The sequence below is a fragment of the Brachyhypopomus gauderio genome, chromosome 13 (assembly GCF_052324685.1).
Source record: "Brachyhypopomus gauderio isolate BG-103 chromosome 13, BGAUD_0.2, whole genome shotgun sequence".
NCBI lineage: Eukaryota > Metazoa > Chordata > Actinopteri > Gymnotiformes > Hypopomidae > Brachyhypopomus > Brachyhypopomus gauderio.
This window is the reverse complement of record NC_135223.1, coordinates 21967007-22027954: the sequence shown is the minus strand read 5'-3', so window position 1 is coordinate 22027954 and position 60948 is coordinate 21967007. Positions and strand designations below refer to the sequence as shown.

The following is a 60948-nucleotide window of genomic DNA, read 5'->3' as shown; positions in this document are numbered from 1 at the left end:
ACACCTCATTCTTGAGTTTCATCTGCTTTTCACCCTGCTGGACCTGCTGTGTATGCTGTGCTTTGTGAGATATAATGTGTTCTCCAACCAAGAGCACTGTGTTAGAAACGGGGCATCTGCAATCCCGTTGTTTTGCACGCCCAGTTATCGTTCTTGACACATGTTGCAAGTCTGAGTCCAGGGTCTCTATACAAGTGTTTATTTATCTTCATGTCATCTGGAGCCTGGAGTGCCACCGCCCGCTGCACGTCTGCATCTGGGTCTGCTATTACGTCCCTGCAGCCCATCCACAGCGCGGTGGCATGACTTGTCTTTAACATACCGAAGTTCTCCCACATCACTCCACTACTGCGTTCCTGCCACTGGCTTCCAGTATCAGATGTAAAGCCACAAGTTGGCTGACTAGACCTGCCACCTCTCCACAGAGAAGGGAGACGAACCACAGTCTCTTCTCAGCACTCAGGCAGAATGGAGTGAAATTTCCTTGGCAGTCAGAATAACGTCTTTGTTCTCTTCAGACGCTACTGAAAACTTTAAAAAGCATTTAAACTATCACTAATGGATGCACTTATGGTCTAGGTCTTTAATCTTTCTGTGTAGGCTCTTGACTCTGGGCTCTTCAGGCTCAGGACTATATGCATAAGCACTATAGAGAAATGATTTTCAAGTACACAATAAGGCATTTCTGTAAGTCATTTAGTGTCTGCCAAATGCTGTAAATGCAATATATATATTTACATTTATACATATCTATACCAAACCAATACCAATGTATATATACACTCACTCATCTTACATCTGATTCCTTGTTAATCAGCTGTAATTATCAATGTCTATCTAAATCATATGAAGCAATGAGCTTTTTGGACACATTTTTTTTTCTTCCTTTTGTAGTGACATTCTCTGCTTCCCTTAGACTGCATCATAGCCTATCACAGTATGCTAGTGGGCCTAATGGGCCTTTAGCATTCTGGGGGCTAATTATGAGGGAAAAACAGAATGCACTAAATGGGTCCACTTTGTGTTCTCAGTATCTATCAGGCTTTAGTTGAGATGATTGCTTAATGTTAAAAGCTCCTCCATGGCTCTCCTCTTACAGAACAACGATGTTGTTCAGCTTGCATGAAGCCAGAACAGCATGAATTGTAGTTGCATGTTCAGGACTCTAAAAAAAGAAAAAGAAAAAGAAAAAAGAAAGAAAAACCCAAGCGAGGTCACCGGACTGCCCTCTTCTTAGAAGCACGGGCATAAACACAGCCTTTGTTCTCTGAACTGACCTGGAGATCATGTGACGCTCGCCCAAGGACCGAGGAGCAGCGAGCGAGTCCAACTGGCACCATTTAAGCGTCCGGACCTGCGACCTCACGGGCGCGCGGGGTCACCGGCCAGGTGGCAGCGGGGATCGTCCAGGGTGCGGGTCGCGGACGCGCGCATGCGGGGATGCGCCAAGACACACGCGGGTGACGCGGGGCGTGCGGGGGTGACATCACTCTGAGCCCTCTGGCACGGTACTTTCCCTTTTGTTACGCAGAAAATATGCTACAATGGAGGGGGACACGGCCTATTCACCACACGGCAAAGGTGTGTGTTACTTAACTCACACTTCCAGAAGAGCAGAAATCCCAAGAAATTGGCTTTGTGTCAAAGGGAAACTCAATCTGACAATATCATTTTTTTATGTATATCATTTAATGTGACCAAATTGTGTTGCCAAGTCAATTGGCAGCAATCATGAAAGAGGTGACAGTGAATAATATGCACATTTAATTCCATCCCCTTTTAATTACTGAAGATAATTGTGTTGAACAACAGGGGGTTGCTTCACTCTGAGCTTCTGCTGTCTCATTGTTAAGCCTGTTTATATGTTTCAATATGTCAGACTCTTCACAAACAGGAAACACATTTTTCTTACACAGGAGTTGCATTTGACACATTTGATACAACAACCCTGTTGTAAATAGCAACAAATCAATACATTAGCATTTGAAATCACAGAGTGCTATTGTAAAGACTCGACAAATCACAGCTCAAGACAATTACACCTTGCATATGAAGAGGAGAAATAATAGCTCCTTAAGGACCACGACAACTGACCTTTCCAGCTTGCTCAACAGAAAAGTAAGGTGTGATCAATAGTTCACAGCTGTATTTGTGACACAGACATCTCATCAGCTTGTCTTCTGCATCACCTAAAACAGTGACTAAAGTTCTGAGACCCAAATTGATCTGCACATGCTACTGGTCTTCAGTGTTTCACTGGTGTATTAGTGCTGTGTTTAGGCCTTCATCTCCAGCGGGAGATGATGGATCTACAAAACAGTTGCCATGCTGGCTGGAGACCCACACTCCGCCTCTCTGAGGCCCATCTTGTTTAATCGCTTCCTGTCATTGTGTGCTGGCGGAAAGGGCTGGGATGCGATCCCTTCTCATTTCAAAAACAGCCTGTTTGTTTATGGCGCCGGGTGGCTTTCACGGACTGGGAGGCTTTTCTTTGCGGCCCGGAGCCTCGTTTGTTGTTCTTGTGTGCTTGCGTTTGGAGGATGTGGAGGTCTCGGTGGTGCAGGCGCGGCATTTGCTGTCAGTGGTAAACAAGGCACCGATGCGCCAGAATTATAGCCTGTCCTGGCCGGTTATGTTGAGGGAAGATAGTTTGATTTGGTCCAAACAGATTAGCAGTAATGCTTAATATTGCAGCCGAGCAGATGTGCTGTACTGTGCTGTTGGAGAACCGGAAACAGTACATCCTGAGAGGAAGAGCAGTAATTGAAAAGATGTGTGGGATTATTGATCTCCGTTATCGATCGTGGGGGCTCAATCCGACAGAAACAGTTTGCCTGGACAGGAACAGAGAGCTGTATTGAATGGAAATTAAGCCATTACAAGAGTTCACAAATGGTTTGTATAAATGCCCTGTATAGAGGAACAATTCAACACTCATACACGTGGAGGGTAACAGTAATTAACACTGTGTATCACAGTGTGGCCTTCCCAGTCCTAGGTCTAAAAATCGAACCTTATTTGTCTGAAATATTATGAACAAGCTGTCACTCACTGGTTTGAGAGATTGGATTTCCTTTTCTGCTTGTTTTAATGAGTTGAATGAGTATAACTTTCAGGCTTTCGGGTATTCAAGAGTTTTCTTGAATAAATAAATAAAACATTTGATATACTCACATAATGATACTGTCCATAAAAGCCTTTATTAACCTTCTCCAAGGTCACCATAAGAAAACAATGAAAGAACATGTAAACATTAATCATTACCTATCCACTGACCATAGACAACAGAGAGGGGGTGAAAGCAGGGTTGTGTGTGTGTGTGTGTGTGTGTGTGTGTGTGTGTGTGTGTGTGTGTGTGTGTGTGTGTGTGTGTGTGTGTGTGTGTGTGTGTGTGTGAGAGAGAGAGAGAGAGAGAGATTGTGTGTGTGCGTGTGTGTGTGTGTGTGTGTGTGTGTGTGAGAGAGAGAGAGAGAGAGAGAGAGAGAGAGAGAGAGAGAGAGAGAGAGAGAGATTGTGTGTGTGTGTGTGCATGTGCATGCATGCACGTGGGGCTTGGGGGGGGGGGGTGTTAAAGTCATGATATCCCCTTTCTCCCCAAACAAAGGGTTTGTTCAGCTTGCAGAGGGAGTGTGATACCTTTGCTGAAGAGACACAGCCTGGGATGAGAGAGAGACAGAGAGAGGAGAGAGAGAGAGAGAGAGAGAGAGAGAGAGAGAGAGAGAGAGAGAGAGAGAGAGAGAGAGAGAGGGATAGAGAGAGAGAGGGGGAGAGGGGGGAGAGAAAGAGAGAGACAAAGGAGGAGTGTAGAAGTAAGACATGCAGATCACTGCTGGCTCTGCTGCTGGTTCTGCTGCAGTTCAGGTATTGGTTTGGTATTTTAGTGCAGTGCCTCCCATTCTTTGATTGAATCTGGACATCTATTAGTTAAACTGCTTTGTACCTCATGATGTGATAAAGAGAACATAAAAATGACTCTTTATAAGGTGGTCAAATCAAAATGATATATTAATGGAATGATATATTAATTAATGATTACACTGTATTAACCCAGTTTTCTTATTTGACCTCATTGTAGGATTGGATATATGGATATATGGGTTACTCAAGAAAATCATGCAAAGTTTGATGTGTCCTGATGTCACCACATTCGGATCAGTGGGGAAAGGAGGTCAGAGATGTAGACTGCTTGGTTAAATATAGAAAACAGGCAAACACAAACACATTAATCAGAGTCATCCACACTCATGTTATGCTCAGCAGGAGTACTTTTTAAAATGTATTTGTTAAATAAAAAGCACATTTTACAGTGATTAACTCAACTGACATATTCATGCAAACAAAGGACAGAGGTCATCACCTTCTCATTTCTTGCACTAAGCCAAAAGGAAGCTGCACAGATAATTTTCATGAGACGGCTTGTTAAAAGCAGAATATTTGTGTGTGTGTGTGTGTGTGTGTGTGTGTGTGTGTGTGTGTGTGTGTGTGTGTGTGTGTGTGTGTGTGTGAGAGAGAGAGATTGTGTGTGTGTGTGTGTGTGGGGGGGGGGGAGGGTCACTCCAGGGGAAGCGTGCAGTGTAATTGAAATCTAATGAGATGGGTGACACTTGCAGAGCAGTTCTGGGTAAACACAGGAAGAGCTTCTTGGGGGTGGAGGGGTGAGCAGAGATGTGTGGGGCTGGGGGCAGGGCAGCTGTCTCTCCCCTGCTGTCTCTTCCTTGCTATCTCTCCTGTGCTGTCTCTCTCCTGCTGTCTCTCCTGTGTGTGGAAGAGCAGGGCTTGAGGACGAGAGTGCAGGAGTGGATTTACTACTTATTGTATCAGAGAGAGACACCACTGAGACAAAAAAATAAAATAAAGCTGTCTCTGATCGCAGTGCAGGGCACGCTTGCTCCGATGTTGACAGCAAGCTCTAACATGCAAGCTGTCGACGTCAGACCATCAGCAACTTGCTGGACCTATAGAGAAATCCGCTGCTATTTTCCTGAAGCCACACAAATTAAAACACGCAGTCAATTAATGAAACAAATGCAAGCACACTCACCCTCGCCCACATGTCTAATTAGCATTGCTATTGATGAGGCTTTGAGGAACGTGAAAGCAAAGTTAACGCATCCTGGATGGTCGACGGGAGCATATTGCCAACTGCTTCCCAGGGTCGGTGGTGGCAGGGAGCCCTGTGGGGTCCCTCTGCTCCAGGCATCAGGGCAGTGATGAAGCAGGGGTGTGCTCCAGGGTGGGGGAGGAGGTGAAGACCACGGCCCCGTGCACTCAGGTGACGTGAGTGTGATTATGGCGGCTAGATGCTAACTCAGCAGGGAGCTGATCCCCAGGGCAGCAGTTAGAAGTGACACCTAATGACAAAACATGCAAACAAAGGAAGGCACAAGAAACATTGTCCCTTGGAGCCAAATTGACATTTGATGGAAACTAGGGCATGGAATTAGCAGAGAGAAGTGTAAGGTCTAAGCTGTGCATGTGCCTCCTGGAACCAAAGCTACTATCAAGCAAAAACACTACCCAGCACCTCCACCCCTGAGCGTGGATGTCTTTGTCATGAGCCAGCACTGTGAGCTGAGGGTGTGCTGATGGAGGCTCGGGGACGCAGGTCTCAGGGCGGCTCCTTCGTGGTACGAGACAGCTGGTTCCTTCGCTAGCTGCCTTGTCTAGGGGGAGCAGAGGGTAGCTACAAGCAGGAGATTGGGTTTCCCCCTGCATTCAGCCCCCCTGCCACACTCCCTCCCACTCTGTTATGCCTCCCAATGTCTGCTTTGGAGCAGATGACAAGGCCTTAGACTTTGGACTATGGAATTCGTGATATGATTCTACAGAGTTGTTTTTTTTTTTTTCATGGCTTGATCACGTCTGTTGCTTTAAGTGTAAATGTTGACTGATGCAATGTTTGTGGCGTTCCTTTTGTTTGGTTTAGGCAGCTGGCTTCCAGCATGAAGCGTAAACCTTATGTGTTGTTGGTGTTACTGAAACCATTTAGTTTCTGTCCCTTTTTGGTGCTCTTCACATCTGTCTGTTTTGTTTTCTGCTTGGCTCCCAGAGGGGGCTGTGATTGGTCAAGCAACACTCTTAGATCTCTTTAGTTAGAAGTAGTATACAAGGAAAAAAAACTGTATAATCAATTAGCCAAACTGAGATATTGCAATTATTTTAAGTCCTATGTGAATGTCTTTCACAGCTCAAGCACCAAATATAGATTGCCAGCTTTACCCCAGCAAAATAATGCAATCACTATATCTTCAAATCTGCTTCATCACATCCAACCATAAAGGGAGATTGTGCAACCCCATGAGCCTGATTCTGAGAAAGAGGGACCATATTCAGAACCAAACACTATTTATATCTCTATGATCTCTGTGAGTCTGATGTTTTGGAAACAGAAGTGTGTAGGAAGCTCTCTGTGTCCACTCTGATGTAGAACTCCGACAACAGCGTGCTGGGTGCAACCCCAGCGTCAGATGCAGCATCCTGTGTGTTTAGAGCACAATGGTCTGCTAGGAAGTGGGAAGGTTCTCTAGACCTTCTCTATCAATGAAGTTTCAGTGTTCCTCTGACGCTAAACACCCTGAAGGGTTTATGGGAGACAATACCCCTCCAAGCTGTTCTTGCTGTGTGATCTCTTATAAAAGACGACATCCACGACACTTAATTTGGTTTTTTTTTTTGTGTGTGTGAATTGAACAAACTCAGTCTGCACATCAAGTGAACAAGCTAAGCTACATCAATCAGTGGGGTAAAAATGCCAAGACTTGAAGGCAAACACCCACACACTATAATCCACAAATGTTACTGAACATGTGCAGTTCAATTGGCAGACTGTTCTATTGTAATCCCAATTGATTTTTAAACCTTTTAATTTTGAAGCAATTATTTTCTGAATGTGTTTTTCTCATACAGTTCCCAGGTAATTAAGTTGACATTTTCTCTGTTAGGCACATTTAATGAGAAGATAATGAAGAGTTACACTTCTCTGCCTTTTTTTTTTTTGGAAGAAAAAAGCTTGTTTTATAATTTTTGGAATAAAGCAATCTTTCATTAGGGCTGGTTATACCTGCTATTAAAGGGGGCCCAAAACTAGATTCAGCACATGATCATGTGTTAATGGCCAGGTGCAAATGTTCAGATTTAAATCCTATTTAAATGCAGTCAACAACAGTTTCACTGACTCACTTCCTAAAGTGGCTGAGACGGCCTCTGCTACATGACTGTGGTATGAACAAGCATTTATGCTTTCAGCTGTCAACCAATGAACCAATGAAACAAGAAATGTGTTGATATTACAGGGAACTGAGATTAAATGTGTTGTCAGCTCTTTGATGTTGTGCAACTTTAATTTGTGCAGATTATGTGGTTGATGGTTCATTCTGCTCCACTGCTCATTTTATACTTGCTGTCAACTTGCATGCTGATCATCTCGTGGTAGTGGTACCTTCTGTAAAGTGCCCAATCCTGAGCTGGATTAAGATCTCAGTTCCTCCATGCTAGACTGGTCTTTTTGTTCATGAATGATTTGTCCAGATGTTGAAGGACCTTCCCATGCAGTGGCTTGACCATAACTATCTTGACCTTGTCATGCTGGATGCTATTTGGGTGGAAAAACCCAGAAACTCTCCAGTGCGTTGCCACCCAATGTGCTAGTGCTCTCCAGAAGGCGTAATATTTGTGGAGGTTGTTTGCTGTGGGGATCAGGGAGATCTTGGCTCTTCTGTTGTCCTTGATCCCATCTTCAGTTCACCATTCCAAAGTTGCATGAGCAACACGCTGTTAGTGGCATTGTTCCTCAAGTTGATCTTGGTCTTCAGTACCAGATGGACTTCGTGTAGAATACCATCACTTTCACCCACACCCTCATACAAGATATTAGATTGTTGTTGTGCTTGGTGACATCTTTCAGGATTCCATACCAAAATGTCTTGAACATTTGCTGGGAAGAGACTTACTGGGACTGTATGTTCGTTGAGATGTATAAGTAGTAGAACTTCTTTTTAGTGTCATGGCACATCTGATGTCTATTGGTGTTCTGGTTAGAATATAAAGGTTGAGCTTGTGATAGTCAGATTTTTGGACTTTTCTGTGCTTTTCTGTGTTAAGTTGTTGATAGATGTATGTTGGCTACTTTGCTCTGCAGTCCACTATGATCAGAAATCAATCTTGTTTTGACGTCTTCTTTTTCAAAATTAGCCATTTTCTTGCTTTCTTGGGAGCATCCTCTACCTTGCTATTGCTTGTCATGGCTGCTGTGTACATGAACATGTCACCCTCAGTGATGTGTAGAGGATACTCTATTGTGTTTGTTTTGTCTATCTTGCTCAAGAGTTAGTCAAAAGGCTTATTGTCATTCCATCTAAATTCACATATAGAGTGAAATGAAATAACATTCCTCCAGGACCACGGTGCAACACAAAATATCTCAAGTGGAAACAACAATAAATATGAAATACAGTACTAATAATCATATATGTTACTACTGACCATTCCATAGTATTGAGTAAAATCATCGACAATCTATGATGGAAGAAAGGGCATGGATAGAGGGGTGTAGATAGAGGAGTATCAATAGAGTAGTATGGATAGAGTAGTATGGATAGAGGAGCATAGATAGAGGAGTATGGATAGAGGAGTATGGATAGAGGAGTATGGATAGAAGAGCATAGATAGAAGAGCATGGATAGAGGAGTATGGATAGAGGAGTATGGATAGAGGAGTATAGATAGAGGAGTATCAATAGAGGAGCATGGATAGAGGAATATAGATAGAGGAGGGTGGATAGAGGAGGATGGACAGACCCTGCTGATATTGAGCATCTGATGAGTGCTCTGCATGCTGAGATTAGGATAGCAGAGATGTGGTCTGAATAGCCAGGGTGGGTGCAAGGCTGTGGCTGATAGGCATCAGGGATGTTTATGTAAATAAGATCCAGCTCATTTATGCCTGCTAAGTTGTTTGCCATTGTTAAGGTTGTTTCGGTCTCTTGCTGTTCTAGGGGTCGACGCGTTCTTCCTTTAACAGGTTGTCACATTCTGATTTACAATTTCATTTGTGGCTGAGTGGCGTTGCGCGTCCAGCTGACGATCAGAATTGCTACCCCCTCGTGACGTTGCTCCTCAGATAAGATATCTGTGGTGTTCTGCTGCTCCTGCCGTGATGGCTCTCATGCTGTGGCCGTGTAGCTATTTTTTATTACCTGGTTTCTTTGGGTATTTGAGTTCATTTCAGGGAAGATGTCAGAATTTCTCTTGACATTTGGTGTAAGTGCTTCTGGTCTTTGGTGTCTCCATGTTGGTCTCAGTGGCATAATAATAAGACCACATCAGATCTTTGTACTGATTGATAGTCCACTGTCGTCTTGCTGTTTTTGGACCGGTTGCTGTGGCTACCTCACCTGTTGGGTTAGATCAGCACTGTAATCTACACTGACTGATGTCTGTTCTGCTGGATCAGTATAACACTTTGGTTGTTTTTCTTTGCAGTAGTTTAGGGGAACAGATCCTTGTAGCTCTGTTGCTAGGGCAGCTAGACGCAACACCCTAACACTCCTAGCATAGCATAGCTTCTATTTACATTTTCACTTATTTCATTTATTTGATTTTACCTGTTTATTCATTTATTTATTGTCATTTGTTTTTGTACAATGTGTCTTACTTTTTTGTGAGGTATGAAGCACATAATATCTTTTATGTTAGAAGATTTTCTCTAAAAACTGTAAATTACGTAACAATACAGCTGACAATGTCAGCTAAGTCTGGGATGCAGACGAATTTGAAATGATATAATTCCTTCACAGAAATACCTTACCTACCTACATGCCATTTTAGTCTGTCCTAACAGTGCAGTACAGGGATGCAAACACAGCCATCCATTAAACCTGTGGTATACAGGAATATTCTTTGTGATCTCCAGGCTCAGTCTGGGAGGAGGTTGTGCCATACGGCTGGACTCTCATGCCTCTGCATTGTGATGCAGCAGTTATAGGGAGCAGCTGGACTGGGAGACCAAGAGTGCTTAAACAGGCACCTTTTGTGGATCAGCTGTGTCTGTCTTGGCTTTGTCCAGTTCTCGTCACCACCCCCATCCCAGACTGGTGACTGGTTTTGAGATGCTAATGCCGTGCCTATTCCACACCGCCCAGCTGAAGAGCATACCTTAATGTGGCAGTGTCGGGGGACGGTGGGTGCAGACAGTAAGTGATTATGGAAATGATCCAGTGCATTTTTACCTTGTCTCCTCCACACACACACACACACACACACACACACACACACACACACACACACACACACACACAGAGCAATGGGTATGATGGACATATATGTGCTTGTCAGACTCAGGAGTGATTGATTTAACCTTGTAAAATGGAGGACTAAAAACAGCCAGACTACCTTGAAGCAAATATCTAACACTGCCCAGTTCATCAGAATCAGATTCAGGTTTATTTTGCCAAGTATGTTTACACACACAAGGAATTTGGTTCTGGTAGTGACTATCTAGGTACAATAATTAAGAAATTAAGAAAGTAGTGAGCATATAATTTAGGGCTACGTATAATGAACAGACAATATACTGTACATTCATAAGGTGCAGAAACTAAGCTTATTTAACCAGGCTTAGCATTAAAGAGTATAATTTTGAGATAACACACAACATGCATTTAGACCACAAAGCACATTCTTCAATGTAGTGTGTTGATTTTGTTATGCAGGAAGCAGAAATTGGTGATGTTTGCCATGTTTTTCAACTGCTCCTTCTGCTAACAGTCCCATAGCTAGCATATTGCACAGACAACTTGCCAAAAGGCAGGTAATTAGGACATTGCAGGAAAGCGGTACAACAAGGCCTGACTGTGCCATGTCACTTCTCTCCATGCAACTTCTTTATAGATATCTGTGCTGAGGTAAAATACTTGTAATGCTCAAAACATGTTGGATGATTACAGCTATTGTGAGTAATGGCGAGTTTAAGTAAGGCTAATGCTCACACTGCCCTCTTCTCAGAACTGGCTGTGCTCCCCAGAGCTCTTCTCTCTATAGTCCTGCCAGAATGTTGAATTCAGGGCAAACGAAACTTTTGAGTTGGACACTTACTGACATTTTTTCCCGGTTATATGAAGACATTCTGGCAACAAAAAGATGTACACAAATATCTATTACCACACCTGCTAACTGCACAGCAAAATCCCCGGTGTTGAATTAACAGCTAAGGTTTTGAGTTAACCCCTACTGTGTCCAGCTGGATACAAATGAGCAGAGGCCCGGTTTATTGTCACAACAAGTCCTGTGGATCTGAAGTCACCCGTCACCCCCCAGTTCTCCAGCTGCAGTCCCCGAGTCCCTCGCTGTCTGTGGTCTCCACACCAATCTGTTCGCCCATCGTGCTGGTGACATCTGCTTCTGGGTGTCTGCAGGATTAAAGTGCGACACGGAGGGCGGGTGAAGTGTGGACAGCACAGTGACTTCCCCACACCCAGATGGTCGGTCCAGACACGCCATGGTTTAAATGACAATCCCTCTAACACACCCACATAAGCACATACAATGGATCAGACAACAGACATTGTGCATGTAATTCTTTGGGATTAAAACGCAGTGGACTTTAGCAGAGGGAATACTGTATTTGTTATGGGTTTCTTTGTTACACTTGCCTTGTTGTTTATAAGCAAATTTATGAAACAGTCAGTGACGCACATGTAACGTGTTTATGATGGTAATAATATCTGGTCCCTTGAGAGCTGTTGTTGGTATATGCAGATAGACAGATGAAGTGATATTTCATTATGATTTACAGGAAGGTGTCCAGAGCTGCAGTAGGTATGCATGTATACTGATACTATAAAACAGTGTATTAAGAAATTTCAGCAGTAATGGTGTGTGTGTGTTTGTTGTGTGTGTGTGTGTGTGTGTGTGTTTGTGTGTGTGTGTGTGTGTGTGTGTGTGTGTGTGTGTGTGCATGTGTTTTTGGGACCTGCGGGTCCTTCTCCTTGGCTGTGTTGACTCCTACCTGAGATGACACGGTCACTTGGACTTGCACCTGGGTGACAGGTGGTGAGTCAGCAGTGCTCTTCACCTCATACTGTTTACAATGGAACTGTGTGTGTGTGTGTGTGTGTGTGTGTGTGTGTGTGTGTGTGTGTGTGTGTGTGTGTGTGTGCGTGTGTGTGAGTGTTTGTTTCTGTGTGTCTGTTTCTGTGTGTGTGTGTGCGTGTGTGCATTTCTGTGTGTGTGCTAGAGAGTGCATGTGTGAGAGAGAGAGGTAGATACACACGTGTGAACTCAAGATATAGTGGTTGGTGAAGCAGATAAAAAGTTTGAATCTAGGTAGAAATTGCATCTTTAAAGGTTATTAAATAATTCTTCATTTACCATGCATATGAAAATCTAAACATATGTGCCTTCTGGTTGTTATGCACAACAGGTTTTACAAAAAAATATTCAACAAGAATCAACTTCAATCGTCTTTTAAAAATTGAAGAAACGCTGTGTTTTCCCTCAAGTTTGGCAAGATAAAGCCGTGGAGTTGAGAATGTTCAGTTACCTTCTGGTAGATATGGAAATGAGCTCTGAAACAGCCACGATTTCCTCAGATGAACTGTGTCATGATGTCTGTTCATCTGGAAGAGACTGTACAGTCCATTCAAAGCACGTAAAAATTATTAAATAACAGAGTGACAAAGAACCCATTGTCCACTAGTTAGGCATCTGACTTAAGTTTGGCATGAATTCTAGAAGTTGTCTTGCTCCCAAACTATATTCTCACACTCTATATTTGTTTTATAGCAAATATGGTGGGAAATGTTTGCATATATTATATATCACTAGGAGCATGAAGCTACATGGTAACCCAGAGGGCCGAACATTGATGAGGATTTTGTACTAAACTGCAAATACCCCCAACATTTCATTGTCTTCTGCAATAGTATATTGTGCCTCAGAAGTCACAAAACAGTTCTGATTAACACATTAACCACTAGCAGTCAGTTCATCTTTGACATACAAGTACATTTAGGCTTATTCGTGGAAAAAAAACACATTTGTTTTCTATTATAATGAATGCAGAGTTTTAGGGTAGCACAAAGGACAAGCCAACACACGTTTTAATTGCATAATATATTCAATTCTCTGTACTCAGCCCCACAGTGATCATGAAGTGGTCACACAAATTCAAGACAAACAAATGTACAGTTAATGCTGTCACCTCATGACATTATAAACAGAGAGATAAAGCTCTCAGCATGACCCACTATGAGTATCTTCAGCCTTCTGTTTCACGTACTGTCACTCTCTCTCTCTCATTACCTACCACCATAATGAAATTAGGCTTATCCAGGCAGAGAGACGATGTTGGTTGTACACGGACACACAGTAGACTACACCCTCCAACTGACTTATTGTTTTTCTAGTAAATTGAGGCTTTGGCTGCCTGGGAAGTGGATGTTGTGGGTGGTTTCTGACTGCATAGCCCTGTAACAGTGAATGTGATTGAGTTTAAGTCATACCAGTAAAGTTATTTGTGTCTGAGTTAACATGTATTTGTCATTTTTTCCACCTAAGGCTACATATGAAAGACGTTTGTGGTGCATGCCTGCCAAAAGTACAGTTAGGGGTAAGGTTAGATACCATATCTATTTCATGCATTTCGTAGTAATCGAGATTCAGTTCGCTCAATTAAATTAATCAATGTAAGGCCAGTTCACATCATTTGTGAGTCATAAACCAAAGCAGTGTTGTGTCTATAATGTAGACCTTCCCCATGAGGTACCAGGCTGAGTCAGTGCTATGATAAGACAGACCTGAGGTCAACTGTTCCTGGAGGACCAACTCAGAATTTATGTAACAATGAAACAACAACTATTATTATTGTTGTTGTTGTTTTGTTAGATTTATTGTTTTAATTTGTCATTACAATTTACTATATTTTACTTATTTGGGTAATAAACCTTTAAAAGAAATAAAGGTATATATAGTTCTCTTGTTTTTTGAAGACTTTTTAAATACTGATGCAACAAAAAATATCCTTATTAGTTGTTATGAAACTAAAGCGCCACCTGTTGTCTATAGATTGAAAAGCATGTAGCCATATTCAAATATGTACACTGAATGGCCTTTTTAACAGCTTTATTATCTAGCAGTGTGTTGGATTACTTATGGCTTTCAGAACTGCAGCAATTTGTCATGGCATAGATTCCAGTAGTTGTTGAATTTGTCCTACAGGATTTTTGGCCCACATAGACAAGACAACTTTTTGCAGTTGCCGCAAATTAAATGGAGGTATATTGACGTGCTCTGACTGTGAAGGCCAGTGAAGCAAGGAACCAGTCCATGACCACACAACCCTTGTAGCAAGTGCGTCGTGCTCGAAGTGTACTTCTGACAAAAGGTAAACAGATGCCATGAAGGGATGAACTTTGTCAGCCACAATGCTAATGTACGTGAGGTATTGTCCAAGTGTTCCGCCACAGGTATCGGAGGACCAAGGGTGTGCCAAGAAAACACTCCCCACACCATTAGTCCACCAGCCTGACCTGTCGAGACCCGAGAGGGGGGCTCATTGATTCATGCTGCCAAAGTCGGACTCTCCCACCAGCATGGTGCAACAGCAATCTGGGTTCATCTGAACAGACATTTCTCCAGTGCTGTGTCCCACTTTTTCCTTCTTTTGCTCACTTCTTAGACAGCAACGGCATGAACTTGACATCTTGAAAATAATCTGATGTTATAGCCCATTATATATATTTGGTATAAAAGGCCCATTCAACGTGATAATAGCTTAAATTCATTATCAAACTTATTGGACCGATATGCTTTGGTAAACTATTGGTATTTGCAATGAATTCATCCAACAAATAACCTTTTACTTAATTTCAGTACACAAATAATTAAAAAGTATTACAGTATTATATTAATTAATGACTTTTTTGTTGATAATACAAGGTTGAGAAATCCCCGTGTAATTTTTCACTCTGGAAAAAATACTGTTTCTGTGTTGTCGGGGCACACCAGACGCAAACCCCCGGCAGACGGGTGCGTGGCGACGTCACACCAGACGCAAACCCCCGGCAGACGGGTGCGTGGCGACGTCACACCAGACGCAAACCCCCGGCAGACGGGTGCGTGGCGACGTCACACGTTGCTGACGCTGACGTCGCGATAAAGAAACCGGTTTCCCCGCATTAAGATCATTGACCGTATACAGTCACTGATTAAGATCGACTGCGTGTCTCGTTCACATTTTCGCGCTATGTGGCTGACACGAGACACAAACGATTCACGTTTGTCCCGCCCAACATGAGTACGTGTAGCTAACTCAAATAAATATATATACTGTTTGTGGTATATGGCCTTCGACACCGGTGAGGCTATATTAAGTAGCCTACATAAAGCTAGGTTTATACTTGACGAGTCGCGAGCGCGGGCGCGAGGGTTCGCGCGCCTAAAATAACGTAATCGCGGTGGCTCCGCCCCCTGCGCGAGGGACCCGCGCGCGCTGTCTCCTGTACGCTGTACACGCATTAAAATGTCAAAAGTGCTGCAGCTAGCCAGCTAGCTAACGAAGCTAGGAGGCTAATGTCAGTGGTGGCAAGCAGGTATGGCGTCTAGATATGTAGTTACTGGTCACGTAGCTGTTTTAGAGAAATGTCCAGGTGTAAACTTGGCTTGTCTACACATTGCTGTGCCTGTATGTGTTGTGCTGTCTTGCTAGCTAGCTAAAGTCATCTGGGTAGATTAGCTAACTAATGCCATAATGTTAACGGTTTGAATATGTATGGATTTGTTGTCATTAATGTTATTTATTTATTTGGTCACGTTTAATAGATTTATCTGTATGAAGTTATCTGGCACCACATGTTCTTGTGGGACACCCAGGAACATTTCACATGTGGAATAAAACATGTTTTCCTCAGGTGCAGGTTGTGTCCCAAAATGAAGTACATCCTGGTGACAGGTGGCGTCATATCAGGGATTGGCAAAGGCATCATCGCCAGTAGTGTGGGCACCATACTCAAGTCTTGTGGCCTTCATGTCACTGCAATCAAAATTGATCCTTACATAAATATTGATGCTGGCACTTTCTCTCCTTATGAGCATGGTGAGTTCCTGACCGAAGTCAGTAGTTGCTGGTTTTTGGTGTTACTGTCTGGACTGTCCCCCCGGACTAACATAATCTTGGGTTTGCAGGTGAAGTGTTTGTCCTGGATGATGGTGGGGAAGTTGACCTGGATTTGGGAAACTACGAGCGCTTTCTGGACATCCGACTGACTAAAGACAACAATCTGACCACTGGGAAGATCTATCAGTCTGTTATAACGAAAGAGAGGAGAGGGGATTATCTCGGCAAAACTGTGCAAGGTGGGTTTCGTTACTGGTTAAGAAAAAAGATCAAGACTACGATGCATGAACTAGAAACTTTTTTCCCCTCCTCTGTCTATCATTCAATTTAAATAAGTGACTCAAAATTTTGGAGCAGTAGTTTTTCCATTACTACTATATTTGTTAAAATTATTTTTACCAGTAGTTTATCATTTACGTTTAGGGCATTTAGCAGACAGACTTATCCAGAGCGACTTATAAAGTGTTTTGCATCTGTTCACAGATTGAGTCCTAGGTAGTAGTGTAGATGGGTCAGAATTCAAGATATCTTTAAGACAGACTGCTACTAATCAGTGTCATTACCCAGTATTGCACATAAACATATACTTGAACTTAAAGGAAAGGAATTAAGAACTGATACCTAGAAGTGTAAATAATCATAGACATGAATAAACACAATAACAGACAAAAAATGTTATCTGCGGTTCTTTCATACCTCTTGTTTTCTTATTGTCATCAATACATGAATGAGTGTAGATTAGCGTGGCATAGGTGTGTTAAATTATGTTACCCTTACCAGTAGAGTAACAGTCTCAATTAAATGATTTCTCTTCTATGTATTAACAGAGCTTTGAAATGGGATCAATTATGTGTACATTGCATGCTCTAAATCAGATCGGTATATTCAGTATATCACCCTTGTTCTTAGAGAAACGGGCTAAAAAAGCTTCGTTTTCTTTTATCTGAACATATTTTGCCATGTTCTTCCCTGCATCATATAAATAAAGGACCATTCTGATGTTTATGCATGTCATGCAACTAAATCTCAAATGTTTCTAGTGAAGGTTCCACATTCCAGTCAGTGTTATGCATTCATTTACAAATGTAAAGATAAATAAATTCATTTGACATTTTATTTTATTTTTTGTAAAAGGGATGGTTGACTGTGGTGAAGCATCTGTGTTGTCTTCACAGTGGTGCCACACATCACCGATGCCATCCAGGAATGGGTCATGCAGCAAGCAAAAGTCTCAGTGGATGATGATGGTGTTGAGCCACAAGTCTGTGTCATTGAGGTACAACACTTTCGGCCATGTGTAATAAATCTGGTGTTTTGGTTAAACTTTGGTGTTTTCCTATTCTTATACCTTGAAGAAATGTTTTTTTTTTATTAGTTAGGAGGTACCGTTGGAGACATAGAGAGTATGCCTTTCATTGAAGCCTTCAGACAGTTTCAGTTCAAGGTGAAGCAGAAGAACTTCTGCAACATTCATGTGAGCCTTGTTCCTCAGGTACGAGAAGCACCATCATTTATTTCTCCACACTCTGCATTTGCACTCATAGAATATTAAGCATTGGCATTTATAGAAATAAAGCAGTGGGGCAGCATGATATGGTGCCGTCATCTTGTTTTGGACTGGGTTCTCAGCCCAGTACTACAGGAGAGCAGAAGACGAAACCAACGCAGAACAGTGTGCGTCAGCTTCGTGGTCTGGGCCTGTCACCAGATCTGGTCAGCCAAATTCCTATTTCTCTTATAATCCAGTGGACTGAAGTGTCTTGCATATAACTCCCCACCACTGAACCAAAGCACACTTCCCATGTTGCATCAACAAAGGCTTCAGGGATTATCAAGATAAAAAAAAAAAACAGAAATTAAACCAAACTAACTGAGATCAGGGACGGGGATATATCAGGATGTAACATGGTAAAGGTAAAGTATTTATGGGGTGGTAGATGTGGGGACATCAGAACTCATGCATATTCTTGTGAATACTTGTTCTTTTTCAGATTTATAATGACCCAAACTTGTAAACTCGCCCCTTGTAAATATATGCTAAATGTATTTCGGGAGACTGATTATACTAATGAGGAATATTTTCGTTCTTTAACCCTGAAAACCTCCATTGATATTTTAGAAGCAGGATTGGATCACCGTCCTCCTGATGAGGGACATATTAGGTCGTGCTTTGAATCGTGAGCAGTTATTTTTCTTCTCAACACTTTTATCATTTAATTTTTCTCCTGATCACGTAGATTGTCTGCCGCTGTTCCACACCTCTAGACACCGCGGTGAAGGAGAAGATCTCCATGTTTTGTCATGTGGAGCCAGAGCAGGTGCATTAGCGCTGAGCTACAGTGGGAACAGGACAGGCTGTTTCCCCCCGGTCTGATCCCAGATCATTTTGGTTGATTTTATTGAAGGTGAAAGTGAGGCAGGGACTTAGGTGTCTGCACTTGGTTTCCTTTTAGGTGATCTGCATACATGATGTCTCCTCAGTATACAGAGTACCATTGCTCTTGGAGGATCAGGGCATGGTGGAATACTTTTGTCAAAGGCTGGACCTACCTATTGAGAAGAGGCCCCACAGAATGCTTACAAAGTGGAGGGAAATGTCAGACAGGTAAGGGTCTCAAGACTTACATTCTAATGTCAATGTCAATACATGTCAATATTTTTAAAAACCTCCTAAAATCTACTCTTAGAGAGCATTGCCATTGCTTTTAAATATGATGTCCATGAGTCTATTTCTCTAAATGTATTGTCAGTTGTGTTTATGAGAATTGTCTTGTTTTAGTTTTCTTTTTCCTTAGTGTATGTTGTATGTTTTAGTTTCATTCATATTTTATTTCTTTATTTGATTTTGTAGTTTGATTTTTGTCTTCAGTCTTCTTGCAGTTCTGTCCTGTGTCTTTGTATTTTTATTTTAAATGTTTAACTTGCTGCCTGGCACTCTTGGCCAGGACTCCCTGGAAGAAGAGCCATTGTGGCTCAATGGGATTTTTTTCCTGGTTAAACAAGGGTTAAAATAAATAAATAAATAAATAAATAACGTCATAAAGGAAAGGCAAAGTTGCTTCTTACCTATTTAGTGTGATGTATTTTTCAACAGGACTGACAGACTTTTGGAGTACACGTCAATTGCTTTAGTGGGAAAGTACACCAAGTTATCAGACTCCTATGCCTCAGTTATTAAAGCCCTGGAGCATTCTGCACTAGCCATCAACTGCAGGCTAGAGGTGAAGGTACGGAGCATTATTGGTCAACGACTCGATGGCTGCTTACTCGTATTTACGCTGTTGAAATTGTTTGGTATTTTCTTTCGTTTAAAAATTCCGTTTATGGTTCAACGTGGCTGAATTTCATTCACCACTGGAACACGTATATATTTAACTGTTTGAGTTGGTCATGGAATTATTGTTCTGTCCAATTCATTGTGAACATCCCTGTTCAGTACATAGACTCTGCAGACTTGGAGCCCAGCATCCAGCAGGAAGATCCGGTGAAGTACCATGAAGCCTGGCAGAAGCTCTGCAGGGCCGAGTGAGGTTCTAGCCCACTGTCTCAAACATACAGCCACACCCCTCCCACACTGCGGCCCACATGTATTCTAACAGTCCACAGTGTACTTGTAGGTGGCGTGTGGCATAGGAACAACAAAACCCTAATTTATAGGAGAAGTGTCATACATGTGTTACATTAAGGGGTATTTTCTGTATACATTTTTTTGCATGTATCATTGTAATTACGTTTTCAGGTTTCATGTCATCAAATGTTGATGTTGATATTATTATGTTGATAATTTATTCTTGTATCAGAAAAAATGTTTCAGGATGTCAATATTAACTTAAACATAAAAAGTTACTTACATGCAGTAACTTCATTTATGCTATACGTATGGTACATTTATGTGCAAATCTGTTGGGTTCTGTCTTTCCTGGTTTGACTGTTTAGTGGTGTTTTGGTACCTGGAGGATTTGGTGTACGAGGCACTGAGGGGAAGATTCAGGCTATCAGCTGGGCAAGGCAAAAGAAAAAGCCATTTTTAGGTAAACATGACTCGAGTTTCTGAGTGCAGCAATTAAAATTGATTAATTTAAGTGCAAAACAAAATCCAAACATGTTCATGTTTTCTTTTTACTAAGTAGGTTATTCATCATTTGCTTATCTTCAGACCTTAGATGCACTTAGATGGTCAATGTTTAATGTCCTAACCAAGAAGGAGAGAAAGTAAACATTGTGGTTTTGCAGGCATTTGTCTAGGCATGCAGCTGGCTGTGTGTGAGTTTGCCCGCAATGTGCTCGGTTGGCAAGGTAAGCCTACAGCCTACGATCTTCATTGGTATTTCCATCAAACATTTGACGGTCCATTTTAAAGCTCACATTCATGTTGTCTTATTGTGCAGATGCCAATTCTACTGAATTTGATCCAGAAACAAAGCACCCGGTGGTAGATAACCTTTTGTTCTTATAAATGCTTTGTGATGCATTGTGTGGCAATGTTCCATAGCAAGTGTTACAAACTGCTGACACTGAAACACTTGGAATTGGTAATATGAATACCTGCTGAGCATCTGTAGTAATCTTAATTTTGGTTAACAGGTCATTGACATGCCAGAACATAATCCAGGACAAATGGGTGGCACTATGAGATTAGGGAAAAGACGAACCATCTTCAAAAGCACCTCAAGCATACTAAGTAAGTTATGGTCATTGAAGATGGCTTATTATCACAGAAGCATTAAGGGCTAAAAGACTTTTTTGACATTCATTAAAATATGTAATGATACTTAGGATTTGAGAATGTTGTTGTGTTTTGACATTTTAGGGAAATTGTATGGAGATGTTGAACATGTTGATGAAAGACACAGACACCGCTTTGAGGTTTGAGTAAAAAAAAAAAAACCAAACCCTAATATCTATTACATGTTAGTGTAGCGTTCAAAGTCTTTCACTTGTGTCCATGTCTCTTGTGTGTGCTCTCTTCTCCAAGGTGAATCCAGAGCTGAAGCACCACTTTGAGGAGAAGGGACTCCACTTTGTTGGCCAGGATGTGGAGGGGGAGAGGATGGAAGTTATTGAACTCGAAGGTCAGTGAAGGTGCCTCACTCCCCTCCCAGGTCAACCGCAACTTGGCTTGACTTAAGGCTTTGTTTCTTTTGCCTTTGCAGATCATGCTTATTTTGTCGGAGTACAGTACCATCCAGAGTTCACCTCACGTCCTATCAAACCTTCACCCCCTTATTTTGGCCTGCTTCTAGCATCTGCAGGAAAACTTCAGAGCTACCTGATGAAAGGATGCAGGCTTTCACCGCGGTAACAGTCACCACACAGAGCTGAGATGTTCTGTTTAAACTAATGACTGATTTATTAACAGAATAAAAGTTTATTTAATTCCACAAACACATTGTTTCTAATCACTGGTTTGCCCACTACAGAATCCGACATTCTTAGCAGTTTATGCTGGAAGTAATTGTTTAATGAAATTAATGCAGGAGATGATGTGTTGTTTTTTTAAATTACGCTTCGAGACACTTTTTGTGTTTTTTTTCTTCTCAGAGACACGTACAGTGACCTCAGTGACAGCAGCTCCCCAGACTCTGAACTCTCAGATCTTAAATTCCTGTCTGTGTAATAGAAGGGATATAGCAAAAATGGCTGCCGAAGACACAGTCTTGTCAGGTGAAAAGGAGCTGACCTTTAAATACTGCATATGTATTACAGACCCATTGTTTGTAGTAATGTTGCTTCAGAGGGAATTTTATATCAGAACTGCCCAAACAGAATAGGTGGCATTAAAAAGGATATAATATTTTAATCAGAAAATTTTATATATTTTTGTGTTTCTCAAATGAAATGTTTGAGTATTCATACATGGTCCTGAAAAAAAAAACACTAATATGTATATGTGGTAAGTGGTAAGATGATGTCAGCAAATAAGCATTTGTAGTTCCTATTCTGTACCCCCCCCCCCCCCCTCCAAAGAGTTTGAACATGTAAAAAGTTTATTGCTGTGAGTTGTGAACAATAGAAAAGGGCATGAATAGACATGCATATATGAGCCACTGCTCTTTCGGCACCATTCTGTCTGTCTACCATTCTAGTATTTTTTAAGTGTCCAGGTTCTGTGTGGAGACATTTTTGAAACCTGGAAGTTGCAGGTCATGCATTCTCTAAGCTCATTGATAACTGGTACTAAGTCAGTCAAGATTCTCACACTGACTTTGGGTTTTACTTATTTTATTTTTTTGCCCTGTGTTAAAAAATAAATATATAAATCATATTTGTTTAAAGACTCATTTGTCTCCGACGCGTTTGTCCGCGCAACAAGTTAATATACTACGTTTTCCTTCGAGGGACTTTTATTCTATATCTCACTTCCGCCGCCGCCGAGTTTGATGTCTCCCCCCTCTACGTAGCGAGAGCTGGCGAGTTAACGGCTGTAAATCGGCAGGAGCAACAACTTCAATGTTTTGCGTTGGATTTCAGATGCTAACGTCGAGGATGTGGAAATAATACAACGCTTGTATAACCAGGTACGTTTTTTTTTGCGATATCTTTTGAAATAAAGTGTTTGTGGTCATGTTGTATACGACATTACCGTTGATAACGAAAATAACGTTAGCATGCTAGCTTCATGTAGGTAGCTACGCGCTTAGCTAGGAGGCTAACTGCGCTATTACGGGTTATGTTGTAATTATAGTCAACCAACACAACATGTATGAAGAAATAAAACACCGCGGTGGGTTCAGAGGGAAACTAACCTCACCTGTCTGCTGTAGTGTGTGTGTTAGTGTTAGCGGGGTTAGCCTGCTAGCTTGTAGCTGCTGTTGGTCCCTCAGAGCAGCAGCTAGTGGTGAGGGGTGATGTCTCACTACATGACCCTAAACCCTTATTACCTATTATTGGGATATTAGCCAACTTCTTTATTTTAACAAGTCAAGTAAAAGAAACATTTACACATTTCCCAACTAGCTAGTCGTGGGTAAGCAGGTAAACATAGTGGCTCAAAGCTGTCTCACTGCATTTTGCTTTAATTTTCTATTAAAAAACAGTTTAGTTTATTGAAAAATATATATATATGTGTGTGGTGTATATGTGTGTGTGTGTGCGTGTGTGGTGTGTGCGTGCATATACGTATATACACACACTCACTGGTCACTTTATTAGCTACACCTGTCCAACTGCTCGTTAACACAAATAACGCACATGGCAGCAGCTCAATGTATTCAGGCATGTAGACATGGCCAAGACGACCTGCTGCAGTTCAATCTGATCATCAGAATGGGGAAGAAAGGTGATTTAAGTGACTTTGAACGTGGCATGGTTGTTGGTGCCAGACGGGCTAGTCTGATTATTTCAGAAACTGCTGATCTATTGGGATTCTCACACGTATCCATCTCGAGGGTGTACAGAGAATCCTCCAAAAAAGAGGAAATATCCAGTGAGTGGCAGTTCTGTGGGCGCAAATGCTTTGTTGATTCCAGATGTTAGAGGAGAATGGCCAGACTGGTTCGAGCTGATAGAACGGCAACAGTAACTCAAATAACCAGTCGTTACAACCGAGGCATGCAGAAGAGCATCTCTGAACGCACAACATGTCAAACCTTGAGGCGGATGGGCTACAGCAGCGGAAGACTACATCGGGTACCACTCCTGTCATCTAAAAACAGGAAACTGAGGCTACAATTCATACAGACACACCTAAATTAGGCAATAGAAGATTGAAAAATGCTGCCTGGTCAGATGAGTCTTGATTTCTGCTGTGACATTCGGATGGTAGGGTCAGAATTTGGTGAACATGACAGCATGGATCCATCCTGCCTTGTATCAATGGTTCAGGCTGGTGGTGGTGGTGAAATGGTGTGCGGGATATTTTCTTGGCACACTTTGGGCCCGTTAGTACCAATTTAGCATCATGTCAATGCCACAGCCTACCTGAGTATTGTTTTGCTGACCATGTCCATCCCTTTATGACCACCGTGTACACATCTTCTGATGGCTACTTGCAGCAGGATAACGCACCGCCATGTCAAAAGGTGAATCATCTCAGACTGGTTTCTTGAACATGACAATGAGTTCACTGAACTCGAATGGCCTCCACAGTCACCAGAGCACCTTTGGGATGTGGTGCAACAGGAGATTCACAGCCAACAAATCTGCAGCAACTGTGTGATGCTATCATGTCAATATTGACCAGACTCTATGAGGAATGTTTCCAGCAGTTCTGAAGGCAAAAGAGGGTCCAACTCGGCACTAGCAAAGTGTACCTAATAAGGTTGTGTGTGTGTGTGTGTGTGTGTGTGTGTGTGTGTGTGTGTGTGTGTGTGTATTTGGGCTACATCAGTCTCTAAGCAGATGATGTGGGGCTTGAGGTATCAGGTGAATAATTTTTAGTGCTGCTTCAAAATGTTTTGGAGTCAGTGGTGCTAAGTTCTGACAGAGTTCATTCTTTATGACAGCAGATGTGGTCTGGTCTCCTCATCTAACAGGTCACACTGATGGGGCTCATGTTTTTGATTTACTCATTGAAGGAGGATGCAAACTCACTACAGTTGGTGGCAGTTGTAACCCTAGAGGAGTTCAGGGGCGACCTGTGTCAACATTTCTTAACTTTTCTACGAAAGGAATTGGAGTGCATGTTTGTTTTTGGTTGTAATGAAAGAGAAGAATGTTTGTGTAACCTAATAACATTTACATGTAACCTAAATAATAATATATTTATATGTAGCCTATTTCATGTTATTCTAATTCTTTCTTGGGTTACTTCAGTTTATTATATAACAAGTGTACTCAACTAAATTTGTCCGCGGTCCAATTTTGGCAGATACCTGTGACCTGAGGTCTGGTGCGGGGGGGTGGCAAACGTAAGTTGTTGAGCGGGGTGGCGAACGTAACACTCGTGACGGAGTGTTTTTTCAATAGCCCTGAAATAAATGCTAAGGTTTTGTTTTGGTCCGTATCCAGTTAATCAGGAATGAGATTCGGTCCGGACCGCGGTCCGCCAGTTGAGTACCCCTGTTATATAAGGATATTTCTTACATGTATTGGTGTACACTCAGAACTAATGCATGTTTGGTTACAGCTGAGCACATCTAATCACAGCCTTACTGGAGGCTCATGACTGCCATCCATTGCTTGCCATAGCATGAACCAATATCAACAACAGGCTAGCCGCTCCAACCTCTACAGCGTTGTGAAAGCTGAGACCTCGTCAACACCACCGCTTGCCACTAGTATGGCAAATAGCACTACTATCCCAGGAAAGGTCTTGGGCACACCTGGGCCTGCTGGGAGATTGAGTCCTGAAGGAGGTCAGGTAAGACAGTGCACCTCCCACAAAACCTTTAATACATAGAGGCTGTTGGGTTTTGAAAACTAGACTTTGATCTTGCCACTATTATATTTTTAGTGTTGGTACTTATCTATGCTAGCACAGCTCTACTTTCATAATGAACCAAGCGTAGCCATTCATGTTTACGTCTATGTAGGTCAGCCTGACACCCTGAAATCATATGCATTGAAATGTGTTTATGGTAACGGCAGTAAGAATTTATCTTCTAGGTTCTCAGTAAAAAGAAACTACAAGACCTTGTGCGGGAAATTGACCCCAATGAGCAGCTCGATGAGGATGTCGAAGAGGTAGTTTATCACTCTTTCATTTAATCTCACCTGTTCATCAACTGTTCATAAACTAGAGGTAGTTTATCACTCTTTCATTTAATCTCACCTGTTCATCAACTGTTCATAAACTAGAGGTAGTTTATCACTCTTTCATTTAATCTCAACTGTTCATAGACACCACAGCATAACTTAACTCAAAATCAGTCTCCACTGGGCATTCTTCAGAGAGCTGCATAGTCACAAGTATCTTCCTACATTATCTCCTGCTAGTCTTGATATGAATCCTGTAGAAAGATGTGGAGTCTGCTGGTGTCCTTACAGTAAGATCCACCGACTGCGCTCATCTCTCCTTTTTCTCAGATGTTGCTGCAAGTTGCCGATGATTTTATAGAGAGTGTAGTGACCGCTGCCTGCCAGCTCGCCCGGCACCGGAAGTCCAACACACTGGAAGTGAAGGACGTCCAACTGCACCTCGGTGAGAACCTCCTTGTGGCTGGGGAGACCCGCTTCCTGGACCTCTAAACGAGAATTCTTTTGTTTTGAATCTGTGAATTGGTGATTGCAAATCTTTGAAGTGAAGCTTGTAAAGCTTGTTCGCTGTGTCCATACCGTGCAGTATGTAGTTTATAATGGACATCCTTCCTGCTCATGGATGTTTTCTGCTATGCGGTTCTGTCGTGGTGAAGTTCATTAGATGTGCACTAGACGTGCTTTTAGTGCAGTGCTTGTGCTCCGATCCCACAGAGCGCCAGTGGAACATGTGGATCCCAGGATTTGGCTCAGATGAAATCCGACCATACAAGAAGGCATGCACCACAGAAGCACATAAACAGGTCAGTTCTAAGCTGTGTGTGTGTGTGGGGGGGGTGCGCCAGAAAATGGAAAACAAGTGCTTCATTTTTCTGTCTTTGTTATTTCAGCGAATGGCACTGATCCGTAAGACAACCAAAAAGTAGCAAGATCCAGCAGAAGACCAACAGATTTTTCACTCATGACAACTCATTGGGATTTGGCACCGAGGGCAACCTATAACCTTTGGAGGTGTTGCCCTTCAGGAGTAGCAGGCCTCTATATCAGTCTAATACAGACTCCAGACCAGTGGTTCTGAACCCCCCCCCCCCCCCCCCCCCCCCCCCACCCTCTTTTTACAGACATCAGAATCACTAGTCTATACTGCTGTTTTAACCCTTTTGTTTGGCTGGTATTAGTACGTCTTGTGTTTAGCATGACTATAATAAGCTATGCTATTATAGTCCCAATTGCTAAAATAGATTATCCTAAATGTTGCATGTAATATGAAGATTGGATCGGATCACTTACTGTGGGCATTCAGATTTTTACACCAGCCGCTATGAAAGTAGTATATAGAAAGCGTGTCTAGCTGCATATTTATCACTAGTCTCTTAGTTCTCTCATTCCTTGAGAAATGTCAGTTGTGGTGTTTCTTTGGATCATTTTCAGAGAGTTTCATTTGTTTTCATTTGTCTTGGGTGTAAATAGCCTTGATCCTCCTACTGGGCATGTTGTGCTTGCCCTTGAAATGTAATAAAGACTCACCGTGTCTCATTGGGTCGTGTATTTACCTGATCTGGGTTGCAGTGTATTAATGTTCATTATTTAGCATTATGCTGTGGGGAGCCCTGGTTTGTTGGTCATGTGTTGCGTAAAGCATCGTCATCATTGTCGTCCACCCCACTGTGTCTCACTGCAAACATCTCTAAATTAGGGTGTCCTTATTTGATTCAAATTTCAATTTTTGCATGCAACAAAGATATTAAATAGTGTGGTTCAGCAAAATAAATGTTTCCATAATAAGAGACTCCATTGATTCTCCCATTGAGGAGGGTTAGTGTAGTGCTACTCGCTGGGACGTAGTTTCAGTTTGGTGCACAAGATGGAGCTCATTTCTCCACCGAGCTCTTAGGCCTACATCAAAACACATACAGTGGTCATTGATTATGATGATTACTAATGTTGAATATCATACTGTAAACGGGCAAGTCAGTATGAATAAATTCTATGTGCTCCAGAGAAACAGGCAAGCCTTAATATCAACACCTTTGATGCAGTAATGGTTAATGTTGCATTTATTGTAGGTAATAGAGAGGGTGCACAGATTAGACACATGGTGTCCGTATCATGCATTTAATGATTTGTTAGACCCCCTTCCAGTTCTGCACGTCATGGTTCTGTGTTCAGGTTGGTCTGTTGGGTTTGTGTTATATGGTCCATCATGGACACCATACCGTACTTTCATTAGTACTCAAATAACATCGGCCATTTGTAGTGTCGTCCGTACTAAATAATTAGTCCCCGTAAATGTCATGCTTCTTTATATGATCCTGTGCTATTGCTGTTTTTGTTTTGTTTGTTTTTGCATAAATAAAATGATTTGAACACATGATCTGTGTGTGTGGTCTAAGTGAGTAGAGAGATGGTCCAGCCCAGAGTGCAGGAAGTGCAGGGGCCCAGCCACCACGCCTGCAGAGTGAACCTGTGTGTGTGTCTAATAAATATGAAGGCATGTGTACAACATAAAGTAAATTACAATTTATTTTAATAGAGTGCAATACATGCATTTGTTGCATCATGTGTTGACATTACAGAACGTGGCTAACATTGGAAAGATGAAAACTGAATCTCAGATAAAAAATTGCATATTGAAGTTGCTAAAAAGCACAAATCCTAGAGCTGTGACCCCCCTGTGCGTTAGGGATGTTGTGCTGGAGCAGAAACCCTTAATGTGGGTGAGATGATGAGCATCATGGAGGAAGACCATGCTCAGACCAGACACTAGTGCGTGTGTCTCAGAACAACCCTTCAGAATGTTCTCGGGCTTTAGGACATGAGCCCTTCATCACCTGGGCAGGTGTCTTCACCCACTGAAAGCACCTTTTGGACAGCAGTATTCCCCCCTCTGGGCTGTTGAGCTAACAGGGGCAGGTGCTGGCGGGTCTCTCCGGCCCGCTGGTCTTCGGGAGCTGGTGTGTTTGAGGAGCCGAGCTCTTCACCCCGTCCCAGCCCTCCCGCGGCCGCACCTCCCCGCTCAGCAGCCCCTGGTAGACGCGGCGGGCCAGCAGCTCGAAGGCGGCGCGGATGTTGTGGCCGGTCCTGGCGGACGCCTCCACGTAGGGCGCGCCGAGCTGAGCCGCCAGCCTCTCGGCCTCCGCGCGCGACACCGCCCGCTCCGCCTCGCGGTCGCTCTTGTGACCCACCAGGACGAAGAGCACCGCGTGAGGGGTCACGTGCTCGCACACCTCCGCGTGCCACTCGCGCACGTGCTCGAACGAGGCCCGGTTGGCCACGTCGAACACCAGCAAGCCCCCCACGGAGTTCCGGTAGTAGGAGCGTGTCACCGACCTGCAAGAAATACATCACGAGATTAGTAAATAATGTCACATTATCTGAATTTGTTAGGAGCTGTTAAAATCTACTTTAGCAATAACCAAACAGAAGCGACATAGTGCTGCCTGTGGTCATTCAAGCATTCCTGCACATGGTTCCTGACAGGGCAGATCTTTACTGCTGCCTATATGTAGATGCTGAAAATTGTACCTCTATATACATCTAGACAAGCACATGGATATTTATTTTAGCATATTAAAAGATAGATAACTGTTATATTGACTGGATATTTGTTTACAAGCACTGCATATAATTGGTTTGTGCTTGTAAAATAACTGCCAGTAATGACCTATTGATTGTTATTAATTGTTGATAATGAAGCTGTACTGCACTGTGACAATCAGATGATCATTATACGGTGAGTAGAGACATTACTAAACATATCTTGGCTAAACAAGTTTTACTCTGATTAAAACGTTGAGGCCTAATTGGTCTAATACTTGATGTCAGTAAGTCATGACCAGCAGGTTATCATCTCTAGAACATGCCAGATAAGAACACAGACTGAAAGTCATCTAGGAAAATGTTTTTTTTTTTCTCTGAGGAAGTTCAGAAACATTTGTCGTTGTGTCTAGTTCTGAAAACATTTGTAGTTGGAACAGTAGTTCACCACATGAGAAAAATGAAAAGGGGCTTTTCCTCTGCAACATCTGAATAACATTTCCAAGCATTTACATGGGGTTATGCAAATCTGGTCAGTTGTTTTGAACAGATCATTTTCAGATTAACATGCAATGCATTGCGTAGTTCACACAAGCCCTGCGTGGGCTCAGGAGGCTTGCAGGTGAGCCTTTAAAATCCATACTCATCTAGGAAGCAGCCTTGTTGTTTCTGTATTAATAAAGATAATATCCAACTATGAATACGACGGACAAGAAGAGATTTTTACAACACAGAGCAAAGCAAACAGAGGGTCTACACTCCCACCCATCACTGGTTCGTACCTGAACCTCTCTTGGCCAGCCGTGTCCCAGAACTGTAGCTTCACCCTCGTTCCGGGCTCCACCTCCAGGAAGTGCACGTAGAAGTCGACTCCAACCGTCTGGTTGATGGTCTCCAGAAACAGGTCCTCAGTGTAACGCTTCAGCATGGAGGACTTCCCCACAGTCGAGTCCCCCAGCATTATAATGCGGAACTGGTACTGCCACAGGGTGAGGTCCATGGCCCTCGCACACCGGCACGGGCCCCGGAACAGGACACCTCCTGGGCAGGCACGCCCCAGCTGGTGTCTCCGCTCCTCTGTACTAGACTAGGAGGAAGCAGTAAAGGTTTTATTGTCAGCTTCTGGCCTCTACACATCCTCATCCATAACAGCAGCAGAGACAGGTCAGCACTCCTGGTAAGTCCCTAAGAGCTCGCTCAGGTCTGTGTACCAGACACACACAGAGCAGCTGGACTGTTAAAGGGGTGGGACCTCACTGACTTGATTTGCTTTCTCATCTTTGCCTGCTCATACTTGTTAGAGGGAGTGGTCAAGAGAAAAGAGGAATTCTTTTTTTTTTTTTTTTACCGTACCAGAGGGCAGGACTGAACAATTTCATATCAGGACAAGCCCAGTATTTCCTGTTGAGACCAGCTTACAGCATTGCTCATAGTACTGCTATGTTAAGAAGTCTGTGGACCGGTGCTGAGCACTGCCTAACTGTTCACGGCGTCAGGGTCATACGCAATCTGCTTCAATAACACTTAATTCTTAAGAGTTAAGATGCGTAACTCCTAAATTAAGAGTTAAGATACTCCCTTCCCCTTTCGTCCCCTTCAGGCGGCGGACTTCAGTCAGCTCTGTCCCCGAGGACACAGACAGGACGACTAGGAGGGGCATATGATAAAATTAACTCTGCAGCTACACTCATGCATTGTATTGTTTTGTTTACAGACATTCTTGTACATAACAAAGATGGAGAGCAATAGACCCAGTTTGTAGAGCCACCATTTCACTTCACCCATTATTATTCCCTTAAGCCACTGGGACATACATGTGTGCAGAGAAGGCACATGTACATAGTGTTGACTCCTGTCAAAGTAACGTCTACCACCAGACAAGCTCCAACGAAACAGTGTTTACTCAGCAGTAGAAAGAGAGAGAGAGAGAGAGAGAGAGAGAGAGAGAGAGAGAGAAAATTGGTTACTAAGTGAACACAGAGCACTTAATCTTTAATTTTAGTTGAAAGCTCTGCTTTAGAATAACTTTGTAGCTTCTTGTAACACATTCAGTGTTTCTTCATATCCATTAAAATGCATAGGAAAAAGTGTAATTTACCATTTTCCTTCCCTAAAGTACCAGGAAACTCAAGTTAAATAAATGGTTCATGTATGGCACTGAGGGAGCATACAAGGATGTGGTTAACTAATAAGAGGGGGACTGGGAGTGACACAGGGCTAGTGTGTGTGTGTGTGTGTGTGTGTGTGTGTGTGATCCAGGACAGGAGTTTTACATTTTTGTTAAAATTTTTGTGAAAGAATATTGCAAATGAATAAAATATGAAAGTGCTAAACTGAGTTCAGATTTTGCCTTTCATATCCAAACAAATTCAAATATTTTCACAAATTTTAGGATTTCATTATTGCGGTATTTTTTTACAGCCGCCACAAGGTGGAGACAAACCTTTACTTTTCACTAGCTCCAAACCGTGACAGCATAGTAAGTTTTGCAAACCACATACTGGCTGCCATTGTTAGATATGCCTGTTTTATAGACAGACTAACACACAATAAGCTATCTTGCTATTGTGCTATCCTGCTGTGTGATGTTGTACATGATTGTGAATCCAATCAAGCACATCCAATTTCAAGTCATTCAACAAAATGTGGTCAAAACTGTTTCCTATAAAAAGTCATATCAATTTATTTGAACAGTTATAAAAAGGAACACATACATATATCAGTATATTTATGTGTCATGTGCACATAGTTATCTGATTACTATATATTCTGATTAGCCTGAATTATAAAACATTCAATCACACTGATATAATAAATACACAAAAGATGAATGGTCCACCAATCTCATAAATGTAGATACCTAACTTCATATAACAGACTTGTTTCAGTGTGTCAGCCATTAGTCCATAACAAACAGTAGTTTTACACTTCAACAAACATCTTATTTGCTGTTACAAGCTAGCACTTGTGATTTTGAAGGTGCTTTGTGTGTATTAATTCAGCTTTTAGTATATCTGAATTAATATCAGGACAGACCGAATTAAGAAGGTACCTTAAACGGACTGAAACGTATCCATGTCCAGACTTACTGAACTGTTAAACTGGTGGTGTTTGAGGTGTTTGGGGTTGAAGTGGAACAGTGCATGGCACCGATTGTCTCACAGCTGGGTTATATTTCTTTGAAGCATATTTGCACAAGCATATTTGTGCAGACTTGGAGTTTAAGGGTTAGCATCCTGAGGCTCACAGAGGAGCTCCCCCCACACCCCCCAATACTGGAACTACATACAATGTGGTGCTGCTGTGCTGAGTTCAAGACACCTGCTGACTGGATGTCCAGAAAGGAAACCGGACCCTCCTGGGCCTGGGGAAGCACCTGTATGTGAGCAGATATGTGTGAACGTCTGTACCATCCCAGACTCACAGACCCAGACGTCTAATTCCACCCCCCCTCTCTCCAGCTGTCTCTTCATCGCATCCGTAGACATCATGCTCCAACAGGGCCGCCACGAGGGAGCACCTCTAGGGGGCGCCGGAGAGGCTCACAGGGGCAGATAGTAGGTGTGTTGTGGAGGAGTGTCGGCAGGCTCTGCGTAGATGGCGTTGGCGCTGCCGTTGATGTGCGGAGCGCAGTACCCATTGGAGAGGCCTCGGTGAGCCGGGCAGTCGTACTCCGGCAGCCCCCGGGAGGCGCCGTCCCCCGGGGGCAGGAGGGAGAGCGGCGGGGGCGGAGTCTCTGGACGTGGCGGTGCACAGGGGTCTGGGTGGGGCTCGCCGAAGGGCGTGGCATATTGGGGCTCGGGGGGCAGTGGCTCAGCGTACTCGGGGAGCTGGCCCGGCGTGTCGTAGTGGTTAAGGGCGAAGGGGACGGTGTAGCCCTCATCCTGCGCTGGGCGGAAGGTGATACCGACCTTCTGGCCACCCGCTAGGACGTCGGGCTCAGCATAGTCTGCAGACACAGCAAAGGGTCAAAAAGAGTTGGGGATTGTTTTGAAATGGTCATTTTAAAGTCAAAGCTGCATGACACTGAATAAAAATGTTGATGGACAAATGTTTCTCTCTGTAGGCTCAGCGTAAAATGCAGTGGAGACTTTGTTTTCAGTTAAAACACATTTAACACCTGTCCACAGTCAGGATCCAATGGCAACATGTGTAGAGCCCAGCTTCTGATTGGCCCTGCTCCCCGGAGAGCCGGCCTCTTATTGTGACAGCTCATATGAAGACATTACAGAACAGAAGAGCTGTAACACCACAATCCAAGGGCCCTAAAAATCCTTATGAATGTCCCAATCTCTGTTATTCACAGAAGGAATCCTAATAGGGTGAAGCTGCTTTCATTAGCATGATTCAAAAAGGGACCCCAATTGTTTCAGCAGATGACCCTCTGTCCTACTTCTGACTGAAGGCCTCACTGAAGGGCCTGAGGAGAGGAGGGGGTGGGGCTGAGGAGAGGAGGGGGTGGGCCTGAGGAGAGGAGGGGGTGGGCTTGAGGAGAGGAGGCGGTGGGCCTGAGGAGAGGAGGGGGTGGGCTTGAGGAGAGGAGGGGGTGGGCTTGAGGAGAGGAGGGGGTGGGCTTGAGTTCTGCTCCTGCATGCGTGCCCCTCGTTTGGGCAGCCATTAAAGGCTCCTTTCACAGCGGCTCAGGGGACTAAAGAAAGCCGCGTTTATGCTGCCGCTGAGCGACTGACAGGGAGGGAGCGAGCGAGAGAAAGAGGAGAAGACAGAAAGATGTGGAGGAATGCGGTGCGAGGGGGAAGCCGTCAGCCCCTCTCTTCAGCTGAGGAGCGCAAAGGAGGCGACGTGAAGGGCTACACTCCCTCTCTTTCTCCTTCTCTCTGTCCTGGAGCACTAGACACACAAGCCCCCTCATCCGACCGGCTGAATTAGCCCTGTGTCTTTCAGAGTCCTTTATTTCTGGTAAATGTAAGAACTTTTGTGTCCCACAGTACCATCTTAACAAACACTGTCTTGTGGCCATTTTTATTAACATGAACTGTATTGTAATGTCTTCATGAATTAATGTGTTAGCTGCTTCCTGGACCATTTCCAAGCATGATTTGGAAGTGATTCATGGAAAGTCAAATGATACCAAATACTTTAAAAACATTTTAAGCATTTCTTTGAGGATACATTTTCACACAAACTCGATAATATCTGAGACTATAATCTACGCCTCTCTTAATTACTGTTAAATGCATATGATAGAGGTCTCAGATTAATGTTTATATGATAATTGCTAAGATGACTCATGTTAGTTGGGTATGTATTGAGACTCTTGAGTCCTTAAATTCTCCCAATTCTATAATCCCCAGTACTTTGCTGATCTAATTGGATAACAGGGTAAATTAATAACTTGTTTGGTCTCATGACTGTTCACAGACTGAGCAGGCTGCCAGAGATGATGCAACTGTGTAGAACCATGGTTTTGTGCACTGAGCCAAAAACTGGCTGATAACTTGCTCCACTGGAGGCCTGAACATCTAGAGGAGACTCACCATTGAGAGGAGGACTGGATGTCTAGAGGAGACTCACCATTGAGAGGAGGACTGGACGTCTAGAGGAGACTCACCATTGAGAGGAGGAAGAGATGTTTAGAGGAGACTCACCATTGAGAGGTGGATGAGACGTTTAGAGGAGACTCATCATTGAGAGGAGGACTGGACGTATAGAGGAGACTCACCATTGAGAGGAGGATGAGACGTTTAGAGGAGACTCACCATTGAGAGGAGGATGAGACGTTTAGAGGAGACTCACCATTGAGAGGAGGACTGGACGTCTAGAGGAGACTCACCATTGAGAGGAGGACTGGATGTCTAGAGGAGACTCACCATTGAGAGGAGGACTGGACGTCCAGAGGAGACTCACCATTGAGAGGACGACTGGACGTCTAGAGGAGACTCACCATTGAGAGGAGGACTGGACGTCTAGAGGAGACTCACCATTGAGAGGAGGATGAGACGTTTAGAGGAGACTCACCATTGAGAGGAGGATTGGACATTTAGAGGAGACTCACCATTGAGAGGAGGACTGGACGTCTAGAGGAGACTCACCATTGAGAGGAGGATGAGACGTTTAGAGGAGACTCACCATTGAGAGGAGGACTGGACGTCTAGAGGAGACTCACCATTGAGAGGAGGACTGGATGTCTAGAGGAGACTCACCATTGAGAGGAGGACTGAATGTCTAGAGGAGACTCACCATTGAGAGGAGGACTGGATGTCTAAAGGAGACTCACCATTGAGAGGAGGACTGGATGTCTAAAGGAGACTCACCATTGAGAGGAGGATGAGACGTTTAGAGGAGACTCACCATTGAGAGGAGGATGAGACGTTTAGAGGAGACTCACCATTGAGAGGAGGACTGGATGTCTAAAGGAGACTCACCATTGAGAGGAGGACAGGGCGTCTAGAGGAGACTCACCATTGAGAGGAGGATGAGATGTTTAGAGGAGACTCACCATTGAGAGGAGGATGAGACGTTTAGAGGAGACTCACCATTGAGAGGACTGGACGTCTAGAGGAGACTCACCATTGAGAGGAGGACTGGATGTCTAGAGGAGACTCACCATTGAGAGGAGGACTGAATGTCTAGAGGAGACTCACCATTGAGAGGAGGACTGGATGTCTAAAGGAGACTCACCATTGAGAGGAGGATGAGACGTTTAGAGGAGACTCACCATTGAGAGGAGGATGAGACGTTTAGAGGAGACTCACCATTGAGAGGAGGACTGGATGTCTAAAGGAGACTCACCATTGAGAGGAGGACAGGGCGTCTAGAGGAGACTCACCATTGAGAAGAGGATGAGACGTTTAGAGGAGACTCACCATTGAGAGGAGGACTGGATGTCTAAAGGAGACTCACCATTGAGAGGAGGACAGGGCGTCTAGAGGAGACTCACCATTGAGAGGAGGATGAGACGTTTAGAGGAGACTCACCATTGAGAGGAGGATGAGACGTTTAGAGGAGACTCACCATTGAGAGGAGGATGAGATGTTTAGAGGAGACTCACCATTGAGAGGAGGACTGGACGTCCAGAGGAGACTCACCATTGAGAGGAGAACTGGATGTCTAAAGGAGACTCAACATTGAGAGGACAGGGCGTCTAGAGGAGACTCACCATTGAGAGGAGGACAGGGCGTCTAGAGGAGATTCACCATTGAGAGGAGGATGAGACGTCTAGAGGAGACTCACCATTGAGAGGAGGACTTGGCAGCATGTCGTGTACAGTCCTGGTCATCGGGAAGGTAATGAACTCGGAGTCTCTATACGGCAGGTGACAGCCTGAATCACAAAAGACAATAGACATCACTGAACCAGGGAGTCTCCTAGACACCAGCACCAGGACCAGATGTCCAGAACCTCCGACCTCAAAATAGCAGTTAATACACACCAGGCCCACCAGTGTCTAGACTGCTCTTGGTTATATGTACAGCCCCTTTCCTGAAACATATATAAACACAAAAACACCATGAAACATTAATATTAGTAAAGAAATATAACAATAACACAATAATAAGAGAAAGTGCTAACAACAATAACAGAAATGCTATTAAACATGGTAATGCTTTAATGCCATGGGCTGCCTGTGGGATCATGTTTTTGAGAGGTACACAGATGACATGTGATGTGAAAAGTACCTTCTTTTCCACACGAGTCCCACCACCACCACTAACAGACAGCCGACACACAGAGCCACGCCCAGGATCACACCCACCACCAATATGAGTGGCTGGCTGGAGCCTGCGGGGCAACACCAGAAGCTTCCAGAAGCTTGTTTCCTACCACCTTTACCATCACCATTCAACTAATTCAACTCTGAGGAGTGGGAGAACTCACAGTTTCTTCCTCGTTATCTTGTTGAGTCATTGTGATTGAGGCAGTAGACAAAATATGAGTGGGTGTTATTTTTTAATGTGTTTCCCCTGAAGGTCTTTTAAAAGATGTGCAAAGAGTTTCTCACATCTTTATATGCCAATTACTCTGTTTTAACCAGCTGTTTTAAATTTACAAGATGCTTCACAAATAATGGAAAATATCAGTACAACTGATATCAACTAATATACTGAAATATCAGTACAACAATGCAGTGGAAATGCTGTTGGAACTTTCTGCCATTCAGAAATTGTACAGACTCACTTGAGCTTGTCATGACCACTGAGCTCTCAGTGGAGACATCATTCGACAGCACCGTTTCAGTGGAAGGCGGCTTCACCCTGGTGGATCCTTGGGAGACGACAGACCAAGCTGATAAATATGATGTTCAGGAAAAAAACCCAGCCTCAACTGCATGGTGGGCAGTGTGAGATAATAACCCGCCCTGTGAATACAGTCCTGAGATGTATCTAACCTCACAGCCTTTTGCCGTGCATCTAGAACATTCCATTTGGAGTTGTGAAACTTATAAAGAACAGGCAAGACTCACAGCGTGAGTGCAAAGATGGAGTCTCACCGGTATCACTAGAGCGGGGCTGGACGGTCGGTGAGGAGCAGCCCAGAACCTGCACCTGGGCCGAGGCCCTGCCGTGCCAGCTCAGCGGCCGTAGCTGGAGATACCGCGCGGCTGCCGGGGGTATCAGGCTGTTGAAGGCCGCCGTGTGGCCGTCAGAATAGGCCTTAAACACCTCCAGACAAAGATGGAGAGAAGGGTTCAGAAATGCTCCTCCAGGCCGTCGTGAAAACTGCCGTTGTTCTCGTTGAAGGATTCAACACGTACTGTTATGTTGGAGATTCTGCTGAAGAGGCTGGTGTACCTTTCTCACTTTGGTGAACGCGTCCTTGTAGGCTCTCCAGGTTCTGTGGTCTTTGCTGAGCATTAGGATATAAGTCTCAATGTAGAAGTTTGGCAGCCCCTTTGTTATTATCCCTAGGGACAAACCATTTTAGACCTTTGCCTCATTCCACAATCTGACCAGTAAACACAAAAAACAGGTGCCGCTGACTCATCTCGACAGGTCTCAAATCAGCCTGCTGACAGCCGCGTTGCATAAGCAAGCCGTCTGATACGGGAACTGGGCAGACGTGCGGAGGTAAAGAGACGGGCCGGCGACGCCTCTGCACACCTGTGACGCTGCTGCGGTTCTGGAGATCCATCTCCAGCCAGGGCTGCGTGTCCTCTTCTCTGGCGCTCCACTGCACCAGGGCGGAGCCTCTGTCCTCTGGAGACCAGCCCGGCGTCCCCACGTCCTCCGTCATGGAGGAGGCATTGTAGGCGACCGCTGACAGTACACCGTCGCAGGCTGCCACAGAGGAGGCGTGGAGGGAGGAGAAAGATCATCCATCATCTGTCGTTCCTCACGTTACAAGTCGAGCGAGTGTACAGGACCTTTGCTGCTGTTTGTACGCCATCGTTATGGACAGGTAGTGTGTAATTGTCCCACAGATAATGATGATAATACAGCTAAATAGGTACCACGCAGGAGGACTATCTACTTATTAGTTACACTGTAATTATATAGTGTGTATAGTGTGTGACGCTATGTGTATGGCGTCCATACCACAATAGGTACTTCTCACCAGCAAAGAACACCTCACTTTCCACTCAAAATTAACAAGGCAATGGCCTTGAATTAAATTGTGTTTATACACAGTGTTTAACAGCAATAATATCGTATATGTAGTGTTGCTTGTTTTTTTTGAGTTGTATTATGGGATGTCGATCAGCAACATGGGCATCACCTTTGCTGAAGACGAGCCTCTTATCAGACAACGAACCTCTGAGGGAAAAACAATACAAAAAACAAAATGAAGGCCCGTCATTACTGTTGCATTACCTAACTGAGGTTAACCAAACCTGGGAGAGCAGGACACTCACGTTCTGGACAGGACCCCATTGGCCAAGCTCGACTCATAGAGTGTGATACCCCGGTGTCTGGCCACAGTGACCACACCTCCCTGGCTGTCTGAGATCACGCCGGCATGGACCGCGGCTTTGCACAGCACCGAGGTCTACAAAGGCACACGCTGCAGACATTACATCACGCCTGGTCTCATTATTAGCCTCCATTCCTACACGCTGTCATAAGACGCAAAGGTTCGTCCTTACTGGTTTTATAACAGTAACGCCAGACACATCATGGATAACGAAGCCCAAACAATGACAGACTCACGTCTCGGTAGCCTTGGTCCTGCTGACCCCAGATTTCCCCGGCGACATCCCTGCAGCCTCCAGGGCAGAAGACGCTGGGACACAGGTGGGCCAGAGAGTCACATACAACTAGGGCCACACATCTAAACTATGGACATTCTGCACGTCCAGACATTCAGGAGGATCTACTCTTCACACTGGGCTTCCCGAGCGCAGCCTCCTACCTGATCTGTGGTGAGCTGAAGTGGCTTCCTCTGTGAAGACACGAGACGAGGTCTGAAGAAGGAAGACAGGGTGACGTCAGCGGCACGGTGCACGGAACAAACCCGGCGAAACATCAACGCCTCTCACACGCTGGGGACCTGGACCGCACGCCAAACCCGCTCCACCACGCTCCGCCCCCGAGGCAGAGCAGGGTGGAGATGTGTGGCCTCTGCGTGCAGTCCCCAAGGGGCCGTGAGCACAGGCCCTGCGTGTGATCACGCGACGTAATCTGATGGATCTGTTTGGGATGTGGCTGTGGCTCCAGACAGCTTATACAAGCAAAGCACTAACAGGAAACTGTTTGCTCTCGCAGAGCGGAGTGGCCCTTGGACATTCTTCAGTGTGTAAACTTTGGCCTTTTCACAGAACTGCTTCCGCAATAAGGTAAATATATATTTGTTTTGTTAATGATAAAGGAATTTTGGTGGATACTAATACCACAGTTGAAAATATGGAGTTAAAACCTGGACCGAGCTTTACATGTCAAACAACCCCTGTGAAATCAGCCTAGATGCCTACCAAGGCCTGCCACAGCTGTGCGAACCAGAGGAAGAGGAAGAGGACCCCCCCCCCCCCCCCCATGTCCTCCCCTCCCCCACACGTGGCCCGTCTCCAGGACCTCTCTCACTACGATCCACGCTGGAGGAGCAATGTGCAGGGATGCGTGCCGAACAAACGCTCTTCAGCTCAGTGAAGCGTGGCGGCCGCGTTCCAATACGCGCACATGTGCGAAGACGCGCGTATCGCCTCCCAACAGGCCGTCCTGCGTGCAAACGCCGTCTATCTCCTGAGCTGTAGGTATTTAACTCCATCACACCGCAATTATTCGCAAAGGTGAACTTTTGTTGTAATATAACATGGCAAGTGGATGCACACCTTAGCAGAACAACACTTTGTTCTAGTTGGGTCTGCTGCTATGACGCACACTGTGGTCGGTCATTTACAGATGGGCACAGACGGATCGGCCGAAAGGCAGTGACACCGAGTAGGGGGGATGTGAGAATAAACAGCTCTCAGGAGAAGCACTCTAAAGCCGCTATTTACACTCCACTCTCCTAGGGAGCTGGAATGTCCTTCTGTGGTCCTTTATGTTTTACTGTTTGGCTCTCAGAGGCAGACGCTGTTTTGACAGTGATCCCGTAATATTTGTGCCTCGTTTGTTAATACTGAGTGTGAGTGGAGATATCAACGTTTTAGCCTGGTGTTCACAGCATACCTAACTAAATCTTTCACTGCAGTGCTATTGACCAAAGTTGCACACTGTACATATTCTGTACGGTGTGGGCAGAGAGGTGAGAGCATATTGATCTAGTGACGCTGTCAGCAGTTTGGTCTTCAAAGACTGAGACATTCGCACAACATAACATTCGCTGGGTAGCTCTGGTTATTGCTAATGACAAGACAACAGAGCTCCATTGTGCAGGAACTGCTTCTTCTTGCTGGACCATCTCCATTTGCGCAGAAGGCAAACAGGAACATTATTCTCTGCATGTTTTGTTCTGGGGTCTCAGATACACTCCTCCTGGTGCAATGCATGACCCAACATGATCTTCCCCTGGTGCACACATCAGTCATGGGCACAGAGCACCTTTTCCAGGGATGTGTTCAAACTGGAACCCCAGTCCTGCAGGTGTAAGGGGGTGTGAGGTGGGGGTGCTGTCTGGCGAGGGCTCCTACCTGGATGTTGGTTGGTTGAGTAGGACAGCAGGAAGCCCCGTCCAGAGCGGTGAATGGCAGATACAAATCGCACTATCACTGCATTGCTGCTCACGGACACGTTTCTGTCTGAGACGGCCAACTGACCACATAAAGGACCTGTACAAAACACACACACACATACACACGCAGAAAGCATGCACAAGTCAAGATAGTGATTAGCACACAAAATGAGATTTCGCTGTGATTTGTTTTACACAGGCACTGGTGTGTTTACCTACACATACAGTACATTACCTGTGTTCAAAACACACGCATGTCCCTACAGGAGCAGGGCAGGAAAGGCCAGAAACACACAAGCCTCTGCAGACCAGCCTCAGGGCTTTACACGACTCACGCAATCCCTTACTGTCATGCTGCCAAAAAAGGCGCATGCTAACTACAGCACACACACACGCACACACACACACACACACACGCACACACACACACACACACTTCCAGCAAGAGAGCAGGCACCCCAGGGAGTTCCAAGTCCTCCCTCTGCATGCCATCATCCTGCACTCAGCGCTTGTGTGTTTAGTGTGTCTGCATTTAGTGTGTGTGTGTTTAGTGTGTGTGTGTGTGTGTAAAGAGGCCTAGCCTGTAAGTATTTCGCTGCAGCTGAGAAGCAAGCAGCATGCCTACGTGGACCGTTGGCTCTGTGTTTGCCACATAACAGTGTGAGGTAGGGCCTCTGGAATTTGCCAATAACAAGGACATAATAAGCAGCAGAGGCATACAGGAACACTGCAGTGGTGGGGGAGGCTGCCTAGGATGATAAGACAAGAACCCGAACGTAGCTGGACACCTGGGGACCGCCACCGTCGAGCCCCAGCATACTCCAAACGTGGTCAGGGATGACAGGGGTTTAGGATTTTGAGTATGACTGATGAGAGACGACACATTCAGCATGTGACTTTCTGTGCATGCGCGTCTGCTTGGTTTGCTATAGATAGATAGAGCAGCAAGGGCCAAGGGACTTGAAAAGTCAATAGAAGGACTCAGAAGGCTTTGTGAACAGCTGAATTACCTATGTGGCCACAAACCCATTACCATACCGCTAAAATTGTCAACTAAAGGGATCTGACGTGTTACGTATTGAAAAATTATATACAGCTGACTTATAATTCCAAACATATTAACGGCAGCAGCCGAACACGTAGACGGAGCACGTCGTCTGTCGTGGATATGAGAGAAAGAGAAACGCTTTACCCAGCTTCACCGCTCCATGTTTGTCTAAGATAGTGAGGGAGCCAGCCCTGCAGTCCTGGGTCCACTCGAGGTCCAGGTCGGCGAAGACGAGGAGCAGGGTGGAGCCCCGAGGGACACTCACGTCCCACTCACACTGCGTGTGGTTGGGGTAGGTGCCCGGGTAGTTCAGAGAGGCCACAGTCCCGCTCATAGGGCTTAGCACGGTGTGGCCACATCCATCCCCTGCAACGGAGAACGAGTCAAGCTGGAAGGAAACAGACGTCTACAATATTTTTGCTTTTTGATATTTTACATCATGTGCACAATGGGTTGGAAACCAATTTTTTTCTTCAGTAGTAATATTCTTGGGTGCCACATTTAGCTGGAAGCTAAATTTTAATACTGAAGAAAACAATGCGATTTCTCCTTTTTTCAAATGCTTAAACCCAAAGGCAGACCTAATATAGTGTGTACTTTTTATAACCAGTATAGATTACTGTTCAAGGAAGTTCTACATATTCTTGTTCCACAGAGGACACGAGGTGGTCCACTTCCATCTGGTATTCTCCCTCCTGCAATGCACGTCACTGCAGGTATGAGCTGGGGTAAAAGCTGGGGTAAGAGATGGGGTATGAGCTGGGGTAAGAGATGGGGTATGAGCTGGGGTAAGAGATGGGGTAAAAGCTGGGGTAAGAGATGGGGTATGAGATGGGGTATGAGATGGGGTAAGAGATGGGGTAAGAGATGGGGTATGAGCTGGGGTATGAGCTGGGGTAAGAGATGGGGTAAGAGATAGGGTAAGAGCTGGGGCAAGAGATGGGGTATGAGCTGGGGTAAGAGATGGGGTAAGAGATAGGGTAAGAGCTGGGGTATGAGATGGGGTATTAGCTGGGGTAAGAGATGGGGTAAGAGCTGGGGTAAGAGATGGGGTATTAGCTAGGGTATGTGATGGGGTAAGAGCTGGGGTATTAGCTGGGGTATTATCTGGGGTATTAGTTGGGGTATTAGCCAGGTTAAGAGCTGGGGTATTAGCTGAGGTAAGAGCTGTGGTATTAGCTGGGGTAAGAGCTGTTGGGGGACTGGATGAGCAGGCACAGCAGCTGAAGCCGGCTTGAAGGACGAGGCTGCCAAGCTCACTGCTGCTAGTCGTTCTCCAGACGGTTTTCAGATTTCAGTTCAATTAAAGCTGCAATTAGTGCGCGGCCTCGTTAAGGACAACACTCGGATGAGGGGGAGTGACGCGGGTCTGCAGGAAGCATCTTCAGCCTCGTTAGCAAGACTTTGTAACTCCACAACAACCAGCAGTCTTTACATCTAGCATACCTTGGCAAAGCGGCATGATGCAATGTGTGCGCTGAATTTATGTGAGGACCCCGTGGGTTCACTGCTCCTTACGGGGTATGTGTTCTATGGCTTTGACCCATTCTTAAAAAGAACCAGTCTGGCTGAAGCTTTATTATCACTTTCATTTGTGTTCCCCTAATCAGCCCACGCTGACATTCCCATGTGGGTTAATGACCATGCATGTTAGGCCTGTATGGTCTGTTATGTTCTACGTCTGATCTGTTCCATGACTGGACCTAAGAAACCTTTGTTGCCAAGTCTTCATCACTGCACTGAAAAACAAATCTGCAGACTGTGGTCAGACTGTTAATGACCCTCGTTTGATGAGATTCAGCTGCCTGTTAGCGTGACTCACCATGGCCAGAAGGCTGAATGTATGATTTGGCTAAGTCTCTCGCACAGGGAACCTGAATGACCACCCCCACCCCCACCTGCTGAGGGTCCATGGTGAGGTCAGGACAGCCTGTGTGTGGACATTATGTGTGTGAGGGTCCTTCTCATTCACCCATCTAATCCCCCCCCCCCCCCCCACCCGCGAGACTCCCTGCAAATACCAGAGCCATGGCTTGTTGCTACGGGTGACCGAGTGGCTATCTGAGTCACTATACAGAGTTTAAGACAAAATGGGGATATTTCAGAGGCTTACATTATTTCTGAAGTTGGCAATTTTCTTCTAGTTACTGTACATCTTGCCCCTACCTGGCCTGTGTCCAGCCTGGGGTCAGTGTCATTATCTAGACTGTGAATCCTGATATGTCCCAGAAGCTGGGAACAACCCTGGCTTGAACTTCCTGCCATAATCACTTGAGAACCCCAGTCATGCAGAGAGACATTTGGGTGTGTTCTGTTCTTTGATAATACCCTGTACTTCTTAAAGAAATGCCTGTCTTACTATTAACCATCACAAAACACCATCTGTGGGTGTTTTTGTATGTAAATAGTTTATTAAATGACTCATGCCAAAAGTTAATAAATATTATGACAGCAGTGTCAACACCATCGCTGGGTCAAAACTACAGATGAACGTGGACAGCCAAGTTCTTATGAAGATTTACAAAGGCCTAATGTGGGCCCTGAAGGTGCGTCACCAGTGAAGTACATTTCTCAGAATAAATGAATCTCATGCTATAAAAAGCCATTGCTTGCTGACAGAGTGAAATTCATTCCAGTCAAGAAAGTCTAACTGGAAAGGGGTACTACATATTTCAGCCGGTCGTTATTCACAAAGAATCAGGCAACATGTAATTTTATTTTCACCTTTGGTTTTTGTGGGCACGTCTGGGCAGGCTGGGACGATTGCCGGACAGGATGTGCAGATATTTACCCCAATACCCATATGTCATTCATTTAATAACCGCAAACTTCCCTACAGCCTTTTATCTCCGAGCTTTGTCCTGCCTAATTCCCATGACTCTTCCATGTCTCTTTGGCATGTTAAACCAAATGATTCATGTAAAGAAATAAGTCCAGAATCAGTCAGCTTCCTCTGGGATGATGCTGAGATCCAGAGGTTCACTCACACTGTGTATGCATACTGTGTGTGTGTGTGTGTGTGTGTGTGTGTGTGTGTGTGTGTGTGTGTGTGGTTAGCCAGTGTTGATTCCTTCCTTCCCATATGTGGATGTGGTCAGTGATTCACACTGACCCCACAGATATTGAGAAATACTGTGTCAACAAGCATTTAATGGTGTGTGTGTGTGTGTGTAAAGATAGAAGAGACCCTCTAGGTCTGTCTGTCGGTCTATCCTGATAGGAGGTGTTTGTGACCAACCTCTGTGTTTCCTTTCCTCATGCTAGCAAAACTGCCCACTGTGCTATGTGATAGTGGACATCACTGTATCCCAGCAATATGCCAGATATATTCACTTTAACTGACACTTGAATGAAATAAAATCATATAAAATGTCAATCATTTATGCTTAGTAATAGTAAATAAAGTAGGTAACAAGTAGGTAAAAAACTGTCCCTTTGACAAAGAAAATAGCATTTGATTTTTAATAACAAACAAACTTCAAACATGGATAGTTCAATTGCATTACTCAGTGATGTCACACCAACATAAAACAGAAAAAAAACTCTTTATCTTGGTTTAAAGTAAGTGCCACACATATTGCAGAACTCTGTGAACTTAATTCATATGTTAATAACAAACATATATTTCGTATATACAAGTAGATTAAGCTTACCTTTCTGACAGTAGACCACCAGAGACTCAATACCGAAAATAAACCAAACTCGAGAAAACAATTTGACAGCATCTATAACACCTTCTGCTATTGACCGCATGGTGTTCTCAAAAAGTCCTTTAATCCTGAACACTCAGAAAAGGGTTCCAAATGTGTTGAAATCCATCGATAAAAATGACTTTAAATGAACCCAAGCAACCAACTATCCTGTTTCACTGTTCCCATCCACATTAAAACCTGCGAAAGCGCGTGTATGCCTGGGGGCGTGGGCTAATCTAGCCATCTGTATTCCCATTGGCCTTTCAAAGTGCCAATTAAACAACTGGGGCTAATGTACGTACCCAAATAAGGGCAGGCATGTTTGAAAGTAACAGGTTGTCACTGCACGTTGTATAAACCTACATTTGTTTACATTTGATATAAAAGTTAGTAGTTAAAACATACACCTCACAACGACGCCGAGCTCACCAAATAGAAAAGTTAAGATATTTAACGTTGTTCTCTCAAGACAGATATAAACAGGCGAGCTGCAAACTATCGACTTTGTATGTGAAATGTACTTGTTGACGCATAATAAAACTACATTAGCGTGGACTATCTGTGAGGAAAGCATATAACCAAAGCCAGATCAAAACAACTTTTTAGCGCAATACATGCAGGAAAAAGTAATCGACACATTGTGTAAAACGATATACTGCCACCAGCTGGTGAAATGCGACAATATCCTACGTTTAAAAATACAGTATATAAATATACTGTATGCCCAAATTTACCTAGGTTTAACATCACTTAAATTAGTTATCATTTAGTGTGGCTTTTATAAAAAGTAATGATGGAAGTCACAAGAAGTATGTATGTGTAGAGAAATTACAGAAAAAAGCAAACAAAAACAAACACAATACAACGAATCAAAATACGAATTTTGTGTATTGGCTACGTTCATATTAGTCTACAAGCCACATTATTCAACTCCTAAGTTTTGATCAGATCGGATCTTGACCTTCATATTCCTAATTGCAAATGACTTTAATCATAATTAATTATACGCCATAATTATAATGTACAGTATGTATCATGATACATGGGCTATATTCGAAATAGCTTACTTTCTACTCGTGTACCGATTGGGCTCTAAATCTGTAGGCAGTATGCAACCAAACAACATTTTCCAGTGCGCAAAAGATACTCCCGCCTAATTTTCCAACACGGATCTGTTTGAAACGGCTTACTACATACTGTATACTGCGCTCAGTATGCTGTATTTTGTATCCTGTGCATTGGTCCGCGTAGTAGTATGCAGTATCCTATCCAGTATGCGACAAATGCAAGTCATACTATGAGGTCACGTGATCGTATGAAGTGACCCACTTCGTACGACCCACTTTCTCTCTCTTACACCTCTCCTGCTTTCCCCAAAGCTGTGCTGTGAGTGCACACCCATGCTAATTTAAGTGTGGTGTGGTGAATACAGTAACACAGATGATCGCTTTATTGCTCAGCACCGACACATTACAAACATTAACAGCAGTCCTGCTGTTCTGAACCGCCAATCTTCATGTTGTTATTGGTAGGTAGGAGTCTGGATGACATCTTTCATCCAGAGCCGGAGCGGCTAATCGGGAGATTCGGGAGGATTCCCGATGGGCCGGCTCATGTCAATCTCTAGTTTGGGCTGATTGGGATGGAAAAATAATTTTGGGCCGGATTTGCACATGAAACTCCCGGGCTGAAAAAGTGGCCCACTCCGGCCCTGCTTTCATCTAACAAGTTTTGCCCTCCTCCGACATAATAAGAACTGAGCATCCCTACAGCTCTGATTCTTGAATCACCCCTGGGTCGTTGCATACTGGATACCATACTGCATACTACTGCAGTGACCAGTATACTGAGTATAACATACTTTTTAATCAGGGGAAAATGGGATACAGAGACTTCACCAATGAGGCTTTACTGAAAGTTTTGATCCAATAAGGATGAGTTAAGATAGTTATGTAAGTTAGGTACTTCAAGATACTTCATGTATCTGATTTCTGATAGGCATATTTTTCTAAGTGGTGGATTTCTAACGGATTTGGTCTTGAGATTATTCTGGGTGTCACCCATGTGACATCAAAAATCCAGTTTGAAACAGTATATGATGGGGAAGTATGTAGATAAAATTCTTCTAGGGTGAGTATGTAAATCATAAACAAGACGAGTCCAAGGATTGAGCCTTGAGTAACCCCTTGAATGATAAGTGAGGTAGAAAATGTATGTCCAGAGGGAGTGAAAAACGGCCTTATCAGTTAGGTAAGCAGCCCAGGGCAGAGCCATTGATACCCAGCTTACAGGACCTTGAGAGGAGGATGGAATGACATACAAAGTCTACATTTAAGTTGAGTTAAATAAGGATGCTAAGGGCACCGACATCTGCAGATAAAAGGAGCTCATCATTGACCTTAATCAGGGTAGTTTGGTGGTGTCGGAAGGATGCAATCCAGACTGGAATGTTTCAAAAAGAGCATCGGTTTCTAATTAAGCATTAAAGTGATTATTAACTCTAGTTCCAAGACGTCTGACAGGAAAGGAATTATAAGTAGGGCAGAAGTTAGCGGTTAGCAGTAATGTTGTTAGTTTACATTTGTATAGGCCATATCAAATTACTATTTAATGTTGATCAGCTTAGGTCTAACAAACCAAAGTCGTTTTCAATTCACGCTATATCATTCTTTTCATTGAGCTCTAAAGTACACTGGTCTCTCTCCTTCTGCTCTGTGGTTTAATGATCAACTTATTAGTCCCAAGCAGTTTGTCCCCCCGGCTGGCAGAGCGACTAAAAGGAAGAGAGAGAGTGGGGGAGTGTTGCACACACCCTTCTTCTGTCTCTCTCTTTTGAACTCTTTTTAAAAAATTACATTATTAGCTTTATATGATGTGAAACAGTGTTGAGTTTCACAGAATCCTCAGTAAGATCACTAAATTATAAGAATACATATATTGTTATCTAATGGTTCGTTTTAAGGTCATTGTACTTTAAGTAACCTCACTAGTTCCCAGAGCAACAAAAAAAACATTATGCTTCCATTCTGTGTCTTGTTCTTGAAATAGATAAAAGATCAGACCGATGTTTTCCACTTGACTTATTTTATTTTTCTCTCTCTTTAGGTGTTCTGCCTTGTAGATGTGATTGTGTTTATCCATCTTTAAAAAAGGCAGCAAAATATCTGTTATCTATATATAACACAATTCAGATCATGGCTTTGCAACTTAACACATCTGCCCAGCACACAGATTCTGAATTGTATTTGTATCAGCAGCACACAGCAGGCCCTGTGTGCAGGGCTACACTGTGCTCCATTCTGCCCGGTGCACAACCTGAGGGTCAGTACACATACTGCTTCTCAAAACCTTTTGCTCCTGTCTGAGCTTTTGGAACCTCTACACGCTGTTTAGCAGTAGGTTTGATTTAGGAATGTATTGTGGTTTTGATCTTGGCTTGTTTGAATAGAAGGCCTATAAGTGTTAAGTGCATGGTGTGAGAAGTATGAACATTAGGTCATCCGTACTGTGACTTCCAAATTCTACACTAAGCTGGAATAATAACTAAAGAAGCAATATATTATATATCTAGGAATAGATCATATAAGGCTTCACAAGGCTTTATCCAGCTTTTAGAAGGGCTAAATGGTTATGTTCAGTGAACCAGGATATGGTATGGTTTAGCTCATGTGCTGTGTTTTGGCAGGTGAAGGCCAGCTGAATGATGCTGGGGACAGACCCAGCAAAGCAGCCGGCGTCATGTTTGATCTTCTTCCCATCTCAGCCGGTGCAAGCAGTGGAGAGAGATCAGAATAGACCTCGAGCATATCTTTGCTAAATGGGACAAAATGCAGCGGATGAGCTGGTGGCGATGCGTGGCAGTGTTAGCGAGGGCTGTGGTGCCCGTGGTGCCCGCAGTGCCCGCGGTTGGCTTGCAGCTGCCTGCCAGGCTGCAGGGCAACGCAGGCATCAGCATGCGGGCGCCCCTGCAGGAGGCATGGAACTGGCACGCAACGCTGACTTGGCAAGTCGCACATTCCCTCACAGGCCATATGTACTGCATATATAACACATCACTGATTGCATTTTGGTTATGATGACTTCTCAAACGGTGGCAACAGATGATAAAATATGTTTCAGTCAGAGCACCATCACACACGCTGGATGACCTCACAAGGTGTTTGAGATGAACTGTGATGGAGTTGAAGTGTTTCAGTGTGGCTGAAGGTAAGAGGACTGTTTGAAGTGTTTCATCATGGCTGTTCAGATACTGTTGAATCAATATACAGGTATGGAAAATAATGAAGGACAAGTCGTCCAGCAGCTGCAGGTTACAATAGGGTGTCACATTTTATTGCAAGAGAGTAATTCAAGATGCAGGATGTGTTCTATAATATACTTATACCTTTTATTGTATTATCATCTCTGTTTTATAATGATGTAATGATTTTATAATGATAGTGTGTGTGTGTGTGTGTGTGTGTGTGTGTGTGTGTGTGTGTGTGTGTGTGTGTGTGTGTGTGTGTGTGTGTGTGTGTGTGTGTGTGTGTGTGTGTGTGTCTGTGTCTACATACCAGAAGTAATATACCTGTGGACCTATACATCTAGTGGACAAAGTGTGACAAGAATCATCATCAGATCCAAAACAATGCCCTTACCTGCTTAAATAATGGACGAGCATAGTCACCCTCAACATGGAGCTATGTATAGCGATTATGCAAACTGATTCAGAGTTGAGCTTCCTCACCCTCTATCCCTAAGGCCTCTCACTGACCATCTGGGTAAACAGAAGACATGGCTTTGTGATCCATGCTCCTCAGTTGTCCCAGACTGCACCAGTGTTCTTCTCCTCGGCCAGAGGGCTAAGCTCATCCCCATACCATATTCCTCCCATCAGCCTGGCATCACCAGTCAGCACCATGTCACCTGCCTTGGCTTATTTAAACACAACTTCCCACTGGTTCCTGCTCCACGTCCATAGCACAATCAACAAGGTAGAAACGTAGAATGACCACCTAGTGGTCACCATGGGGTCAGCACAGTACTCGAAAAAGTGACAAAATGCTGACTGGAAAGGGAGAAAGAAAGAAAATAGGTGTGGCTAGAAAAGAGTGATGCAGGGGTTGTTAATGGCAGAAATATGCCATACATAAGTGAGAGTGGACACGAACCCTTAGGGAGATGGTAGCTAAGAAAGACTTGAGAGGACATTAGAAGATAAGAGAGGCTAGATTTGCTCCATTAAGTCGAGGGAGAATAACACAAGGACTGGTCGGTTGTTCTATTTCCTGTGCCAATAAAAAAATGTCTGTGACTGAGCAACTGGAGATTTAACAGTTCATTTCTTTTTGTTAAAAATCTTCTTATTAAGGACCTGTCAAGTGATGTCAGGTTTTAGATGGCCAACTCAATGTACTGTTTGAAATATGAAATTAATCTGACCTTAAGGAGTAAAGATTACTTTGATGAGTGTTGCTCCTTTATTTCAGACAGGATATGTTCTTCTCAGCATATTTGATAGTGCCTTCCTGTCCTGTATGACTTCATACGTCACATGAAGTTTATTTAATCTGACTGTTTGGATTGTATATTCAATATAACATTTTTACTACTATCTGTTAAACATTATGGGCCCCAGACCCCAAAATTATTCTAGTGTTCATCAATGCTCTTCTATACCATGGCTCTCCCATTTAAAGGTGATTATTGTTTTACGATGCTTTTGGGAAATCGAGCTCTAATTATAGACCCAATACATTCTAGTAATAGACATGGATTGTTTTAAATTGATAAGCAGTAATCAGTATATTACTGACTGAAATTAAAATGTATTTTACATAAGTAAAACAATGCCAAAACACCCAAATTTCATAATTCTGTCAAGTTTTAGCAATACGTTTAGCAATACGTTTAGTGGCTTTTTAGTATGTTTAATGTTGCTGTAAAAAGATTTTGATAAGCATTGCCTTCTTAAAATAGATGTATTCCACAGAGCAATAACGCAACACTATTTACATTGGAGACTCTAGAGGGTGAAGTCTTTGCGGAGGTAGTGAGCTTATTCTCACATGGAGAAGTACTATGCACTTTTTTGTCCATTCGGCAGTACATTAGTATAACTGTAGGCAACCTCAGGTCAACCACATGTTAACTTTGCCTTTGTCAGAATTTCTCTTAACACCCCTGTGGTTAACTAATGATAATGACTCATCATGACTTAAAAATGGCTAAAAGCAACAGAAACCGGATTTAGTCTTTGAACCCTCACATAGCACATTACTCTTCAGTTCAACACTGTGCACTTGTTTTTCACACACACACACACACACACACACACGGTACTGAACTTGAGGTAGAAGGCTGCTCAACATAATCCCTGCCCTTTTTAAATCAAATGAAATACAGAGCAATCCATCACTCATTTGTCATGTGGGGCTAAATAAATTAATCTGTAATATGGACTCCCACAGAGGGTGCAAATGTATTTCTGCAAGAGAGTGCATCTGTCTTTCTCAGTTTAATCCGATCCGGGCGCTCCGGCGGTCGCACGAGGAACCTAAACAAATGATGAACCACAGCACGGTGCCCTACAAAAGTGGTGATTGAATTGACTGTTGGAAGGAATGCTGGCTGCTGGGGAATCTTCTGTTCCGCTCCTCTGCTCTGTGTTCCCCGTGAGATCGTATGTTTGGATACCACTGCAGCGTCAGCATAGTGAAAACACAGCGCTCTCTGGCCTTGTTACTCAAGCATGAAATGTGTACTGTAAACACAGTGTGGACCGTTCCCCATTGGATAACTGGGTGAACAGACATGCATAACTTGATATTTGCAATGTGACTCTTGCCAGGTTATTTGGGCGGAGGCTGAGGATTCTGAATGTGTTTTTCCTTTAATTCAGACACTGCGAAGGCTCATCATTCGACTTCCTGCATGTAACAACTGCGGGTCATTCTGGTGGCAGCTGACGTACAGAGGCAGCAAGCCAGGAGCAGCAGACCTACAGTACAACACCAAAATCACACCCAGTGTCAGACCAGATCACATTCAGACTGCGGAGATGGCTCCAGTCCCGATGAGTCAGACCTGTTGTCCAGATGTAGGCAGGTTAGTGTGGTTTTTTTTAGCATTATTAGGATTATAGTTCAACCGAACAACAGAATATCACTGATACCTTAACAATCCTCCACTGGGAACCGGCCGTGAAAATAGATCAATCCAGGAGATGAATGTGGGGTTGGGGGGGGGGGGGGGGATAGACACAACTTTCAGCCATTGTGTGAAATTAAATTCATATAAGGAATGTGAATGGATTAGTGTGAGGATATCTGCTACTCCCAGCCCTCCTGACTGTAGGGTATGTCTGTACATTGGGCAGCTGAGCTAGAGTTCGTGCCCTCTGCTGCTGTTCATGAATCGGTAGGTAGCCTCTCTCTCTCTCGCCGTGTTCTAAGCAGATTAGTCTGAGTCCAGGCAACCTGTGGGCCTGCTTAGATAACATGGGGCGGCAGTTCTGGGCACCAGAGCTAGCTGGATGAAGTCTATTGTTTCAGGGGCTTAAGGCGTTCTGGACAAAAGGTCTCCTCAGAAAATGCTGCGGCATCTCACACACAAAAAAAGCTCTGAATAAACCCATGTCAAGCTAGGTGAGTGTGTGTATCTATTGTTGTATTTGAATGTGTGTGTTTGTGTGTGTTGCTATGCTTGATAAGCCGGTTTTGTACAACGGATTTTTCTTTTTATAAGCGTCAGTCTTTCAAATAGCATTTACACACACACACACCACCCACTTTATTAACATCACCTACCATGCACCTACACGCAAACCACATTAGATTACCTGCTGTCACCGTTGCATATATCAAGTACATTTTGCCAAGGTGCCACATGCAATTTGTGTGACCAAAGGACCACAGAGTAGATATTATATGGCTGGTGGACCATTCTCAACACGACATTAACAATGGCACAGTAGTGGAGGACGTAACAAATCAATGTCACTGCTGAGCTGAAAGTGGTCTACCACCCACAACCATCCATCCAGCAGTGTTCCAGTGGTCAGAAACTGACCACTGGTTGATGGTAAGGCTAACCCTATCTGTGAAAAAAACAACATGGACTACAGATGCTTGCTCTGCCCCAAAAGGTGTTTCTGATTGAGCTCAGCACATGTGGCCAACACATCTGACCCTCGGAGTCCACTCCTACAGATTGGCCAGGGGTAGTGAGAATGTGTTGGTGGGGCTCTGGTGTAGTCACACCGCCTGTCATGCGCGCGAAACCCTGTATGCAGAAAGGTCTTTCTTTAGTATTCTGCGATGCTGGCACATGTATTCCAGTGGTCCTGTCCTCTACTTCTTCTGCTATTCGAGGAACTGGGGAAGACACCTGAAACACCCCGACTAAGGCCTTTTCTATGACTATGACTACGTTTTGAATTAGAGCTTGTTTAAATGTGACCTGATAAGGCTTTTTTTCTACCTGGACCACATGGAAAACTCTATGTTATGACCTTTCGAGTGGATGAGAATTTGAAACACCTCAGTGCAGAAGATCCTGGTTGTTACAGACAACCCACGAAAGTATCCAGTTCTTTTTCCTATCAATATAGCAAAGTATCTCTATGTATTTTCTTCCTACTGATCGATTTTTCCATGCCATTTCGTAAATGAGACGTGACCACTATGCAGTAGTACGAGACGCCTTATTATTTTACATGTGCTGTTTGTTTGAAACCAATATTTGAGCACCGGGAAGTGAGTTTGCTCCTAAAAAATTCTCCAATGCACCACACGGAGGCGTCAATCGCACATGTCTAAACGCCAGAAAGTATTCTTGGGGAAAAATCCAGTTTTGAAGTGTTTATCCTGACGTCGGTTCGGACGGTTCAGTCCCTGTAACACACTGCGACTCAACTACGTTCCGTTTGGGATCCGGGAATCCAGGACTGGAGTCCACAACCTACTAATCTGCACTAGTGGAGTCACTGCGATGATCTCCGTTTGTTTTTTCCAACTGGACTAAAGGCATAACATGAATACCTGCGCGATTCTTCTGATTCTTGCGGTTCAGATCCACGCCGACAGCGTTGAGGGTCCAACAGGTAAAGTCCGCTCTCCGGTACCGCTGAGGCGCTCACGCACTTTAGAAGTTCCTCATGTTCGGGTCTGAAGATACCAGGCGAATACTCTAGACATCAGTTAAAGACGGACTGGGTCGAGTTGTTTTTAAAATCTCCTCTGAACTTTTTTATGTGGATGTTTAGGTACATTTAACTTCAAGTGAGGAGATATATTAGGGATGAAACGGAATCCTTGCGGTGTGCGTGTTTTGTCATTTTTTGTTGATGTAAGATGTTCCGGATTTGGCTTTGACATGCATGGAGGTCCAGCTGGACTGTAGATCCACCTGGACAGTAGATCCACCTGGACTTGTGTGATCGCAGGTCCCGATGTTAACAGCTTTTATAAGTTATAAGTTTTTAACGTGGGCTAAAGTGTCACCAGTATAGTCCAGACGTCCCATTCCGCCCTCACGGGCGCAGTTTTAATAGTGCTACATTAATGAGGTGTTTAATATCACTGGGCTGATGTGTTTCATTTCTGTCCACTGAATAAAGCGAACAGTGCAGTGTTATCGGCTTGTCTTAACGTAACCCTGATCTTGATACTTCACTTTTATTTTTTTTTATATTTTAATAGGTTAAAATATATTCCGACAGATGTTACTTATTTTGCATTCGGGCTGCGTTATTTTACGCCAGTGAGAAGTTACGCAATTTCTCAACCGAAATCGCAGACGTTCAGTATTCAAGTGTCCTGCGTGTTTTTACGAGTCCGTGTTGATATGGTACTGGACGTAATGCGTGTGCGGTTGGTGCTGAGCACGGCTCCCCTCCTCTCGGAACCGCACCAGCATCTCCAGCACGCATCCACCCGGGGATCCGCCTGTCAGTGTGCGGACCTGCGTGATTTAACTAGTGTTTGTGGGGTGATAACACGCACATAACTTGTTTTTTAAAGAGTTGAGAGGTCTCCAAACGCACCATGTTCCTAACAAATATAAGGCAGTGTGCAGAAAAGATCTCCCACCGAGATGCACTGTCACAGCCTTCCAGGTCAGTGTTTCATTTAGGAGGTTAGTGTGTAGCTCACCTCTTGAGAGTTAAATGTGTGTGAGTGGTAAAAGGTGTGGAATACTAAAATATATCCACCAGAGGAATTTGCAAAAGCGTGAGCAAAAATCAAATGTTTTCATAATGCCATCCAGACACGTCAATCAACATAGGGATTAAGAAATTAAAATAACCTTTTTTGTAAGATTTTCATTTAATACATAATTTTATTTCACAGTCACTCATACAATTTAATCATAATTTAACTGCTGATATCACTTAGTTCCCTCAAAGCCAGTCTGTTGTCAACATTACCTTATAGTTTAGTTTACCTGAACAACTTGACAAACAGTCATGATCCGTCTGAGAAAGTTATCGATCTTCAGTTAACAAAATGGCGTCCATTTAGCAAGCTGTCAAGCACCAGGGGTATGTTTATGTCTGCCTGCTCCTGGGTGGGGCATCTTCCATTGTAATCTCAGTGTCCTATCTTGTTAAGATCTCTGACACTCAAATGCTTACTTGTTTGCTGGGTACAGCGGTATGCCTGAGTGTGGGGAAGTGGTATGCTTGAGTTTGGGGTGGTAGTACACCTGTTTGTGGGGTAGTTTGCGGGGGAGTTTGTGCAGTAGTATATCTGAATAGTTTTTTTCCCTTTGGGGCTTTTCTTTGTCTGGTTGATGTAAGCTCTTCTGTAAGCTCTTCTTATCTGAAATGAGTTGAATGGTCTTGGTATAATTGTTTTCTCTGTACCCTTGTCAACACACTTTGAAGGTCTCTTGAAGATTAATTAAGACTTCAAATAATGAAGTCTTAATTAAATCTAAATTTTATTTTAATATTAGGTTATTACTTCAATTCCCCTTAGAGAATGAGGAATAAGAATGTTTTATGGATGAAAAGGAGAAAGAAATGGCTAATTGCTTTCCAGGTTATTCCTGGTGCAGGACAAGTTGACTTCTAAAACATAAAGTAGGCTAAGCCTCTTTTGTAGCTGGTAGGCTGAGAGAAAATTCTATTGCCAAAAGTTTTAACTTACAATTCTGAATTGTGGGGTGGTGAGTAGAAGGACCTCGCATTTATTACTCCTCTGAAGGACATTTTGTTTTGTTCTCCTTGCCATAGCTATAGACTCTGTAATAGTCCAGTTCACGTGGTGCTGCAGAAATCATCCCAGGCCTACATCAGCCATAATGAGGAGAACGAAGCACATTATTAAGATGAATAGTTTGAATTATGAAAATAATTAAAACCCATGAAGATAATTAAAAGAGCTGAAATGGGATGGCGTGTCTCTGTGCAGGCTGTGCAAGATCGCCTGAGATTTGAGACGTGTCTGGCTTTTTATCTGCCTTTGTGGCATTGCTGGTTTATGGAGACAACTCCCTGTGTCTGAAACAATCTGTTACAATTAGCTCTTGATGACCCTCACCTGCCTATTTTTATTACAATATGACATTTTTTAATAAGATTTTTATATGCTGATGGCTGATATTCTTTAAGTGAGAAACATTTTATGTGATGAACAATGTGCACTGTAAGACTCTGCAGTGGCAGTTTTGAACCTTGTGGGCCAAACTCTAAAACAATCAACATCAAAGCATAAATTTAATATCATCGAGAGGGACCTTAATAAAAATTGCATTTTGAGTGTATATTAATTGCATTTGTCATATGACATAATATATTGTGCTTACCAGGAGCTGCTTTGTATTTTACAAGATAATATATAATGAAAACTCTTGGCAGAGGAGTTCTGTGAGTCACGGCCATGAAGGGGAAGAGTGTTTGCATACTTTCTTAACTTGGTTGTTGTACTCTCCGTTGGGAACAGCATGCATGCTTGCATGCCATCTGTCCTTCCCCGTACCAGCCCTTGTTGTCAAGTGCTTTTGTTTTTGAGATCCGTGCAGCTGCGTGTCTGCGTGGAGGAGTGGGCCACGGGGCTGAGGGCCTGGCAGGTGGGTTCTCCCCCTCCTGAGGACACGATGCTCAGCCTGCTTGTCTGAACCTCTGCTCAGACAGACCGACGCCAAGGTGTGCAGCTTGCGGGAGGCCTTAGATGTTAAAACCACAAAGGTGTCGTGCAGGAAGCAGAGACGTGCCGCCAGACACCCCGGGCGGCTCCTTTGACTTCTGCTAATTGCAGGGCATCCCTGTGAAAGAACGATCAGGGTGGGAACGACTGGAATTCTGTCCCCTCTTTTAATTTCAGGATATGTCTGTTATTGTTGCATCCAGATTCCCCTCGGCAGCCTGATCTAAGATGACCCTGGCGCAGTGTTTCTTCTAGCATTCAGCCATGGCCTTCACAGAGCAATGAGAGAGAGAGAGAGAGAGAGAGAGAGAGAGAGAGAGAGAGAGAGAGAGAGAGAGAGAGAGAGAGAGAGAGAGAGGCAGAGAGGCAGAGAGGCAGAGAGGCCAGGAGAGTTTCAGCAGCCCGGGGAGCTCATTCTAGAACATCTGAAGGAGTCGACATTGTTTTCTTTTGACTTCTCCGCTGGCTGTTCTTGGCGGGGGGCTGGTGGGGGTGGTGGTGGTAGTGGGAGGGGGGGTGGACTGCCGCAGGGGCCTTTTCTTCTCCTCTTCTCTTGAAACAGCAGTTCAGCGCTGAGTCACCTGTGATGGGAAACGGGTGAAAACGAAGAGAGCAACTTCACTCTGGGTTTCCTTTATTGTCTCTGGAAGTGCTGGCTGATTCCTCTGGGATTTATTGAAGATTTTGAAAAGCAGAGTTGTTGTCGAGGGCCCTGATGGAAATCTGTTTCAGAGGAATTGCTGTTTGGTTGAGGGAGACCAGCAGCACATCAGCTCAGATCAATGTTAATGTGTGGAGTGTGTGGAGCAGTAGCAGTTTCCCACTGTGCTAGGCCTCAAAGATGCGTTTTAAATCAAACTTATCCACGTGCGCTTTGGAGGAATTCATCCAGGTGGCATATGCTGTCTGATTTGAATGGCAGCTCGTCACAGTTCAGCTGAGTGCCGAAGACCTGCGTTTCTTCATTTGGTTTCATTCCCCTTCTGTGTCTTTACTGGCTGCTTGAATAAAGGGAGAGTTTTACAGGTTCAGAAATTGTGTCTACGAGGCACTGCTGCTGTAGTGCTCTCGCATGAGTTCACATGATTTCTAATTTATTGACCTGTGGTTCTGTGCGGCAAGGTTCATCAAGCAGTCTTGTCTCACACTAGTGTAGACGGCATAGGTAGATGGATAGATATCGGGCGGTGGGCTTGGTGGACACGGGGGTGGTATGGGGGGTGTAAGTAAGAATCTGGGGGGTTGGTAGACACAGAATTGTTATGGGTAGGTATGGGGGGGTTGGTAGACACAAGGTGGGTGTAGAGAGGGAAGGACTAAGGGCAGAGGATCACATTCTTCATGCTGTTTTAGCTATTTCATCAAGTCTGGTGCTATGTGCGGCTGCCTGCCATTACAGAACCAAGTGTGATAGTCAGAAACCCCATGGAGTTGTTGTACGAAAAGCCACTGAGGCTTAGAAGATAATTGCGTGTGGTGCACTTTGCTGTGTCGTGGTCTTTGCAAATGAGGACCACGAATGGGTCACTGAGCAGGGCGGCCCTCCGAGGCTTTGTCTCAAAATGTGGAAAGCTGTTTTTACTGCAAATGAGTTAAATGAGCTTGAAATATTGAATTCAGAAGCCTCAGAATTGCCTTTGTTCTCCCTTCATGGACGCATGTGAAGAATGTAAAAGTGATCCATAAATATGTTGGGGTTTTTTTTTTTTTTCGAACTGTTTATCGCTACAAGAAATTTTACGAGAAACCCTGCACTACAAAACTGTGAACCAAAGCACTTCAGTGCCTCGTTTGGCTGTTGGTGTTGAGAGTTCACAGAGACGCTTTCTGCCTCTCGTGCAGTGCACTTAGTCTGGGTGGAGATGTCGGCCCCAGCATCCAGAGAGCTGATCTAGTTTGCTGGAATGTTGATTCATATTTGAGTATGAATAGGCCCAGTTGGCTCTGAACCCAAAGTGATGCACAATTAAAATGAATCTTTTTAAAGAGATGAAGCCCTTGGTGTACTGGTGAGCAAGGAGCAAGCTCTGCGTTCTTCGTGATGTTGCTTGCGTTAGCAGAGTCACCTCCCCTGTCCTGACCCTCATCCTGGGCTCACTGCTCTCATCCAAAAATAATGGCCCTCACTTTCCAATACTGCTGTTTTCAGAGGATTATCCTGCTGTTTGGTAATCGAATACAATTGCTTTGTTGTTGTTTTTTTTTATTTTTTTTTATGAACTTCATGCACTCTTTTAGTGAATCATTTTTGCAGATTCCCCAGATTCATTTTGGGTATAAAAACCTGCAACCACAAAACTCAATGCGGTAAAAGAGAAGAGAGATTTATTGTGATTTTTTTTTATAATGTTCGGTGCAGTTTTTCCTCAGTGTGTGCCTTTCTCTCACGGGGCTTTACGGAACAGTTATGTGCATGCACATAAAATTCAATTCATGACTGAATGAATTTGCCAACCTGCGTGTCTTTGACCTTTTGGATCATGTTTTATGGCAAAGCAAAATGGAAAAGGTCTTTGTGGTCTCTCTGGTTAGCATTGTGTGTGTGCGTGTGTGTGTGTGTGTGTGTGTGTGTGTGTGTGTGTGTGTGTGCGTGAGCGTGAGAGAGAGAGAGAGAGAGAGAGAGAGAGAGAGAGAGAGAGAGAGAGACAGAGAGAGAGTGAGAGTGAGTGTGTGTCCCTTTGTCTGTCTTTGGGTTGGTTAGATAAGTACAGGATTCATATAAGTGCAC

The 60948-nt window shown here is 43.9% G+C and overlaps 5 protein-coding genes and 1 long non-coding RNA gene across 18 annotated transcripts in view; 3 read left to right on the top strand and 3 right to left on the bottom strand.

Annotated features, from left to right (window-relative positions):
• Nucleotides 1-10491: 10491 nt before the first annotated feature.
• LOC143473760 (uncharacterized) lies at nt 10492-13388 on the bottom strand. Its single transcript, XR_013120628.1, has 3 exons — nt 13303-13388; nt 12538-12623; nt 10492-11404 (listed from the first exon to the last, which is right to left on the bottom strand). It is a non-coding gene; the product is annotated as an uncharacterized LOC143473760 (long non-coding RNA).
• An 811-nt stretch (nt 13389-14199) lies between these two features.
• On the top strand, nt 14200-22070 carry ctps1b (CTP synthase 1b). 3 transcript variants are annotated; one of them, XM_076971753.1, is made up of 18 exons: nt 14200-14379; nt 15905-16089; nt 16179-16349; nt 17286-17386; nt 17486-17602; nt 17740-17823; nt 18348-18428; nt 18564-18715; nt 19205-19337; nt 19547-19635; nt 20047-20141; nt 20344-20406; nt 20499-20542; nt 20695-20791; nt 20921-20976; nt 21086-21182; nt 21264-21408; nt 21652-22070. In XM_076971753.1, exons 2-18 carry the CDS (start codon nt 15924-15926, stop codon nt 21725-21727), a joined length of 1767 nt encoding a protein of 588 aa, XP_076827868.1. In that variant the 5' UTR covers nt 14200-14379; nt 15905-15923; the 3' UTR covers nt 21728-22070. The 3 variants fall into 3 exon arrangements, with proteins under 3 accessions (XP_076827868.1, XP_076827867.1, XP_076827866.1); XM_076971752.1 differs by lacking the exon at nt 14200-14379 and adding an exon at nt 15146-15291; XM_076971751.1 differs by lacking the exon at nt 14200-14379 and adding an exon at nt 15383-15586.
• A 399-nt stretch (nt 22071-22469) lies between these two features.
• taf12 (TAF12 RNA polymerase II, TATA box binding protein (TBP)-associated factor) lies at nt 22470-26846 on the top strand. 2 transcript variants are annotated; one of them, XM_076971756.1, is made up of 6 exons: nt 22470-22628; nt 25240-25411; nt 25657-25734; nt 26077-26191; nt 26461-26549; nt 26637-26846. In XM_076971756.1, the coding sequence occupies exons 2-6, from the start codon at nt 25241-25243 to the stop codon at nt 26670-26672; spliced, it is 489 nt and encodes a 162-aa protein (XP_076827871.1). In that variant the 5' UTR covers nt 22470-22628; nt 25240; the 3' UTR covers nt 26673-26846. The 2 variants fall into 2 exon arrangements, with proteins under 2 accessions (XP_076827871.1, XP_076827870.1); XM_076971755.1 differs by having other exon boundaries at nt 25178-25411.
• Nucleotides 26847-28251: 1405 nt separating this feature from the next.
• rab42b (RAB42, member RAS oncogene family) lies at nt 28252-30545 on the bottom strand. Its single transcript, XM_076971754.1, has 2 exons — nt 30066-30545; nt 28252-29076 (listed from the first exon to the last, which is right to left on the bottom strand). Exons 1-2 carry the CDS (start codon nt 30281-30283, stop codon nt 28647-28649), a joined length of 648 nt encoding a protein of 215 aa, XP_076827869.1. The 5' UTR covers nt 30284-30545; the 3' UTR covers nt 28252-28646.
• Nucleotides 30546-31941: 1396 nt separating this feature from the next.
• Nucleotides 31942-46320, bottom strand: LOC143474310 (discoidin, CUB and LCCL domain-containing protein 1). The gene is made up of 15 exons (XM_076971750.1): nt 46051-46320; nt 42542-42763; nt 41309-41446; nt 39592-39643; nt 39390-39462; nt 39095-39228; nt 38959-38996; nt 38343-38519; nt 38034-38146; nt 37733-37904; nt 37420-37506; nt 36921-37023; nt 36674-36723; nt 36475-36564; nt 31942-33232 (listed from the first exon to the last, which is right to left on the bottom strand). Exons 1-15 carry the CDS (start codon nt 46148-46150, stop codon nt 32826-32828), a joined length of 1956 nt encoding a protein of 651 aa, XP_076827865.1. The 5' UTR covers nt 46151-46320; the 3' UTR covers nt 31942-32825.
• A 6716-nt stretch (nt 46321-53036) lies between these two features.
• ptprub (protein tyrosine phosphatase receptor type Ub) overlaps nt 53037-60948 on the top strand; it is a 154097-nt gene continuing 146185 nt past the window's right edge. For 5 of the 10 annotated variants that reach the window (XM_076971748.1, XM_076971746.1, XM_076971745.1 and 2 more), the window contains exon 1: nt 54852-55171. In XM_076971748.1, the coding sequence (XP_076827863.1) occupies nt 55102-55171 (70 nt within the window). In that variant the 5' untranslated portion in view covers nt 54852-55101. Of the gene's footprint in view, nt 53176-54850; nt 55172-60948 lie in introns of those variants that run through there. The other 5 variants (XM_076971741.1, XM_076971744.1, XM_076971742.1 and 2 more) reach the window with 2 other exon arrangements.

Excerpts from the sequence above, each read along its gene's own strand:
- ctps1b (XM_076971751.1), top strand. The coding sequence starts at position 15,567 with ATGTCAGTGGTGGCAAGCAG. Across the intron at positions 19,338-19,546 it reads ACTGCAGGCTAGAGGTGAAG|TACATAGACTCTGCAGACTT; the intron begins GTACGGAGCATT and ends ATCCCTGTTCAG. Across the intron at positions 20,543-20,694 it reads CAGAAACAAAGCACCCGGTG|GTCATTGACATGCCAGAACA; the intron begins GTAGATAACCTT and ends TTTGGTTAACAG.
- taf12 (XM_076971756.1), top strand. The coding sequence starts at position 25,241 with ATGAACCAATATCAACAACAGGCTAGCCGCTCCAACCTCTACAGCGTT. Across the intron at positions 26,192-26,460 it reads GGACGTCCAACTGCACCTCG|AGCGCCAGTGGAACATGTGG; the intron begins GTGAGAACCTCC and ends CCGATCCCACAG. Across the intron at positions 26,550-26,636 it reads CCACAGAAGCACATAAACAG|CGAATGGCACTGATCCGTAA; the intron begins GTCAGTTCTAAG and ends TTGTTATTTCAG.
- rab42b (XM_076971754.1), bottom strand. The coding sequence starts at position 30,283 with ATGGACCTCACCCTGTGGCAGTACCAGTTCCGCATTATAATGCTGGGG. Across the intron at positions 29,077-30,065 it reads GCTGGCCAAGAGAGGTTCAG|GTCGGTGACACGCTCCTACT; the intron begins GTACGAACCAGT and ends TATTTCTTGCAG.
- LOC143474310 (XM_076971750.1), bottom strand. The coding sequence starts at position 46,150 with ATGCGGTCAATAGCAGAAGGTGTTATAGATGCTGTCAAATTGTTTTCT. Across the intron at positions 38,997-39,094 it reads AATGGGGTCCTGTCCAGAAC|AGGTTCGTTGTCTGATAAGA; the intron begins GTGAGTGTCCTG and ends TTTTTCCCTCAG. Across the intron at positions 37,024-37,419 it reads AGTGGTCATGACAAGCTCAA|GCTCCAGCCAGCCACTCATA; the intron begins GTGAGTCTGTAC and ends GTTGCCCCGCAG.